This window comes from Rhododendron vialii, chromosome 5a (genome assembly GCF_030253575.1).
Source record: "Rhododendron vialii isolate Sample 1 chromosome 5a, ASM3025357v1".
Taxonomy (NCBI): Eukaryota; Viridiplantae; Streptophyta; class Magnoliopsida; order Ericales; family Ericaceae; genus Rhododendron; species Rhododendron vialii.
This window is the reverse complement of record NC_080561.1, coordinates 22,365,853-22,437,941: the sequence shown is the minus strand read 5'-3', so window position 1 is coordinate 22,437,941 and position 72,089 is coordinate 22,365,853.

The window sequence follows — 72,089 nt, the reverse complement described above, 5'->3', positions numbered from 1 at the left end:
AATACCGTACGAGTACATCCATACGGTACCAAACCACACCAAAACGGTGCAATACCGTACGAGTACTTCGTTACGGTACTAAACCACACCAAAACGGTCCAATACCGTACGAGTACTTCGTTACGGTACCAAACCACACCAAAACGGTGCAATACCGTACGAGGACTTCGTTACGGTACCAAACCACACCAAAACGGTACAATACCGTACTGGTAAATCCATACGGTACCAAACCACACCAAAACGGTGCAATACCGTACGAGTACATCCTTACGGTACCAAACCACACCAAAACGGTGCAATACCGTACGAGTACTTCGTTACGGTACCAAACCACACCAAAACGGTGCAATACCGTACGAGTACATCCTTACGGTACCAAACCACACCAAAACGGTGCAATACCGTACGAGTACTTCGTTACGGTACCAAACCACACCAAAACGGTACAATACCGTACGAGTACTTCGTTACGGTACCAAACCACACCAAAAGGGTGCAATACCGTACGAGTACATCCATACGGTACCAAACCACACCAAAACGGTGCAATACCGTACGAGTACTTCGTTACGGTACTAAACCACACCAAAACGGTCCAATACCGTACGAGTACTTCGTTACGGTACCAAACCACACCAAAACGGTGCAATACCGTACGAGGACTTCGTTACGGTACCAAACCACACCAAAACGGTACAATACCGTACGGGTAAATCCATACGGTACCAAACCACACCAAAACGGGGCAGTACCGTCCGAGTACATCCATACGGTACCAAACCACACCAAAACGGTGCAATACCGTACGAGTACTTCGTTACGGTACCAAACCACACCAAAACGGTACAATACCGTACGAGTACTTCGTTACGGTACCAAACCACACCAAAACGGTACAATACCGTACGAGTACTTCGTTACGGTACCAAACCACACCAAAAGGGTGCAATACCGTACGAGTACATCCATACGGTACCAAACCACACCAAAACGGTGCAATACCGTACGAGTACTTCGTTACGGTACTAAACCACACGAAAACGGTCCAATACCGTACGAGTACTTCGTTACGGTACCAAACCACACCAAAACGGTGCACTACCGCACGAGAACATCCATACGGTACCAACCCACACCAAAACGGTGCAATACCGTGCGAGTACTTCGTTACGGTACCAAACCACACCAAAACGGGGCAGTACCGTCCGAGTACATCCATACGGTACCAAACCACACCAAAACGGTGCAATACCGTACGAGTACTTCGTTACGGTACCAAACCACACCAAAACGGTACAATACCGTACGAGTACTTCGTTACGGTACCAAACCACACCGAAACGGTGCAATACCGCACGAGAACATCCATACGGTACCAACCAACACCAAAACGGTGCAATACCGTGCGAGTACATCCATACGGTACCAAACCACACCAAAACGGTGCAATACCGTACGAGTACTTCGTTATGGTACCAAACCACACTAAAACGGTACAATACCGTACTAGTATATCCATACGGTACCAAACAACACCAAAACGGTGCAATACCATACGAGTACATCCATACGGTACCAAACCACACCAAAACGGTGCAATACCGTACGAGTACTTCGTTACGGTACCAAACCACACCAAAACGGTGCAATACCGTACAAGTACTTCGTGACGGTACCAAACCACACCAAAACGGTACAATACCGTACGAGTACATCCATACGGTACCAAATCACACCAAAACGGCGCAATACCGTATGAGTACTTCATTAGGGTACCAAACCACACCAAAACAGTACAAAACCCTACGAGTACATCCATACGGTACCAAACAACACCAAAACGGTGCAATACCGTACGAGTACTTCGTTACGGTACCAAACCACACCAAAACGGTGCAATACCGTATGAGTACCAAACAACACCAAAACGGTGCAATACCGTACGAGTACATCCATACGGTACCAAACCACACCAAAACGGTGCAATACCGTACGAGCACATCCATACGGCACCAAACCACACCAAAACGGTGCAATACCGTACGAGTACTTCGTTACGGTACAAAGCCACACCAAAACGGTACAATACCGTACGAGTACATCCATACGGTACCAAACCACCACAAAACGGTGCAATACCGTACGAGTACTTCGTTACGGTACCAAACCACACCAAAACGGTACAATACCGTACCAAAACGGTACAATACCGTACGAGTACATCCATACGGTACCACACCACACCAAAACGGTGCAATACCGTACGAATACTTCGTTACGGTACCAAACCACACCAAAACGGGGCAGTACCGTCCGAATACATCCATACGGTACCAAACCACACCAAAACTGTGCAATACTGTACGAGTACTTCGTTACGGTACCAAACCACACCAAAACGGTACAATACCGTACGAGTACTTCGTTACGGTACCAAACCACACCGAAACGATGCAATACCGTACGAGAACATCCATACGGTACCAACCCACACCAAAACGGGGCAATACCGTGCGAGTACTTCCATACGGTACCAAACCACACCAAAACGGTGCAATACCGTACGAGTACTTCGTTACGGTACAAAGCCACACCAAAACGGTACAATACCGTACGAGTACATCCATACGGTACCAAACCACCACAAAACGGTGCAATACCGTACGAGTACTTCGTTACGGTACCAAACCACACCAAAACGGTACAATACCGTACGAGTACATCCATACGGTACCAAACCACACAAAACGGTGCAATACCGTACGAGTACTTCGTTACGGTACCAAACCACACCAAAACGGTGCAATACCGTACGAGTACTTCGTTACGGTACCAAACCACACCAAAACGGTACAATACCGTACGAGTACATCCATACGGTACCAAACCACACCAAAACGGTGCAATACCGTACGAGTACTTCGTTACGGTACCAAACCACACCAAAACGGTACAATACCGTACGAGTACATCCATACGGTACCACACCACACCAAAACGGTGCAATACCGTACGAGTACTTCGTTACGGTACCAAACCACACCAAAACGGGGCAGTACCGTCCGAGTACATCCATACGGTACCAAACCACACAAAAACGGTGCACTACCGTACGAGTACTTCGTTACGGTACCAAACCACACCAAAACGGTACAATACCGTACGAGTACTTCGTTACGGTACCAAACCACACCGAAACGGTGCAATACCGTACGAGAACATCCATACGGTACCAACCCACACCAAAATGGTGCAATACCGTGCGAGTACATCCATACGGTACCAAACCACACCAAAACGGTGCAATACCGTACGAGTACTTCGTTATGGTACCAAACCACACTAAAACGGTACAATACCGTACGAGTAAATCCATACGGTACCAAACCACACCAAAACGGTGCAATACCGTACGAGTACTCCATTACGGTACCAAACCACACCAAAACGGTGTAATACCGTACGACTACATCCATACGGTACCAAACCACACCAAAACGGTGCAATACCGTACGAGTACTTCGTTACTGTACCAAACCACACCAAAATGGTACAATACCGTACGAGTACTTCGTTACGGTACCAAACCACACCAAAATGGTGCAATACCGTACGAGTACATCCATACGGTACCAAACCACACCAAAACGGTGCAATACCGTACGAGTACTTCGTTACGGTACTAAACCACACCAAAACGGTCCAATACCGTACGAGTACTTCGTTACGGTACCAAACCACACCAAAACGGTGCAATACCGTACGAGTACTTCGTTACGGTACCAAACCACACAAAAACGGTAAAATACCGTACGAGTAAATCCATACGGTACCAAACCACACCAAAACGGTGCAATACCGTACGAGTACTTCGTTACGGTACCAAACCACACCAAAACGATGCAATACCGTACGAGTACATCCATACGGTACCAAACCACACCAAAACGGTGCAATACCGTACGAGTACTTCGTTACGGTACCAAACCACACCAAAACGGTACAATACCGTACGAGTAAATCCATACGGTACCAAACCACACCAAAACGGTGCAATACCGTACGAGTACTTCGTTACGGTACCAAACCACACCAAAACGGTACAATACCGTACGAGTACATCCATACGGTACCAACCCACACCAAAACGGTGCAATACCGTGCGAGTACTTCCATACGGTACCAAACCACACCAAAACGGTGCAATACCGTACGAGTACTTCGTTACGGTACAAAGCCACACCAAAACGGTACAATACCGTACGAGTACATCCATACGGTACCAAACCACCACAAAACGGTGCAATACCGTACGAGTACTTCGTTACGGTACCAAACCACACCAAAACGGTACAATACCGTACGAGTACATCCATACGGTACCAAACCACACAAAACGGTGCAATACCGTACGAGTACTTCGTTACGGTACCAAACCACACCAAAACGGTGCAATACCGTACGAGTACTTCGTTACGGTACCAAACCACACCAAAACGGTGCAATACCGTACGAGTACTTCGTTACGGTACTAAACCACACCAAAACGGTCCAATACCGTACGAGTACTTCGTTACGGTACCAAACCACACCAAAACGGTGCAATACCGTACGAGTACTTCGTTACGGTACCAAACCACACAAAAACGGTAAAATACCGTACGAGTAAATCCATACGGTACCAAACAACACCAAAACGGTGCAATACCGTACGAGTACTTCGTTACGGTACCAAACCACACCAAAACGATGCAATACCGTACGAGTACATCCATACGGTACCAAACCACACCAAAACGGTGCAATACCGTACGAGTACTTCGTTACGGTACCAAACCACACCGAAACGGTGCAATACCGTACGAGAACATCCATACGGTACCAACCCACACCAAAATGGTGCAATACCGTGCGAGTACATCCATACGGTACCAAACCACACCAAAACGGTGCAATACCGTACGAGTACTTCGTTACTGTACCAAACCACACCAAAATGGTACAATACCGTACGAGTACTTCGTTACGGTACCAAACCACACCAAAATGGTGCAATACCGTACGAGTACATCCATACGGTACCAAACCACACCAAAACGGTGCAATACCGTACGAGTACTTCGTTACGGTACTAAACCACACCAAAACGGTCCAATACCGTACGAGTACTTCGTTACGGTACCAAACCACACCAAAACGGTGCAATACCGTACGAGTACTTCGTTACGGTACCAAACCACACAAAAACGGTAAAATACCGTACGAGTAAATCCATACGGTACCAAACCACACCAAAACGGTGCAATACCGTACGAGTACTTCGTTACGGTACCAAACCACACCAAAACGATGCAATACCGTACGAGTACATCCATACGGTACCAAACCACACCAAAACGGTGCAATACCGTACGAGTACTTCGTTACGGTACCAAACCACACCGAAACGGTGCAATACCGTACGAGAACATCCATACGGTACCAACCCACACCAAAATGGTGCAATACCGTCCGAGTACATCCATACGGTACCAAACCACACAAAAACGGTGCAATACCGTACGAGTACTTCGTTACGGTACCAAACCACACCAAAACGGTACAATACCGTACGAGTACTTCGTTACGGTACCAAACCACACCGAAACGGTGCAATACCGTACGAGAACATCCATACGGTACCAACCCACACCAAAATGGTGCAATACCGTGCGAGTACATCCATACGGTACCAAACCACACCAAAACGGTGCAATACCGTACGAGTACTTCGTTATGGTACCAAACCACACTAAAACGGTACAATACCGTACGAGTAAATCCATACGGTACCAAACCACACCAAAACGGTGCAATACCGTACGAGTACTCCATTACGGTACCAAACCACACCAAAACGGTGTAATACCGTACGACTACATCCATACGGTACCAAACCACACCAAAACGGTGCAATACCGTACGAGTACTTCGTTACTGTACCAAACCACACCAAAATGGTACAATACCGTACGAGTACTTCGTTACGGTACCAAACCACACCAAAATGGTGCAATACCGTACGAGTACATCCATACGGTACCAAACCACACCAAAACGGTGCAATACCGTACGAGTACTTCGTTACGGTACTAAACCACACCAAAACGGTCCAATACCGTACGAGTACTTCGTTACGGTACCAAACCACACCAAAACGGTGCAATACCGTACGAGTACTTCGTTACGGTACCAAACCACACAAAAACGGTAAAATACCGTACGAGTAAATCCATACGGTACCAAACCACACCAAAACGGTGCAATACCGTACGAGTACTTCGTTACGGTACCAAACCACACCAAAACGATGCAATACCGTACGAGTACATCCATACGGTACCAAACCACACCAAAACGGTGCAATACCGTACGAGTACTTCGTTACGGTACCAAACCACACCAAAACGGTACAATACCGTACGAGTAAATCCATACGGTACCAAACCACACCAAAACGGTGCAATACCGTACGAGTACTTCGTTACGGTACCAAACCACACCAAAACGGTACAATACCGTACGAGTACATCCATACGGTACCAACCCACACCAAAACGGTGCAATACCGTGCGAGTACTTCCATACGGTACCAAACCACACCAAAACGGTGCAATACCGTACGAGTACTTCGTTACGGTACAAAGCCACACCAAAACGGTACAATACCGTACGAGTACATCCATACGGTACCAAACCACCACAAAACGGTGCAATACCGTACGAGTACTTCGTTACGGTACCAAACCACACCAAAACGGTACAATACCGTACGAGTACATCCATACGGTACCAAACCACACAAAACGGTGCAATACCGTACGAGTACTTCGTTACGGTACCAAACCACACCAAAACGGTGCAATACCGTACGAGTACTTCGTTGCGGTACCAAACCACACCAAAACGGTACAATACCGTACGAGTACATCCATACGGTACCAAACCACACCAAAACGGTGCAATACCGTACGAGTACTTCGTTACGGTACCAAACCACACCAAAACGGTACAATACCGTACGAGTACATCCATACGGTACCACACCACACCAAAACGGTGCAATACCGTACGAGTACTTCGTTACGGTACCAAACCACACCAAAACGGGGCAGTACCGTCCGAGTACATCCATACGGTACCAAACCACACAAAAACGGTGCAATACCGTACGAGTACTTCGTTACGGTACCAAACCACACCAAAACGGTACAATACCGTACGAGTACTTCGTTACGGTACCAAACCACACCGAAACGGTGCAATACCGTACGAGAACATCCATACGGTACCAACCCACACCAAAATGGTGCAATACCGTGCGAGTACATCCATACGGTACCAAACCACACCAAAACGGTGCAATACCGTACGAGTACTTCGTTATGGTACCAAACCACACTAAAACGGTACAATACCGTACGAGTAAATCCATACGGTACCAAACCACACCAAAACGGTGCAATACCGTACGAGTACTCCATTACGGTACCAAACCACACCAAAACGGTGTAATACCGTACGACTACATCCATACGGTACCAAACCACACCAAAACGGTGCAATACCGTACGAGTACTTCGTTACTGTACCAAACCACACCAAAATGGTACAATACCGTACGAGTACTTCGTTACGGTACCAAACCACACCAAAATGGTGCAATACCGTACGAGTACATCCATACGGTACCAAACCACACCAAAACGGTGCAATACCGTACGAGTACTTCGTTACGGTACTAAACCACACCAAAACGGTCCAATACCGTACGAGTACTTCGTTACGGTACCAAACCACACCAAAACGGTGCAATACCGTACGAGTACTTCGTTACGGTACCAAACCACACAAAAACGGTAAAATACCGTACGAGTAAATCCATACGGTACCAAACCACACCAAAACGGTGCAATACCGTACGAGTACTTCGTTACGGTACCAAACCACACCAAAACGATGCAATACCGTACGAGTACATCCATACGGTACCAAACCACACCAAAACGGTGCAATACCGTACGAGTACTTCGTTACGGTACCAAACCACACCAAAACGGTACAGTACCGTACGAGTAAATCCATACGGTACCAAACCACACCAAAACGGTGCAATACCGTACGAGTACTTCGTTACGGTACCAAACCACACCAAAACGGTGCAATACCGTACGAGTACATCCATACGGTACCAAACCACACCAAAACGGTGCAATACCGTACGAGTACTTCGTTACGGTACCAAACCACACCAAAACGGTGCAATACCGTACGAGTACTTCGTTACGGTACCAAACAACCCCAAAACGGTACAATACCGTACGAGTACATCCATACGGTACCAAACCACCCCAAAACGGTGCAATACCGTACGAGTACTTCGTTACGGTACCAAACCACACCAAAACGGTACAATACCGTACGAGTACATCCATACGGTACCAAAACACCCCAAAACGGTGCAATACCGTACGAGTACTTAGTTAAGGTACAAAGCCACACCAAAACGGTACAATACCATACGAGTACATCCATACGGTACCAAACCACCCCAAAACGGTGCAATACCGTACGAGTACTTCGTTACGGTACCAAACCACACCAAAACGGTACAATACCGTACGAGTACATCCATACGGTACAAAACCACACCAAAACTGTGCAATACCGTACGAGTACTTCGTTACGGTACCAAACCACTGCAAAACGGTGCAATAACGTACGAGTACTTCGTTACGGTACCAAACCAAACCAAAACGGTACAATACCGTACGAGTACATCCATACGGTACCAAACCACACCAAAACGGTGCAATACCGTGCGTGTACTTCGTTACGGTACCAAACCACACCAAAACGGTACAATACCGTACGAGAACTTCGTCACGCACCAAACCACACCAAAACGGTGCAATACCGTACGAGTACATCCATATGGTACCAAACCACACCAAAACAGTGCAATACCAAACCACACCAAAACGGTGCAATACCGTACGAGTACATCCATATGGTACCAAACCACACCAAAACAGTGCAATACCGTACGAGTACTTCGTTACGGTACCAAACCACACCAAAACGGTACAATACCGTACGACTACATCCATACGGTACCAAACCACACCAAAACGGTGCAATACCGTACGAGTACTTCGTTACGGTACCAAACCACACCAAAACGGTGCAATACCGTACGAGTACTTCGTTACGGTACCAAACCATACCAAAACGGTGCAATACCGTACGAGTATTTCGTTACGGTACCAAACCACACCAAAACGGTACAATACCGTACGAGTACATCCATACGGTACGAAACCACACCAAAACGGTGCAATACCGTAGGAGTACTTCGTTACGGTACCAAACCACACCAAAACCGTACAATACCGTACGAGTACATCCATACGGTACCGAACCACACAAAAATGGTGCAATACCGTACGAGTACTTCGTTACGGTACCAAACCACACCAAAACGGTGCAATACCGTACGAGTACATCCATATGGTACCAAACCACACCAAAACGGTGCAATACCGTACGAGTACATCCATACGGCACCAAACCACACCAAAACGGTGCAATACCGAACGAGTACGTGAATACGATACCAAACCACACCAAAACGGTGCAATACCGTACGAGGACATCCATACGGTACCAAACCACACGAAAACGGTGCAATACCGTACGAGTACTTCGTTACGGTACAAAGCCACACCAAAACGGTTCAATACCGTACGAGTACATCCATACGGTACCAAACCACACCAAAACGGTGCTATACCGTACGAGTACTTAGTTACGGTACCAAACCACACCAAAACGGTACAATACCGTACGAGAACTTCGTCACGCACCAAACCACACCAAAACGGTGCAATACCGTACGAGTACATCCATATGGTACCAAACCACACCAAAACAGTGCTATACCAAACCACACCAAAACGGTGCAATACCGTACGAGTACATCCATATGGTACCAAACCACACCAAAACAGTGCAATACCGTACGAGTACTTCGTTACGGTATCAAACCACACCAAAACGGTACAATACCGTACGACTACATCCATACGGTACCAAACCACACCAAAACGGTGCAATACCGTACGAGTACTTCGTTACGGTACCAAACCACACCAAAACGGTGCAATACCGTACGAGTACATCCATACGGTACCAAACCACACAAAAACGGTGCAATACCGTACGAGTACATCCATACGGCACCAAACCACACCAAAACGGTGCAATACCGAACGAGTACGTGAATACGATACCAAACCACACCAAAACGGTGCAATACCGTACGAGGACATCCATACGGTACCAAACCACACCAAAACGGTGCAATACCGTACGAGTACTTCGTTACGGTACAAAGCCACACCAAAACGGTTCAATACCGTACGAGTACATCCATACGGTACCAAACCACCCCAAAATGGTGCAATACCGTACGAGTACTTCGTTACGGTACCAAACAACACCAAAACGGTGCAATACCGTACGAGTACTTCGGTACGGTACCAAACCATACAAAAACGGTACAATACCGTACGAGTAAATCCATACGGTACCAAACCACACCAAAACGGTGCAATATCGTACGAGTACATCCATACGGCACCAAACCACACCAAAACGGTGCAATACCGAACGAGTACGTGAATACGATACCAAACCACACCAAAACGGTGCAATACCGTACGAGGAAATCCATACGGTACCAAACCACACCAAAACGGTGCAATACCGTACGAGTACTTCGTTACGGTACAAAGCCACACCAAAACGGTTCAATACCGTACGAGTACATCCATACGGTACCAAACCACCCCAAAATTGTGCAATACCGTACGAGTACTTCGTTACGGTACCAAACCACACCAAAACGGTACAATACCGTACGAGTACATCCATACGGTACCAAACCACACCAAAACGGTGCAATACCGTACGAGTACTTCGTTACGGTACCAAACCACACCAAAACTGTGCAATACCGTACGAGTACTTCGTTACGGTACCAAACCACACCAAAACGGTACAATACCGTACGAGTACATCCATACGGTACCAAACCACACCAAAACGGTGCAATACCGTACGAGTACTTCGTTACGGTACCAAACCACACCAAAACAGTACAATACCGTACGAGTACATCCATACGGTACCACACCACACCAAAACGGTGCAATACCGTACGAGTACTTCGTTACGGTACCAAACCACACCAAAACGGGGCAATACCGTCCGAGTACATCCATACGGTACCAAACCACACCAAAACGGTGCAATACCGTACGAGTACTTCGTTACGGTACCAAACCACACCAAAACGGTACAATACCGTACGAGTACTTCGTTACAGTACCAAACCACACCAAAACGGTGCAATACCGTACGAGTACATCCATACGGTACCAAACCACACCAAAACGGTGCAATACCGTACGAGTACTTCGTTACGGTACCAAACCATACCAAAACGGTACAATACCGAACGAGTACATCCATACGGTACCAAACCACACCAAAACGGTGCAATACCGTACGAGTACATCCATACGGTACCAAACCACACCAAAACGGTGCAATACCGTACGAGTACTTCGTTACGGTACCAAACCACACCAAAACGGTGCAATACCGTACGAGTACTTCGTTACGGTACCAAACCACACAAAAACGGTACAATACCGTACGAGTAAATCCATACGGTACCAAACCACACCAAAACGGTGCAATACCGTACGAGTACTTCGTTACGGTACCAAACCACACCAAAACAGTGCAATACCGTACGAGTACATCCATACGGTACCAAACCACACCAAAACGGTGCAATACCGTACGAGTACTTCATTACGGTACCAAACCACACCAAAACGGTACAATACCGTACGAGAACTTCGTCACGGCACCAAACCACACTAAAACGGTGCAATACCGTACGAGTACATCCATATGGTACCAAACCACACCAAAACGGTGCAATACCGAACGAGTACGTGAATACGATACCAAACCACACCAAAACGGTGCAATACCGTACGAGGACATCCATACGGTACCAAACCACACGAAAACGGTGCAATACCGTACGAGTACTTCGTTACGGTACAAAGCCACACCAAAACGGTTCAATACCGTACGAGTACATCCATACGGTACCAAACCACACCAAAACGGTGCTATACCGTACGAGTACTTCGTTACGGTACCAAACCACACCAAAACGGTACAATACCGTACGAGAACTTCGTCACGCACCAAACCACACCAAAACGGTGCAATACCGTACGAGTACATCCATATGGTACCAAACCACACCAAAACAGTGCTATACCAAACCACACCAAAACGGTGCAATACCGTACGAGTACATCCATATGGTACCAAACCACACCAAAACAGTGCAATACCGTACGAGTACTTCGTTACGGTACCAAACCACACCAAAACGGTACAATACCGTACGACTACATCAATACGGTACCAAACCACACCAAAACGGTGCAATACCGTACGAGTACTTCGTTACGGTACCAAACCACACCAAAACGGTGCAATACCGTACGAGTACATCCATACGGTACCAAACCACACCAAAACGGTGCAATACCGTACGAGTACATCCATACGGCACCAAACCACACCAAAACGGTGCAATACCGAACGAGTACGTGAATACGATACCAAACCACACCAAAACGGTGCAATACCGTACGAGGACATCCATACGGTACCAAACCACACCAAACGGTGCAATACCGTACGAGTACTTCGTTACGGTACAAAGCCACACCAAAACGGTTCAATACCGTACGAGTACATCCATACGGTACCAAACCACCCAAAAATGGTGCAATACCGTACGAGTACTTCGTTACGGTACCAAACCACACCAAAACGGTGCAATACCGTACGAGTACTTCGGTACGGTACCAAACCATACAAAAACGGTACAATACCGTACGAGTAAATCCATACGGTACCAAACCACACCAAAACGGTGCAATATCGTACGAGTACATCCATACGGCACCAAACCACACCAAAACGGTGCAATACCGAACGAGTACGTGAATACGATACCAAACCACACCAAAACGGTGCAATACCGTACGAGGACATCCATACGGTACCAAACCACACCAAAACGGTGCAATACCGTACGAGTACTTCGTTACGGTACAAAGCCACACCAAAACGGTTCAATACCGTACGAGTGCATCCATACGGTACCAAACCACCCCAAAATCGTGCAATACCGTACGAGTACTTCGTAACGGTACCAAACCACACCAAAACGGTACAATACCGTACGAGTACATCCATACGGTACCAAACCACACCAAAACGGTGCAATACCGTACGAGTACTTCGTTACGGTACCAAACCACACCAAAACTGTGCAATACCGTACGAGTACTTCGTTACGGTACCAAACCACACCAAAACGGTACAATACCGTACGAGTACATCCATACGGTACCAAACCACACCAAAACGGTGCAATACCGTACGAGTACTTCGTTACGGTACCAAACCACACCAAAACAGTACAATACCGTACGAGTACATCCATACGGTACCACACCACACCAAAACGGTGCAATACCGTACGAGTACTTCGTTACGGTACCAAACCACACCAAAACGGGGCAATACCGTCCGAGTACATCCATACGGTACCAAACCACACCAAAACGGTGCAATACCGTACGAGTACTTCGTTACGGTACCAAACCACACCAAAACGGTACAATACCGTACGAGTACTTCGTTACAGTACCAAACCACACCAAAACGGTGCAATACCGTACGAGTACATCCATACGGTACCAAACCACACCAAAACAGTGCAATACCGTACGAGTACATCCATACGGTACCAAACCACACCAAAACGGTGCAATACCGTTCGAGTACTTCGTTACGGTACCAAACCATACCAAAACGGTACAATACCGTACGAGTACATCCATACGGTACCAAACCACACCAAAACGGTGCAATACCGTACGAGTACTTCGTTACGGTACCAAACCACACCAAAACAGTGCAATACCGTACGAGTACATCCATACGGTACCAAACCACACCAAAACGGTGCAATACCGTACGAGTACTTCATTACGGTACCAAACCACACCAAAACGGTACAATACCGTACGACTACATCCATACGGTACCAAACCCCCCCAAAACGGTGCAATACCGTACGAGTACTTCGTTACGGTACCAAACCACACCAAAACTGTGCAATACCGTACGAGTACTTCGTTACGATACCAAACCACACCAAAACGGTACAATACCGTACGAGTACATCCATACGGTACCAAACAACACCAAAACGGTGCAATACCGTACGAGTACTTCGTTACGGTACCAAACCACACCAAAACAGTACAATACCGTACGAGTACATCCATACGGTACCACACCACACCAAAACGGTGCAATACCGTACGAGTACTTCGTTACGGTACCAAACCACACAAAAACGGTACAATACCGTACGAGTAAATCCATACGGTACCAAACCACACCAAAACGGTGCAATACCGTACGAGTACTTCGTTACGGTACCAAACCACACCAAAACGGGGCAATACCGTCCGAGTACATCCATACGGTACCAAACCACACCAAAACGGTGCAATACCGTACGAGTACTTCGTTACGGTACCAAACCATACCAAAACGGTACAATACCGTACGAGTACATCCATACGGTACAAAACCACACCAAAACGGTGCAATACCGTACGAGTACATCCATACGGTACTAAACCACACCAAAACGGTGCAATACCGTACGAGTACATCCATACGGTACCAAACCACACCAAAACGGTGCAATACCGTACGAGTACTTCGTTACGGTACCAAACCACACCAAAACGGTGCAATACCGTACGAGTACTTCGTTACGGTACCAAACCACACAAAAACGGTACAATACCGTACGAGTAAATCCATACGGTACCAAACCACACCAAAACGGTGCAATACCGTACGAGTACTTCGTTACGGTACCAAACCACACCAAAACAGTGCAATACCGTACGAGTACATCCATACGGTACCAAACCACACCAAAACGGTGCAATACCGTACGAGTACTTCATTACGGTACCAAACCACACCAAAACGGTACAATACCGTACGAGAACTTCGTCACGGCACCAAACCACACTAAAACGGTGCAATACCGTACGAGTACATCCATATGGTACCAAACCACACCAAAACGGTGCAATACCGTACGAGTACTTCGTTACGGTACCAAACCACACCAAAACGGTACAATACCGTACGACTACATCCATACGGTACCAAACCCCCCCAAAACGGTGCAATACCGTACGAGTACTTCGTTACGGTACCAAATCACACCAAAACGGTACAATACCGTACGAGTACATCCATACGGTACCAAACCACACCAAAACGGTGCAATACCGTACGAGTACTTCGTTACGGTACCAAACCACACCAAAACGGGGCAATACCGTCCGAGTACATCCATACGGTACCAAACCACACCAAAACGGTGCAATACCGTACGAGTACTTCGTTACGGTACCAAACCATACCAAAACGGTACAATACCGTACGAGTACATCCATACGGTACAAAACCACACCAAAACGGTGCAATACCGTACGAGTACATCCATACGGTACTAAACCACACCAAAACGGTGCAATACCGTACGAGTACTTCGTTACGGTACCAAACCACACCAAAACGGTGCAATACCGTACGAGTACTTCGTTACGGTACCAAACCACACAAAAACGGTACAATACCGTACGAGTAAATCCATACGGTACCAAACCACACCAAAACGGTGCAATACCGTACGAGTACTTTGTTACGGTACCAAACCACACCAAAACAGTGCAATACCGTACGAGTACATCCATACGGTACCAAACCACACCAAAACGGTGCAATACCGTACGAGTACTTCATTACGGTACCAAACCACACCAAAACGGTACAATACCGTACGAGAACTTCGTCACGGCACCAAACCACACTAAAACGGTGCAATACCGTACGAGTACATCCATATGGTACCAAACCACACCAAAACGGTGCAATACCGTACGAGTACTTCGTTACGGTACCAAACCACACCAAAACGGTACAATACCGTACGACTACATCCATACGGTACAAAACCCCCCCAAAACGGTGCAATACCGTACGAGTACTTCGTTACGGTACCAAACCACACCAAAACGGTACAATACCGTACGAGTACATCCATACGGTACCAAACCACACCAAAACGGTGCAATACCGTACGAGTACTTCGTTACGGTACCAAACCACACCAAAACGGTACAATACCGTACGAGTACATCCATACGGTACCACACCACACCAAAACGGTGCAATACCGTACGAGTACATCGTTACGGTACCAAACCACACCAAAACGGGGCAATACCGTCCGAGTACATCCATACGGTACCAAACCACACCAAAACAGTGCAATACTGTATGAGTACTTCGTTACGGTACCAAACCACACCAAAACGGTACAATACCGTACGAGTACTTCGCTACGGTACCAAACCACACCAAAACCGTGCAATACCGTACGAGTACATCCATACGGTACCAAACCACATCAAAATGGTTCAATACGGTACGAGTACATTCATATGGTACCAAACCAAACCAAAACGGTGCAATACCGTGCGAGTACATCCATACGGTACCAAACCACACCAAAACGATGCAATACCGTACGAGTACTTCGTTACGGTACAAAACCACACCAAAACGGTGCAATACCGTACGAGTACATCCATACGGTACCAAACCACACCAAAACGGTTCAACACCGTACGAGTACATCCATATGGCACCAAACCACACCAAAACGGAGCAATACCAGACGAGTACTTCGTTACGGTACCAAACCACACCAAAACGGTGCAATACCGTACGAGTACATCCATACGGTACCAAACCACACCAAAACGGTGCAATACCGTACGAGTACTTCGTTACGGTACCAAACCACACCAAAACGGTACAATACCGTACGACTACATCCATACGGTACCAAACCCCCCCAAAACGGTGCAATACCGTACGAGTACTTCGTTACGGTACCAAACCACACCAAAACGGTACAATACCGTACGAGTACATCCATACGGTACCAAACCACACCAAAACGGTGCAATACCGTACGAGTACTTCGTTACGGTACCAAACCACACCAAAACAGTACAATACCGTACGAGTACATCCATACGGTACCACACCACACCAAAACGGTGCAATACCGTACGAGTACTTCGTTACGGTACCAAACCACACAAAAACGGTACAATACCGTACGAGTAAATCCATACGGTACCAAACCACACCAAAACGGTGCAATACCGTACGAGTACTTCGTTACGGTACCAAACCACACCAAAACGGGGCAATACCGTCCGAGTACATCCATACGGTACCAAACCACACCAAAACGGTGCAATACCGTACGAGTACTTCGTTACGGTACCAAACCATACCAAAACGGTACAATACCGTACGAGTACATCCATACGGTACAAAACCACACCAAAACGGTGCAATACCGTACGAGTACATCCATACGGTACTAAACCACACCAAAACGGTGCAATACCGTACGAGTACATCCATACGGTACCAAACCACACCAAAACGGTGCAATACCGTACGAGTACTTCGTTACGGTACCAAACCACACCAAAACGGTGCAATACCGTACGAGTACTTCGTTACGGTACCAAACCACACAAAAACGGTACAATACCGTACGAGTAAATCCATACGGTACCAAACCACACCAAAACGGTGCAATACCGTACGAGTACTTCGTTACGGTACCAAACCACACCAAAACAGTGCAATACCGTACGAGTACATCCATACGGTACCAAACCACACCAAAACGGTGCAATACCGTACGAGTACTTCATTACGGTACCAAACCACACCAAAACGGTACAATACCGTACGAGAACTTCGTCACGGCACCAAACCACACTAAAACGGTGCAATACCGTACGAGTACATCCATATGGTACCAAACCACACCAAAACGGTGCAATACCGTACGAGTACTTCGTTACGGTACCAAACCACACCAAAACGGTACAATACCGTACGACTACATCCATACGGTACCAAACCCCCCCAAAACGGTGCAATACCGTACGAGTACTTCGTTACGGTACCAAATCACACCAAAACGGTACAATACCGTACGAGTACATCCATACGGTACCAAACCACACCAAAACGGTGCAATACCGTACGAGTACTTCGTTACGGTACCAAACCACACCAAAACGGGGCAATACCGTCCGAGTACATCCATACGGTACCAAACCACACCAAAACGGTGCAATACCGTACGAGTACTTCGTTACGGTACCAAACCATACCAAAACGGTACAATACCGTACGAGTACATCCATACGGTACAAAACCACACCAAAACGGTGCAATACCGTACGAGTACATCCATACGGTACTAAACCACACCAAAACGGTGCAATACCGTACGAGTACTTCGTTACGGTACCAAACCACACCAAAACGGTGCAATACCGTACGAGTACTTCGTTACGGTACCAAACCACACAAAAACGGTACAATACCGTACGAGTAAATCCATACGGTACCAAACCACACCAAAACGGTGCAATACCGTACGAGTACTTTGTTACGGTACCAAACCACACCAAAACAGTGCAATACCGTACGAGTACATCCATACGGTACCAAACCACACCAAAACGGTGCAATACCGTACGAGTACTTCATTACGGTACCAAACCACACCAAAACGGTACAATACCGTACGAGAACTTCGTCACGGCACCAAACCACACTAAAACGGTGCAATACCGTACGAGTACATCCATATGGTACCAAACCACACCAAAACGGTGCAATACCGTACGAGTACTTCGTTACGGTACCAAACCACACCAAAACGGTACAATACCGTACGACTACATCCATACGGTACAAAACCCCCCCAAAACGGTGCAATACCGTACGAGTACTTCGTTACGGTACCAAACCACACCAAAACGGTACAATACCGTACGAGTACATCCATACGGTACCAAACCACACCAAAACGGTGCAATACCGTACGAGTACTTCGTTACGGTACCAAACCACACCAAAACGGTACAATACCGTACGAGTACATCCATACGGTACCACACCACACCAAAACGGTGCAATACCGTACGAGTACATCGTTACGGTACCAAACCACACCAAAACGGGGCAATACCGTCCGAGTACATCCATACGGTACCAAACCACACCAAAACAGTGCAATACTGTATGAGTACTTCGTTACGGTACCAAACCACACCAAAACGGTACAATACCGTACGAGTACTTCGCTACGGTACCAAACCACACCAAAACCGTGCAATACCGTACGAGTACATCCATACGGTACCAAACCACATCAAAATGGTTCAATACGGTACGAGTACATTCATATGGTACCAAACCAAACCAAAACGGTGCAATACCGTGCGAGTACATCCATACGGTACCAAACCACACCAAAACGATGCAATACCGTACGAGTACTTCGTTACGGTACAAAACCACACCAAAACGGTGCAATACCGTACGAGTACATCCATACGGTACCAAACCACACCAAAACGGTTCAACACCGTACGAGTACATCCATATGGCACCAAACCACACCAAAACGGAGCAATACCAGACGAGTACTTCGTTACGGTACCAAACCACACCAAAACGGTGCAATACCGTACGAGTACATCCATACGGTACCAAACCACACCAAAACGGTGCAATACCGTACGAGTACTTCGTTACGGTACCAAACCACACCAAAACGGTACAATACCGTACGACTACATCCATACGGTACCAAACCCCCCCAAAACGGTGCAATACCGTACGAGTACTTCGTTACGGTACCAAACCACACCAAAACGGTACAATACCGTACGAGTACATCCATACGGTACCAAACCACACCAAAACGGTGCAATACCGTACGAGTACTTCGTTACGGTACCAAACCACACCAAAACAGTACAATACCGTACGAGTACATCCATACGGTACCACACCACACCAAAACGGTGCAATACCGTACGAGTACTTCGTTACGGTACCAAACCACACCAAAACGGGGCAATACCGTCCGAGTACATCCATACGGTACCAAACCACACCAAAACGGTGCAATACCGTACGAGTACTTCGTTACGGTACCAAACCATACCAAAACGGTACAATACCGTACGAGTACATCCATACGGTACAAAACCACACCAAAACGGTGCAATACCGTACGAGTACATCCATACGGTACTAAACCACACCAAAACGGTGCAATACCGTACGAGTACTTCGTTACGGTACCAAACCACACCAAAACGGTGCAATACCGTACGAGTACTTCGTTACGGTACCAAACCACACAAAAACGGTACAATACCGTACGAGTAAATCCATACGGTACCAAACCACACCAAAACGGTGCAATACCGTACGAGTACTTCGTTACGGTACCAAACCACACCAAAACAGTGCAATACCGTACGAGTACATCCATACGGTACCAAACCACACCAAAACGGTGCAATACCGTACGAGTACTTCATTACGGTACCAAACCACACCAAACCGGTACAATACCGTACGAGAACTTCGTCACGGCACCAAACCACACTAAAACGGTGCAATACCGTACGAGTACATCCATATGGTACCAAACCACACCAAAACGGTGCAATACCGTACGAGTACTTCGTTACGGTACCAAACCACACCAAAACGGTACAATACCGTACGACTACATCCATACGGTACAAAACCCCCCCAAAACGGTGCAATACCGTACGAGTACTTCGTTACGGTACCAAACCACACCAAAACGGTACAATACCGTACGAGTACATCCATACGGTACCAAACCACACCAAAACGGTGCAATACCGTACGAGTACTTCGTTACGGTACCAAACCACACCAAAACGGTACAATACCGTACGAGTACATCCATACGGTACCACACCACACCAAAACGGTGCAATACCGTACGAGTACATCGTTACGGTACCAAACCACACCAAAACGGGGCAATACCGTCCGAGTACATCCATACGGTACCAAACCACACCAAAACAGTGCAATACTGTATGAGTACTTCGTTACGGTACCAAACCACACCAAAACGGTACAATACCGTACGAGTACTTCGCTACGGTACCAAACCACACCAAAACCGTGCAATACCGTACGAGTACATCCATACGGTACCAAACCACATCAAAATGGTTCAATACGGTACGAGTACATTCATATGGTACCAAACCAAACCAAAATGGTGCAATACCGTGCGAGTACATCCATACGGTACCAAACCACACCAAAACGATGCAATACCGTACGAGTACTTCGTTACGGTACAAAACCACACCAAAACGGTGCAATACCGTACGAGTACATCCATACGGTCCCAAACCACACCAAAACGGTTCAACACCGTACGAGTACATCCATATGGCACCAAACCACACCAAAACGGAGCAATACCAGACGAGTACTTCGTTACGGTACCAAACCACACCAAAACGGTGCAATACCGTACGAGTACATCCATACGGTACCAAACCACACCAAAACGGTGCAATACCGTACGAGTACTTCGTTACGGTACCAAACCACACCAAAACGGTACAATACCGTACGAGAACTTCGTCACGGCACCAAACCACACTAAAACGGTGCAATACCGTACGAGTACATACATACGGTACCAAACCACCCCAAAACGGTGCAATACCTTACGAGTACTTCGTTACGGTACCAAACCACACCAAAACGGTACAATACCGTACGAGTACATCCATACGGTACCAAACCACCCCAAAACGGTGCAATACCGTACGAGTACTTCGTTATGGTACAAAGCCACACCAAAACGGTACAATACCGTACGAGTACATCCATACGGTACCAAACCACCCCAAAACGGTGCAATACCGTACGAGTACTTCGTTACGGTACCAAACCACACCAAAACGGTACAATTCCGTACGAGTACATCCATACGGTACCAAACCACACCAAAACGGTGCAATACCGTACGAGTACATCGTTACGGTACCAAACCACACCAAAACGGTCCAATACCGTACGAGTACTTCGTTACGGTACCAAACCACACCAAAACGGTGCAATACCGTATGAGTACTTCGTTACGGTACCAAACCACACTAAAACGGTACAATACCGTACGAGTACTTCGTTACGGTACCAAACCACACCAAAATGGTGCAATACCGTACGAGTACATCCATACGGTACCAAACCACATCAAAACGGTTCAATACGGTAAGAGTACATTCATACGGTACCAAACCAAACCAAAACGGTGCATTACCGTGCGAGTACATCCATACGGTACCAAACCACACCAAAACGATGCAATACCGTACGAGTACTTCGTTACGGTACAAAACCACACCAAAACGGTGCAATACCGTACGAGTACATCCATACGGTACCAAACCACACCAAAACGGTTCAATACCGTACGAGTACATCCATACGGCACCAAACCACACCAAAATGGAGCAATACCAGACGAGTACATCCATACAGTACCAAACCACACCAAAACGGTGCAATACCGTACGAGTACTTCGTTACGGTACCAAACCACACCAAAACGGTACAATACCGTACGAGAACTTCGTCACGGCACCAAACCACACTAAAACGGTGCAATACCGTACGAGTGCATCCATACGGTACCAAACCACCCCAAAACGGTGCAATACCTTACGAGTACTTCGTTACGGTACCAAACCACACCAAAACGGTACAATACCGTACGAGTACATCCATACGGTACCAAACCACCCCAAAACGGTGCAATACCGTACGAGTACATCCATACGGTACCAAACCACCCCAAAACGGTGCAATACCGTACGAGTACTTCGTTACGGTACCAAACCACACCAAAACGGTACAATTCCGTACGAGTACATCCATACGGTACCAAACCACCCCAAAACGGTGCAATACCGTACGAGTACTTCGTTACGGTACCAAACCACACCAAAACGGTACAATTCCGTACGAGTACATCCATACGGTACCAAACCACACCAAAACGGTGCAATACCGTACGAGTACATCGTTACGGTACCAAACCACACCAAAACGGTACAATACCGTACGAGTACTTCGTTACGGTACCAAACCACACCAAAACGGTGCAATACCGTACGAGTACATCCATACGGTACCAAACCACACCAAAACGGTGCAATAACGTACGAGTACTTCGTTACGGTACCAAACCACACCAAAACGGTACAATACCGTCCGAAAACTTCGTCACGGCACCAAACCAAACTAAAACGGTGCAATACCGTACGAGTACATCCATACGGTACCAAACCACACCAAAACGGTGCAATACCGTACGAGTACTTCGTTACGGTACCAAACCACACCAAAACGGTACAATACCGTACGACTACATCCATACCGTACCAAACCACCCCAAAGCAGTGCAATACCGTACGAGTACTTCGTTACGGTACCAAATCACACCAAAACGGTACAATACCGTACGAGTACATCCATACGGTACCAAACCACACCAAAACGGCGCAATACCGTACGAGTACATCCATACGGTACCAAACCACACCAAAACGGTGCAATACCGTACGAGTACTTCGTTACGGTACCAAACCACACCAAAATGGTGCAATACCGTACGAGTACTTCGTTACGGTACCAAACAACCCCAAAACGGTAAAATACCGTACGAGTACATCCATATGGTACCAAACCACCCCAAAACGGTGCAATACCGTACGAGTACTTCGTTACGGTACAAAACCACACCAAAACGGTACAATACCGTACGAGTACATCCATACGGTACCAAACCACCCCAAAACGGTGCAATACCGAACGAGTACTTCGTTACGGTACCAAACCACACCAAAACGGTACAATACCGTACGACTACATCCATACGGTACCAAACCACCCCAAAACGGTGCAATACCGTACGAGTACTTCGTTACGGTACCAAACCACACCAAAACGGTACAATACCGTACGAGTACATCCATACGGTACCAAACCACACCAAAACGGTGCAATACCGTACGAGTACTTCGTTACGGTACCAAACCACACCAAAACGGTGCAATACCGTACGAGTACTTCGTTACGGTACCAAACCACACCAAAACGGTACAACACCGTCCGAGTACATCCATACGGTACCAAACCACACCCAAACGGTGCAATACCGAACGAGTACTTCGTTACGGTACCAAACCACACCAAAACGGTACAATACCGTACGACTACATCCATACGGTACCAAACCACCCCAAAACGGTGCAATACCCTACGAGTACTTCGTTACGGTACCAAACCACACCAAAACGGTACAATACCGTACGAGTACATCCATACGGTACCAAACCACACCAAAACTGTGCAATACCGTACGAGTACTTCGTTACGGTACCAAACCACACCAAAACGGTGCAATACCGTACGAGTACTTCGTTACGGTACCAAACCACACCAAAACGGTGCAATACCGTACGAGTACTTCGTTACGGTACCAAACCACAACAAAACGGTACAACACCGTCCGAGTACATCCATACGGTACCAAACCACACCAAAACGGTGCAATACCGTAGGAGTAGTTCGTTACGGTACCAAACCACACCAAAACAGTACAATACCGTACGAGTACATCCATACGGTACCAAACCACACCAAAACGGTGCAAAACCGTACGAGTACATCCATACGGCACCAAACCACACCAAAACGGTGCAATACCGAACGAGTACGTGCATACGATACCAAACCACACCAAAACGGTGCAATACCGTACGAGGACATCCATACGGTACCAAACCACACCAAAACGGTGCAATACCGTACGAGTACTTCGTTACGGTACAAAGCCACACCAAAACGGTACAATACCGTACGAGTACATCCATACTGTACCAAACCCCCCCAAAACGGTGCAATACCGTACGAGTACTTCGTTACGGTACCAAACCACACCCACACCAAAACGGTGCAATACCGTACGAGTACTTCGTTACGGTACCAAACGACACCAAAACGGTACAATACCGTACGAGTACATCCATACGGTACCAAACCACACCAAAACTGTGCAATACCGTACGAGTACTTCGTTACGGTACCAAACCACACCAAAATGGTGCAATACCGTACGAGTACTTCGTTACGGTACCAAACAACCCCAAAACGGTAAAATACCGTACGAGTACATCCATACGGTACCAAACCACACCAAAACGGTACAATACCGTACGAGTACATCCATACGGTACCAAACCACCCCAAAACGGTGCAATACCCTACGAGTACTTCGTTACGGTACCAAACCACACCAAAACGGTACAATACCGTACGAGTACATCCATACGGTACCAAACCACACCAAAACTGTGCAATACCGTACGAGTACTTCGTTACGGTACCAAACCACACCAAAACGGTGCAATAACGTACGAGTACTTCGTTACGGTACCAAACCACACCAAAACGGTACAATACCGTACGAGAACTTCGTCACGGCACCAAACAACACTAAAACGGTGCAATACCGTACGAGTACATCCATACGGTACCAAACCACACCAAAACGGTGCAATACCGTACGAGTACTTCGTTACGGTACCAAACCACACCAAAACGGTACAATACCGTACGACTACATCCATACGGTACCAAACCACCCCAAAACGGTGCAATACCGTACGAGTACTTCGTTACGGTACCAAACCACACAAAAACGGTACAATACCGTACGAGTACATCCATACGGTACCAAACCACACCAAAACGGTGCAATACCGTACGAGTACTTCGTTACGGTACCAAACCACACCAAAACGGTGCAATACCGTACGAGTACTTCGTTACGGTACCAAACCACACCAAAACGGTACAACACCGTCCGAGTACATCCATACGGTACCAAACCACACCAAAACGGTGAAATACCGTAGGAGTAGTTCGTTACGGTACCAAACCACACCAAAACAGTACAATACCGTACGAGTACATCCATACGGTACCAAACCACACCAAAACGGTGCAATACCGTACGAGTACATCCATACGGCACCAAACCACACCAAAACGGTGCAATACCGAACGAGTACGTGCATACGATACCAAACCACACCAAAACGGTGCAATACCGTACGAGGACATCCATACGGTACCAAACCACACCAAAACGGTGCAATACCGTACGAGTACTTCGTTACGGTACAAAGCCACACCAAAACGGTACAATACCGTACGAGTACATCCATACTGTACCAAACCACCACAAAACGGTAAAATACCGTACGAGTACATCCATACGGTACCAAACCAACCCAAAATGGTGCAATACCGTACGAGTACTTCGTTACGGTACCAAACCACACCAAAACGGTACAATACCGTACGAGTACATCCATACGGTACCAAACCACCTCAAAACGGTGCAATACCGTACGAGTACTTCGTTACGGTACCAAACCACACCAAAACGGTACAACACCGTCCGAGTACATCCATACGGTACCAAACAACACCAAAACGGTGCAATACCGTAGGAGTAGTTCGTTACGGTACCAAACCACACCAAAACAGTACAATACCGTACGAGTACATCCATACGGTACCAAACCACACCAAAACGGTGCAATACCGTACGAGTACATCCATACGGCACCAAACCACACCAAAACGGTGCAATACCGAACGAGTACGTGCATACGATACCAAACCACACCAAAACGGTGCAATACCGTACGAGGACATCCATACGGTACCAAACCACACCAAAACGGTGCAATACCGTACGAGTACTTCGTTACGGTACAAAGCCACACCAAAACGGTACAATACCGTACGAGTACATCCATACTGTACCAAACCACCCCAAAACGGTGCAATACCGTACGAGTACTTCGTTACGGTACCAAACCACACCAAAACGGTGCAATACCGTACGAGTACTTCATTACGGTACCAAACCACACCAAAACGGTGCAATACCGTACGAGTACTTCGTTACGGTACCAAACCACACCAAAACGGTGCAATACCGTACGAGTACATCCATACGGTACCAAACCACACCAAAACGGTGCAATACCGTACGAGTACTTCGTTACGGTACCAAACCACACCAAAACGGTGCAATAACGTACGAGTACTTCGTTACGGTACCAAACCACACCAAAACGGTACAATACCGTACGAAAACTTCGTCACGGCACCAAACCACACTAAAACGGTGCAATACCGTACGAGTACATCCATACGGTACCAAACTACACCAAAACGGTTCAATACCGTACGAGTACATCCATACGGCACCAAACCACACCAAAACGGTGCAATACCGTACGAGTACTTCGTTACGGTACCAAACCACACCAAAACGGTGCAATACCGTACGAGTACATCCATACGGTACCAAACCACACCAAAACGGTGCAATAACGTACGAGTACTTCGTTACGGTACCAAACCACACCAAAACGGTACAATACCGTACTAAAACTTCGTCACGGCACCAAACCACACTAAAACGGTGCAATACCGTACGAGTACATCCATACGGTACCAATCCACACCAAAACGGTGCAATACCGTACGAGTACTTCGTTACGGTACCAAACCACACCAAAACGGTACAATACCGTACGACTACATCCATACCGTACCAAACCACCCCAAAACGGTGCAATACCGTACGAGTACTTCGTTACGGTACCAAATCACACCAAAACGGTACAATACCGTACGAGTACATCCATACGGTACCAAACCACACCAAAACGGTGCAATACCGTACGAGTACATCCATACGGTACCAAACCACACCAAAACGGTGCAATACCGTACGAGTACTTCGTTACGGTACCAAACCACACCAAAATGGTGCAATACCGTACGAGTACTTCGTTACGGTACCAAACAACCCCAAAACGGTAAAATACCGTACGAGTACATCCATACGGTACCAAACCACCCCAAAACGGTGCAATACCGTACGAGTACTTTGTTACGGTACCAAACCACACCAAAACGGTACAATACCGTACGAGTACATCCATACAGTACCAAACCACCCCAAAACGGTGCAATACCGTACGAAAACTTCGATACGGAACCAAACCACACCAAAACGGTACAATACCGTACGAGTACATCCATACGGTACCAAACCACCCCAAAACGGTGCAATACCCTACGAGTACTTCGTTACGGTACCAAACAACACCAAAACGGTACAATACCGTACGAGTACATCCATACGGTACCAAACCACACCAAAACTGTGCAATACCGTACGAGTACTTCGTTACGGTACCAAACCACACCAAAACGGTGCAATAACGTACGAGTACTTCGTTACGGTACCAAACCACACCAAAACAGTACAATACCGTACGAGAACTTCGTCACGGCACCAAACCACACTAAAACGGTGCAATACCGTACGAGTACATCAATACGGTACCAAACCACTCCCAAACGGTGCAATACCGAACGAGTACTTCGTTACGGTACCAAACCACACCAAAACGGTACAATACCGTACGACTACATCCATACGGTACCAAACCACCCCAAAACGGTGCAATACCGTACGAGTACTTCGTTACGGTACCAAACCACACCAAAACGGTACAATACCGTACGAGTACATCCATACGGTACCAAACCACACCAAAACGGTGCAATACTGTACGAGTACTTCGTTACGGTACCAAACCACACCAAAACGGTGCAATACCGTACGAGTACTTCGCTACGGTACCAAACCACACCAAAACGGTACAACACCGTCCGAGTACATCCATACGGTACCAAACCACACCAAAACGGTGCAATACCGTAGGAGTAGTTCGTTACGGTACCAAACCACACCAAAACAGTACAATACCGTACGAGTACATCCATACGGTACCAAACCACACCAAAACTGTGCAATACCGTACGAGTACATCCATACGGCACCAAACCACACCAAAACGGTGCAATACCGAACGAGTACGTGCATACGATACCAAACCACACCAAAACGGTGCAATACCGTACGAGGACATCCATACGGTACCAAACCACACCAAAACGGTGCAATACCGTACGAGTACTTCGTTACGGTACAAAGCCACACCAAAACGGTACAATACCGTACGAGTACATACATACTGTACCAAACCACCCCAAAACGGTGCAATACCGTACGAGTACTTCGTTACGGTACCAAACCACACCCACACCAAAACGGTGCAATACCGTACGAGTACTTCGTTACGGTACCAAACGACACCAAAACGGTACAATACCGTACGAGTACATCCATACGGTACCAAACCACACCAAAACTGTGCAATACCGTACGAGTACTTCGTTACGGTACCAAACCACACCAAAATGGTGCAATACCGTACGAGTACTTCGTTACGGTACCAAACAACCCCAAAACGGTAAAATACCGTACGAGTACATCTATACGGTACCAAACCACACCAAAACGGTACAATACCGTACGAGTACATCCATACGGTACCAAACCACCCCAAAATGGTGCAATACCGTACGAGTACTTCGATACGGAACCAAACCACACCAAAACGGTACAATACCGTACGAGTACATCCATACGGTACCAAACCACCCCAAAACGGTGCAATACCCTACGAGTACTTCGTTACGGTACCAAACCACACCAAAACGGTACAATACCGTACGAGTACATCCATACGGTACCAAACCACCTCAAAACGGTGCAATACCGTACGAGTACTTCGTTACGGTACCAAACCACACCAAAACGGTACAACACCGTCCGAGTACATCCATACGGTACCAAACAACACCAAAACGGTGCAATACCGTAGGAGTAGTTCGTTACGGTACCAAACCACACCAAAACAGTACAATACCGTACGAGTACATCCATACGGTACCAAACCACACCAAAACGGTGCAATACCGTACGAGTACATCCATACGGCACCAAACCACACCAAAACGGTGCAATACCGAACGAGTACGTGCATACGATACCAAACCACACCAAAACGGTGCAATACCGTACGAGGACATCCATACGGTACCAAACCACACCAAAACGGTGCAATACCGTACGAGTACTTCGTTACGGTACAAAGCCACACCAAAACGGTACAATACCGTACGAGTACATCCATACTGTACCAAACCACCCCAAAACGGTGCAATACCGTACGAGTACTTCGTTACGGTACCAAACCACACCAAAACGGTGCAATACCGTACGAGTACTTCATTACGGTACCAAACCACACCAAAACGGTGCAATACCGTACGAGTACTTCGTTACGGTACCAAACCACACCAAAACGGTGCAATACCGTACGAGTACATCCATACGGTACCAAACCACACCAAAACGGTGCAATACCGTACGAGTACTTCGTTACGGTACCAAACCACACCAAAACGGTGCAATAACGTACGAGTACTTCGTTACGGTACCAAACCACACCAAAACGGTACAATACCGTACGAAAACTTCGTCACGGCACCAAACCACACTAAAACGGTGCAATACCGTACGAGTACATCCATACGGTACCAAACTACACCAAAACGGTTCAATACCGTACGAGTACATCCATACGGCACCAAACCACACCAAAACGGTGCAATACCGTACGAGTACTTCGTTACGGTACCAAACCACACCAAAACGGTGCAATACCGTACGAGTACATCCATACGGTACCAAACCACACCAAAACGGTGCAATAACGTACGAGTACTTCGTTACGGTACCAAACCACACCAAAACGGTACAATACCGTACTAAAACTTCGTCACGGCACCAAACCACACTAAAACGGTGCAATACCGTACGAGTACATCCATACGGTACCAATCCACACCAAAACGGTGCAATACCGTACGAGTACTTCGTTACGGTACCAAACCACACCAAAACGGTACAATACCGTACGACTACATCCATACCGTACCAAACCACCCCAAAACGGTGCAATACCGTACGAGTACTTCGTTACGGTACCAAATCACACCAAAACGGTACAATACCGTACGAGTACATCCATACGGTACCAAACCACACCAAAACGGTGCAATACCGTACGAGTACATCCATACGGTACCAAACCACACCAAAACGGTGCAATACCGTACGAGTACTTCGTTACGGTACCAAACCACACCAAAATGGTGCAATACCGTACGAGTACTTCGTTACGGTACCAAACAACCCCAAAACGGTAAAATACCGTACGAGTACATCCATACGGTACCAAACCACCCCAAAACGGTGCAATACCGTACGAGTACTTTGTTACGGTACCAAACCACACCAAAACGGTACAATACCGTACGAGTACATCCATACAGTACCAAACCACCCCAAAACGGTGCAATACCGTACGAGTACTTCGATACGGAACCAAACCACACCAAAACGGTACAATACCGTACGAGTACATCCATACGGTACCAAACCACCCCAAAACGGTGCAATACCCTACGAGTACTTCGTTACGGTACCAAACCACACCAAAACGGTACAATACCGTACGAGTACATCCATACGGTACCAAACCACACCAAAACTGTGCAATACCGTACGAGTACTTCGTTACGGTACCAAACCACACCAAAACGGTGCAATAACGTACGAGTACTTCGTTACGGTACCAAACCACACCAAAACAGTACAATACCGTACGAGAACTTCGTCACGGCACCAAACCACACTAAAACGGTGCAATACCGTACGAGTACATCAATACGGTACCACACCACTCCCAAACGGTGCAATACCGAACGAGTACTTCGTTACGGTACCAAACCACACCAAAACGGTACAATACCGTACGACTACATCCATACGGTACCAAACCACCCCAAAACGGTGCAATACCGTACGAGTACTTCGTTACGGTACCAAACCACACCAAAACGGTACAATACCGTACGAGTACATCCATACGGTACCAAACCACACCAAAACGGTGCAATACTGTACGAGTACTTCGTTACGGTACCAAACCACACCAAAACGGTGCAATACCGTACGAGTACTTCGCTACGGTACCAAACCACACCAAAACGGTACAACACCGTCCGAGTACATCCATACGGTACCAAACCACACCAAAACGGTGCAATACCGTAGGAGTAGTTCGTTACGGTACCAAACCACACCAAAACAGTACAATACCGTACGAGTACATCCATACGGTACCAAACCACACCAAAACTGTGCAATACCGTACGAGTACATCCATACGGCACCAAACCACACCAAAACGGTGCAATACCGAACGAGTACGTGCATACGATACCAAACCACACCAAAACGGTGCAATACCGTACGAGGACATCCATACGGTACCAAACCACACCAAAACGGTGCAATACCGTACGAGTACTTCGTTACGGTACAAAGCCACACCAAAACGGTACAATACCGTACGAGTACATACATACTGTACCAAACCACCCCAAAACGGTGCAATACCGTACGAGTACTTCGTTACGGTACCAAACCACACCCACACCAAAACGGTGCAATACCGTACGAGTACTTCGTTACGGTACCAAACGACACCAAAACGGTACAATACCGTACGAGTACATCCATACGGTACCAAACCACACCAAAACTGTGCAATACCGTACGAGTACTTCGTTACGGTACCAAACCACACCAAAATGGTGCAATACCGTACGAGTACTTCGTTACGGTACCAAACAACCCCAAAACGGTAAAATACCGTACGAGTACATCCATACGGTACCAAACCACACCAAAACGGTACAATACCGTACGAGTACATCCATACGGTACCAAACCACCCCAAAATGGTGCAATACCGTACGAGTACTTCGATACGGAACCAAACCACACCAAAACGGTACAATACCGTACGAGTACATCCATACGGTACCAAACCACCCCAAAACGGTGCAATACCCTACGAGTACTTCGTTACGGTACCAAACCACACCAAAACGGTACAATACCGTACGAGTACATCCATACGGTACCAAACCACCTCAAAACGGTGCAATACCGTACGAGTACTTCGTTACGGTACCAAACCACACCAAAACGGTACAACACCGTCCGAGTACATCCATACGGTACCAAACAACACCAAAACGGTGCAATACCGTAGGAGTAGTTCGTTACGGTACCAAACCACACCAAAACAGTACAATACCGTACGAGTACATCCATACGGTACCAAACCACACCAAAACGGTGCAATACCGTACGAGTACATCCATACGGCACCAAACCACACCAAAACGGTGCAATACCGAACGAGTACGTGCATACGATACCAAACCACACCAAAACGGTGCAATACCGTACGAGGACATCCATACGGTACCAAACCACACCAAAACGGTGCAATACCGTACGAGTACTTCGTTACGGTACAAAGCCACACCAAAACGGTACAATACCGTACGAGTACATCCATACTGTACCAAACCACCCCAAAACGGTGCAATACCGTACGAGTACTTCGTTACGGTACCAAACCACACCAAAACGGTGCAATACCGTACGAGTACTTCATTACGGTACCAAACCACACCAAAACGGTGCAATACCGTACGAGTACTTCGTTACGGTACCAAACCACACCAAAACGGTGCAATACCGTACGAGTACATCCATACGGTACCAAACCACACCAAAACGGTGCAATACCGTACGAGTACTTCGTTACGGTACCAAACCACACCAAAACGGTGCAATAACGTACGAGTACTTCGTTACGGTACCAAACCACACCAAAACGGTACAATACCGTACGAAAACTTCGTCACGGCACCAAACCACACTAAAACGGTGCAATACCGTACGAGTACATCCATACGGTACCAAACTACACCAAAACGGTTCAATACCGTACGAGTACATCCATACGGCACCAAACCACACCAAAACGGTGTTATACCGTACGAGTACTTCGTTACGGTACCAAACCACACCAAAACGGTGCAATACCGTACGAGTACATCCATACGGTACCAAACCACACCAAAACGGTGCAATAACGTACGAGTACTTCGTTACGGTACCAAACCACACCAAAACGGTACAATACCGTACTAAAACTTCGTCACGGCACCAAACCACACTAAAACGGTGCAATACCGTACGAGTACATCCATACGGTACCAATCCACACCAAAACGGTGCAATACCGTACGAGTACTTCGTTACGGTACCAAACCACACCAAAACGGTACAATACCGTACGACTACATCCATACCGTACCAAACCACCCCAAAACGGTGCAATACCGTACGAGTACTTCGTTACGGTACCAAATCACACCAAAACGGTACAATACCGTACGAGTACATCCATACGGTACCAAACAACACCAAAACGGTGCAATACCGTACGAGTACATCCATACGGTACCAAACCACACCAAAACGGTGCAATACCGTACGAGTACTTCGTTACGGTACCAAACCACACCAAAATGGTGCAATACCGTACGAGTACTTCGTTACGGTACCAAACAACCCCAAAACGGTAAAATACCGTACGAGTACATCCATACGGTACCAAACCACCCCAAAACGGTGCAATACCGTACGAGTACTTTGTTACGGTACCAAACCACACCAAAACGGTACAATACCGTACGAGTACATCCATACAGTACCAAACCACCCCAAAACGGTGCAATACCGTACGAGTACTTCGATACGGAACCAAACCACACCAAAACGGTACAATACCGTACGAGTACATCCATACGGTACCAAACCACCCCAAAACGGTGCAATACCCTACGAGTACTTCGTTACGGTACCAAACCACACCAAAACGGTACAATACCGTACGAGTACATCCATACGGTACCAAACCACACCAAAACTGTGCAATACCGTACGAGTACTTCGTTACGGTACCAAACCACACCAAAACGGTGCAATAACGTACGAGTACTTCGTTACGGTACCAAACCACACCAAAACAGTACAATACCGTACGAGAACTTCGTCACGGCACCAAACCACACTAAAACGGTGCAATACCGTACGAGTACATCAATACGGTACCAAACCACTCCCAAACGGTGCAATACCGAACGAGTACTTCGTTACGGTACCAAACCACACCAAAACGGTACAATACCGTACGACTACATCCATACGGTACCAAACCACCCCAAAACGGTGCAATACCGTACGAGTACTTCGTTACGGTACCAAACCACACCAAAACGGTACAATACCGTACGAGTACATCCATACGGTACCAAACCACACCAAAACGGTGCAATACTGTACGAGTACTTCGTTACGGTACCAAACCACACCAAAACGGTGCAATACCGTACGAGTACTTCGCTACGGTACCAAACCACACCAAAACGGTACAACACCGTCCGAGTACATCCATACGGTACCAAACCACACCAAAACGGTGCAATACCGTAGGAGTAGTTCGTTACGGTACCAAACCACACCAAAACAGTACAATACCGTACGAGTACATCCATACGGTACCAAACCACACCAAAACTGTGCAATACCGTACGAGTACATCCATACGGCACCAAACCACACCAAAACGGTGCAATACCGAACGAGTACGTGCATACGATACCAAACCACACCAAAACGGTGCAATACCGTACGAGGACATCCATACGGTACCAAACCACACCAAAACGGTGCAATACCGTACGAGTACTTCGTTACGGTACAAAGCCACACCAAAACGGTACAATACCGTACGAGTACATACATACTGTACCAAACCACCCCAAAACGGTGCAATACCGTACGAGTACTTCGTTACGGTACCAAACCACACCCACACCAAAACGGTGCAATACCGTACGAGTACTTCGTTACGGTACCAAACGACACCAAAACGGTACAATACCGTACGAGTACATCCATACGGTACCAAACCACACCAAAACTGTGCAATACCGTACGAGTACTTCGTTACGGTACCAAACCACACCAAAATGGTGCAATACCGTACGAGTACTTCGTTACGGTACCAAACAACCCCAAAACGGTAAAATACCGTACGAGTACATCCATACGGTACCAAACCACACCAAAACGGTACAATACCGTACGAGTACATCCATACGGTACCAAACCACCCCAAAATGGTGCAATACCGTACGAGTACTTCGATACGGAACCAAACCACACCAAAACGGTACAATACCGTACGAGTACATCCATACGGTACCAAACCACCCCAAAACGGTGCAATACCCTACGAGTACTTCGTTACGGTACCAAACCAAACCAAAACGGTACAATACCGTACGAGTACATCCATACGGTACCAAACCACACCAAAACTGTGCAATACCGTACGAGTACTTCGTTACGGTACCAAACCACACCAAAACGGTGCAATAACGTACGAGTACTTCGTTACGGTACCAAACCACACCAAAACGGTACAATACCGTACGAGAACTTCGTCACGGCACCAAACCACACTAAAACGGTGCAATACCGTACGAGTACATCCATACGGTACCAAACCACACCAAAACGGTGCAATACCGTACGAGTACTTCGTTACGGTACCAAACCACACCAAAACGGTACAATACCGTACGACTACATCCATACGGTTCCAAACCACCCCAAAACGGTGCAATACCGTACGAGTACTTCGTTACGGTACCAAACCACACCAAAACGGTACAATACCGTATGAGTACATCCATACGGTACCAAACCACACCAAAACGGTGCAATACCGTACGAGTACTTCGTTACGGTACCAAACCACACCAAAACGGTGCAATACCATACGAGTACTTCGTTACGGTACCAAACCACACCAAAACGGTACAACACCGTCCGAGTACATCCATACGGTACCAAACCACACAGAAACGGTGCAATACCGTAGGAGTAGTTCGTTACGGTACCAAACCACACCAAAACAGTACAATACCGTACGAGTACATCCATAAGGTACCAAACCACACCAAAACGGTGCAATACCGTACGAGTACATCCATACGGCACCAAACCACACCAAAACGGTGCAATACCGAACGAGTACGTGCATACGATACCAAACCACACCAAAACGGTGCAATACCGTACGAGGACGTCCATACGGTACCAAACCACACCAAAACGGTGCAATACCGTACGAGTACTTCGTTACGGTACAAAGCCACACCAAAACGGTACAATACCGTACGAGTACATCCATACTGTACCAAACCACCCCAAAACGGTGCAATACCGTACGAGTACTTCGTTACGGTACCAAACCACACCAAAACGGTGCAATACCGTACGAGTACTTCGTTACGGTACCAAACCACACCAAAACGGTACAATACCGTACGAGTACATCCATACGGTACCAAACCACACCAAAACTGTGCAATACCGTACGAGTACTTCGTTACGGTACCAAACCACACCAAAACGGTGCAATAACGTACGAGTACTTCGTTACGGTACCAAACCACACCAAAACGGTACAATACCGTACGAAAACTTCGTCACGGCACCAAACCACACTAAAACGGTGCAATACCGTACGAGTACATCCATACGGTACCAAACCACACCAAAACGGTGCAATACCGTACGAGTACTTCGTTACGGTACCAAACCACACCAAAACGGTACAATACCGTACGACTACATCCATACCGTACCAAACCACCCCAAAACGGTGCAATACCGTACGAGTACTTCGTTATGGTACCAAATCACACCAAAACGGTACAATACCGTACGAGTACATCCATACGGTACCAAACCACACCAAAACGGTGCAATACCGTACGAGTACTTCGTTACGGTACCAAACCACACCAAAACGGTGCAATACCGTACGAGTACTTCGTTACGGTACCAAACCACACCAAAACGGTACAATACCGTCCGAGTACATCCATACGGTGCCAAACCACACCAAAACGGTGCAATACCGTACGAGGACATCCATACGGTACCAAACCACACCAAAACGGTGCAATACCGTACGAGTACTTCATTACGGTACAAAGCCACACCAAAACGGTACAATACCGTACGAGTACATCCATACGGTACCAAACCACACCAAAACGGTGCAATACCGTACGAGTACTTCGATACGGTACCAAACCACACCAAAACGGTACAATACCGTACGAGGACATCCATACGGTACCAAACCACACCAAAACGGTGCAATACCGTACGAGTACTTCATTACGGTACCAAACCACACCAAAACGGTACAATACCGTACGAGTACATCCATACGGTACCAAACCACACCAAAACTGTGCAATACCGTACAAGTACTTCGTTACGGTACCAAACAACACCAAAACGGTGCAATAACGTACGAGTACTTCGTTACGGTACCAAACCACACCAAAACGGTACAATACCGTACGAGAACTTCGTCACGGCACCAAACCACACTAAAACGGTGCAATACCGTACGAGTACATCCATACGGTACCAAACCACACCAAAACGGTGCAATACCGTACGAGTACTTCGTTACGGTACCAAACCACACCAAAACGGTACAATACCGTACGACTAAATCCATAATGTACCAAACCCCCCCAAAACGGTGCAATACCGTACGAGTACTTCGTTACGGTACCAAACCACACCAAAACGGTACAATACCGTACGAGTACATCCATACGGTACCAAACCACACCAAAACGGTGCAATACCGTACGAGTACTTCGTTACGGTACCAAACCACACCAAAACGGTGCAATACCGTACGAGTACTTCGTTACGGTACCAAACCACACCAAAACGGTACAATACTGTCCGAGTACATCAATACGGTACCAAACCACACCAAAACGGTGCAATACCGTAGGAGTACTTCGTTACGGTACCAAACCACAGCAAAACAGTACAATACCGTACGAGTACATCCATACGGTACCAAACCACACCAAAACGGTGCAATACCGTACGAGTACTTCGTTACGGCACCAAACCACACCAAAACGGTGCAATACCGTACGAGTACATCCATACGGTACCAAACCACACCAAAACGGTGCAGTACCGTACGAGTACATCCATACGGCACCAAACCACACCAAAACGGTGCAATACCGAACGAGTACGTGCATACGATACCAAACCACACCAAAACGGTGCAATACCGTACGAGGACATCCATACGGTACCAAACCACCCCAAAACGGTGCAATACCGTACGAGTACTTCGTTACGGTACAAAGGCTCACCAAAACGGTACAATACCGTACGAGTACATCCATACGGTACCAAACCACACCAAAACGGTGCAATACCGTACGAGTACTTCGTTACGGTACCAAACCACACCAAAACGGTCCAATACCGTACGAGTACTTCGTTACGGTACCAAACAACCCCAAAACGGTAAAATACCGTACGAGTACATCCATACGGTACCAAACCACCCCAAAACGGTGCAATACCGTACGGGTACTTCGTTACGGTACCAAACCACACAAAAACGGTACAATACCGTACGAGTACATCCATACGGTACCAAACCACCCCAAAACGGTGCAATACCGTACGAGTACTTCGTTACGGTACAAAGCCTCACCAATACGGTACAATACCGTACGAGTACATCCATACGGTACCAAACCACCCCAAAACGGTGCAATACCGTACGAGTACTTCGTTACGGTACCAAACCACACCAAAATGGTACAATACCGTACGAGTACATCCATACGGTACCAAACCACACCAAAACTGTGCAATACCGTACGAGTACTTCGTTACGGTACCAAACCACACCAAAACGGTGCAATAACGTACGAGTACTTCGTTACGGTACCAAACCACACCAAAACGGTACAATACCGTACGAAAACTTCGTCACGGCACCAAACCACACTAAAACGGTGCAATACCGTACGAGTACATCCATACGGTACCAAACCATACCAAAACGGTGCAATACCGTACGAGTACTTCGTTACGGTACCAAACCACACCAAAACGGTACAATACCGTACGACTACATCCATACGGTACCAAACCACCCCAAAACGGTGCAATACCGTACGAGTACTTCGTTACGGTACCAAACCACACCAAAACGGTACAATACCGTACGAGTACATCCATACGGTACCAAACCACACCAAAACGGTGCAATACCGTACGAGTACTTCGTTACGGTACCAAACCACACCAAAACGGTGCAATACCGTATGAGTACTTCGTTACGGTACCAAACCACACCGAAACGGTACAATACCGTCCGAGTATATCCATACGGTACCAAACCACCCCAAAACGGTGCAATACCTTACGAGGACATCCATACAGTACCAAACCACACCAAAACGGTGCAATACCGTACGAGTACTTCATTACGGTACAAAGCCACACCAAAACGGTACAATACCGTACGAGTATATCCATACGGTACCAAACCACCCCAAAACGGTGCAATACCGTACGAGTACTTCGATACGGTACCAAACCACACCAAAACGGTACAATACCGTACGAGGACATCCATACGGTACCAAACCACACCAAAACGGTGCAATACCGTACGAGTACTTCGTTACGGTACCAAACCACACCAAAACGGTACAATACCGTACGAGTACATCCATACGGTACCAAACCACACCAAAACGGTGCAATACCGTACGAGTACTTCGTTACGGTACCAAACCACACCAAAACGGTGCAATACCGTACGAGTACTTCGTTACGGTACCAAACCACACCAAAACGGTGCAATACCGTACGAGTACTTCGTTACGGTACCAAACCACACCAAAACGGTACAATACTGTCCGAGTACATCCATACGGTACCAAACCACACCAAAACGGTGCAATACCGTAGGAGTACTTCGTTACGGTACCAAACCACAGCAAAACAGTACAATACCGTACGAGTACATCCATACGGTACCAAACCACACCAAAACGGTGCAATACCGTACGAGTACTTCGTTACGGCACCAAACCACACCAAAACGGTGCAATACCGTACGAGTACATCCATACGGTACCAAACACCACCAAAACGGTGCAGTACCGTACGAGTACATCCATACGGCACCAAACCACACCAAAACGGTGCAATACCGAACGAGTACGTGCATACGATACCAAACCACACCAAAACGGTGCAATACCGTACGAGGACATCCATACGGTACCAAACCACCCCAAAACGGTGCAATACCGTACGAGTACTTCGTTACGGTACAAAGGCTCACCAAAACGGTACAATACCGTACGAGTACATCCATACGGTACCAAACCACACCAAAACGGTGCAATACCGTACGAGTACTTCGTTACGGTACCAAACCACACCAAAACGGTGCAATACCGTACGAGTACATCCATACGGTACCAAACCACACCAAAACGGTGCAATACCGTACGAGTACTTCGTTACGGCACCAAACCACACCAAAACGGTGCAATACCGTACGAGTACATCCATACGGTACCAAACACCACCAAAACGGTGCAGTACCGTACGAGTACATCCATACGGCACCAAACCACACCAAAACGGTGCAATACCGAACGAGTACGTGCATACGATACCAAACCACACCAAAACGGTGCAATACCGTACGAGGACATCCATACGGTACCAAACCACCCCAAAACGGTGCAATACCGTACGAGTACTTCGTTACGGTACAAAGGCTCACCAAAACGGTACAATACCGTACGAGTACATCCATACGGTACCAAACCACACCAAAACGGTGCAATACCGTACGAGTACTTCGTTACGGTACCAAACCACACCAAAACGGTGCAATACCGTACGAGTACTTCGTTACGGTACCAAACAACCCCAAAACGGTAAAATACCGTACGAGTACATCCATACGGTACCAAACCACCCCAAAACGGTGCAATACCGTACGGGTACTTCGTTACGGTACCAAACCACACAAAAACGGTACAATACCGTACGAGCACATCCATACGGTACCAAACCACCCCAAAACGGTGCAATACCGTACGAGTACTTCGTTACGGTACAAAGCCTCACCAAAACGGTACAATACCGTACGAGTACATCCATACGGTACCAAACCACCCCAAAACGGTGCAATACCGTACGAGTACTTCGTTACGGTACCAAACCACACCAAAATGGTACAATACCGTACGAGTACATCCATACCGTACCAAACCACACCAAAACTGTGCAATACCGTACGAGTACTTCGTTACGGTACCAAACCACACCAAAACGGTGCAATAACGTACGAGTACTTCGTTACGGTACCAAACCACACCAAAACGGTAAAATACCGTACGAGTACATCCATACGGTACCAAACCACCCCAAAACGGTGCAATACCGTACGGGTACTTCGTTACGGTACCAAACCACACAAAAACGGTACAATACCGTACGAGCACATCCATACGGTACCAAACCACCCCAAAACGGTGCAATACCGTACGAGTACTTCGTTACGGTACAAAGCCTCACCAAAACGGTACAATACCGTACGAGTACATCCATACGGTACCAAACCACCCAAAAACGGTGCAATACCGTACGAGTACTTCGTTACGGTACCAAACCACACCAAAATGGTACAATACCGTACGAGTACATCCATACCGTACCAAACCACACCAAAACTGTGCAATACCGTACGAGTACTTCGTTACGGTACCAAACCACACCAAAACGGTGCAATAACGTACGAGTACTTCGTTACGGTACCAAACCACACCAAAACGGTACAATACCGTACGAGTACATCCATACGGTACCAAACCACACCAAAACTGTGCAATACCGTACAAGTACTTCGTTACGGTACCAAACCACACCAAAACGGTGCAATAACGTACGAGTACTTCGTTACGGTACCAAACCACACCAAAACGGTACAATACCGTACGAGAACTTCGTCACGGCACCAAACCACACTAAAACGGTGCAATACCGTACGAGTACATCCATACGGTACCAAACCACACCAAAATGGTGCAATACCGTACGAGTACTTCGTTACGGTACCAAACCACACCAAAACGGTACAATACCGTACGACTACATCCATACGGTACCAAACCACCCCAAAACGGTGCAATACCGTACGAGTACTTCGTTACGGTACCAAACCACACCAAAACGGTACAATACCGTACGAGTACATCCATACGGTACCAAACCACACCAAAACGGTGCAATACCGTACGAGTACTTCGTTACGGTACCAAACCACACCAAAACGGTGCAATACCGTATGAGTACTTCGTTACGGTACCAAACCACACCGAAACGGTACAATACCGTCCGAGTATATCCATACGGTACCAAACCACCCCAAAACGGTGCAATACCGTACGAGTACGTGCATACGATACCAAACCACACCAAAACGGTGCAATACCGTACGAGGACATCCATACGGTACCAAACCACCCCAAAACGGTGCAATACCGTACGAGTACTTCGTTACGGTACAAAGGCTCACCAAAACGGTACAATACCGTACGAGTACATCCATACGGTACCAAACCACACCAAAACGGTGCAATACCGTACGAGTACTTCGTTACGGTACCAAACCACACCAAAACGGTGCAATACCGTACGAGTACATCCATACGGTACCAAACCACCCCAAAACGGTGCAATACCGTACGGGTACTTCGTTACGGTACCAAACCACACAAAAACGGTACAATACCGTACGAGCACATCCATACGGTACCAAACCACCCCAAAACGGTGCAATACCGTACGAGTACTTCGTTACGGTACAAAGCCTCACCAAAACGGTACAATACCGTACGAGTACATCCATACGGTACCAAACCACCCGAAAACGGTGCAATACCGTACGAGTACTTCGTTACGGTACAAAGCCTCCCCAAAACGGTACAATACCGTACGAGTACATCCATACGGTACCAAACCACACCAAAACGGTGCAATACCGTACGAGTACTTCGTTACGATACCAAACCACACCAAAACGGTGCAATACCGTACGAGTACTTCGTTACGGTACCAAACAACCCCAAAACGGTAAAATACCGTACGAGTACATCCATACGGTACCAAACCACCCCAAAACGGTGCAATACCGTACGGGTACTTCGTTACGGTACCAAACCACACCAAAACGGTACAATACCGTACGAGTACATCCATACGGTACCAAACCACCCCAAAACGGTGCAATACCGTACGAGTACTTCGTTACGGTTCAAAGCCTCACCAAAACGGTACAATACCGTACGAGTATATCCATACGGTACCAAACCACCCCAAAACGGTGCAATACCGTACGAGTACTTCGTTACGGTACCAAACCACACCAAAATGGTACAATACCGTACGAGTACATCCATACGGTACCAAACCACACCAAAACTGTGCAATACCGTACGAGTACTTCGTTACGGTACCAAACCACACCAAAACGGTGCAATAACGTACGAGTACTTCGTTACGGTACCAAACCACACCAAAACGGTACAATACCGTACGAAAACTTCGTCACGGCACCAAACCACACTAAAACGGTGCAATACCGTACGAGTACATCCATACGGTACCAAACCACACCAAAACGGTGCAATACCGTACGAGTACTTCGTTACGGTACCAAACCACACCAAAACGGTACAATACCGTACGACTACATCCATACGGTACCAAACCACCCCAAAACGGTGCAATACCGTACGAGTACTTCGTTACGGTACCAAACCACACCAAAACGGTACAATACCGTACGAGTACATCCATACGGTACCAAACCACACCAAAACGGTGCAATACCGTACGAGTACTTCGTTACGGTACCAAACCACACCAAAACGGTGAAATACCGTATGAGTACTTCGTTACGGTACCAAACCACACCTAAACGGTACAATACCGTCCGAGTATATCCATACGGTACCAAACCACCCCAAAACGGTGCAATACCGTACGAGGACATCCATACAGTACCAAACCACACCAAAACGGTGCAATACCGTACGAGTACTTCATTACGGTACAAAGCCACACCAAAACGGTACAATACCGTACGAGTACATCCATACGGTACCAAACCACCCCAAAACGGTGCAATACCGTACGAGTACTTCGTTACGGTACCAAACCACACCAAAACGGTACAATACCGTACGAGTACATCCATACGGTACCAAACCACACCAAAACGGTGCAATACCGTACGAGTACTTCGTTACGGTACCAAACCACACCAAAACGGTGCAATACCGTACGAGTACTTCGTTACGGTACCAACCACACCAAAACGGTACAATACCGTACGAGTACATCCATACGGTGCCAAACCACCCCAAAACGGTGCAATACCGTACGAGTACTTCGTTACGGTACAAAGCCTCACCAAAACGGTACAATACCGTACGAGTACATCCATACGGTACCAAACCACACCAAAACGGTGCAATACCGTACGAGTACTTCGTTACGGTACCAAACCACACCAAAACGGTGCAATACCGTACGAGTACTTCGTTACGGTACCAAACAACCCCAAAACGGTAAAATACCGTACGAGTACATCCATACGGTACCAAACCACCCCAAAACGATGCAATACCGTACGGGTACTTCGTTACGGTACCAAACCACACAAAAACGGTACAATACCGTACGAGCACATCCATACGGTACCAAACCACCCCAAAACGGTGCAATACCGTACGAGTACTTCGTTACGGTACAAAGCCTCACCAAAACGGTACAATACCGTACGAGTACATCCATACGGTACCAAACCACCCCAAAACGGTGCAATACCGTACGAGTCCTTCGTTACGGTACCAAACCACACCAAAATGGTACAATACCGTACGAGTACATCCATACCGTACCAAACCACACCAAAACTGTGCAATACCGTACGAGTACTTCGTTACGGTACCAAACCACACCAAAACGGTGCAATAACGTACGAGTACTTCGTTACGGTACCAAACCACACCAAAACGGTACAATACCGTACGAAAACTTCGTCACGGCACCAAACCACACTAAAACGGTGCAATACCGTACGAGTACATCCATACGGTACCAAACCACACCAAAATGGTGCAATACCGTACGAGTACTTCGTTACGGTACCAAACCACACCAAAACGGTACAATACCGTACGACTACATCCATACGGTACCAAACCACCCCAAAACGGTGCAATACCGTACGAGTACTTCGTTACGGTACCAAACCACACCAAAACGGTACAATACCGTACGAGTACATCCATACGGTACCAAACCACACCAAAACGGTGCAATACCGTACGAGTACTTCGTTACGGTACCAAACCACACCAAAACGGTGCAATACCGTATGAGTACTTCGTTACGGTACCAAACCACACCGAAACGGTACAATACCGTCCGAGTATATCCATACGGTACCAAACCACCCCAAAACGGTGCAATACCGTACGAGTACGTGCATACGATACCAAACCACACCAAAACGGTGCAATACCGTACGAGGACATCCATACGGTACCAAACCACCCCAAAACGGTGCAATACCGTACGAGTACTTCGTTACGGTACAAAGGCTCACCAAAACGGTACAATACCGTACGAGTACATCCATACGGTACCAAACCACACCAAAACGGTGCAATACCGTACGAGTACTTCGTTACGGTACCAAACCACACCAAAACGGTGCAATACCGTACGAGTACTTCGTTACGGTACCAAACAACCCCAAAACGGTAAAATACCGTACGAGTACATCCATACGGTACCAAACCACCCCAAAACGGTGCAATACCGTACGGGTACTTCGTTACGGTACCAAACCACACAAAAACGGTACAATACCGTACGAGCACATCCATACGGTACCAAACCACCCCAAAACGGTGCAATACCGTACGAGTACTTCGTTACGGTACAAAGCCTCACCAAAACGGTACAATACCGTACGAGTACATCCATACGGTACCAAACCACCCGAAAACGGTGCAATACCGTACGAGTACTTCGTTACGGTACAAAGCCTCACCAAAACGGTACAATACCGTACGAGTACATCCATACGGTACCAAACCACACCAAAACGGTGCAATACCGTACGAGTACTTCGTTACGATACCAAACCACACCAAAACGGTGCAATACCGTACGAGTACTTCGTTACGGTACCAAACAACCCCAAAACGGTAAAATACCGTACGAGTACATCCATACGGTACCAAACCACCCCAAAACGGTGCAATACCGTACGGGTACTTCGTTACGGTACCAAACCACACCAAAACGGTACAATACCGTACGAGTACATCCATACGGTACCAAACCACCCCAAAACGGTGCAATACCGTACAAGTACTTCGTTACGGTTCAAAGCCTCACCAAAACGGTACAATACCGTACGAGTATATCCATACGGTACCAAACCACCCCAAAACGGTGCAATACCGTACGAGTACTTCGTTACGGTACCAAACCACACCAAAATGGTACAATACCGTACGAGTACATCCATACGGTACCAAACCACACCAAAACTGTGCAATACCGTACGAGTACTTCGTTACGGTACCAAACCACACCAAAACGGTGCAATAACGTACGAGTACTTCGTTACGGTACCAAACCACACCAAAACGGTACAATACCGTACGAAAACTTCGTCACGGCACCAAACCACACTAAAACGGTGCAATACCGTACGAGTACATCCATACGGTACCAAACCACACCAAAACGGTGCAATACCGTACGAGTACTTCGTTACGGTACCAAACCACACCAAAACGGTACAATACCGTACGACTACATCCATACGGTACCAAACCACCCCAAAACGGTGCAATACCGTACGAGTACTTCGTTACGGTACCAAACCACACCAAAACGGTACAATACCGTACGAGTACATCCATACGGTACCAAACCACACCAAAACGGTGCAATACCGTACGAGTACTTCGTTACGGTACCAAACCACACCAAAACGGTGAAATACCGTATGAGTACTTCGTTACGGTACCAAACCACACCTAAACGGTACAATACCGTCCGAGTATATCCATACGGTACCAAACCACCCCAAAACGGTGCAATACCGTACGAGGACATCCATACAGTACCAAACCACACCAAAACGGTGCAATACCGTACGAGTACTTCATTACGGTACAAAGCCACACCAAAACGGTACAATACCGTACGAGTACATCCATACGGTACCAAACCACCCCAAAACGGTGCAATACCGTACGAGTACTTCGTTACGGTACCAAACCACACCAAAACGGTACAATACCGTACGAGTACATCCATACGGTACCAAACCACACCAAAACGGTGCAATACCGTACGAGTACTTCGTTACGGTACCAAACCACACCAAAACGGTGCAATACCGTACGAGTACTTCGTTACGGTACCAACAAAACCAAAACGGTACAATACCGTACGAGTATATCCATACGGTGCCAAACCACCCCAAAACGGTGCAATACCGTACGAGTACTTCGTTACGGTACAAAGCCTCACCAAAACGGTACAATACCGTACGAGTACATCCATACGGTACCAAACCACACCAAAACGGTGCAATACCGTACGAGTACTTCGTTACGGTACCAAACCACACCAAAACGGTGCAATACCGTACGAGTACTTCGTTACGGTACCAAACAACCCCAAAACGGTAAAATACCGTACGAGTACATCCATACGGTACCAAACCACCCCAAAACGGTGCAATACCGTACGGGTACTTCGTTACGGTACCAAACCACACCAAAACGGTACAATACCGTACGAGTACATCCATACGGTACCAAACCACCCCAAAACGGTGCAATACCGTACGAGTACTTCGTTACGGTACAAAGCCTCACCAAAACGGTACAATACCGTACGAGTATATCCATACGGTACCAAACCACCCAAAAACGGTGCAATACCGTACGAGTACTTCGTTACGGTACCAAACCACACCAAAATGGTACAATACCGTACGAGTACATCCATACGGTACCAAACCACACCAAAACTGTGCAATACCGTACGAGTACTTCGTTACGGTACCAAACCACTCCAAAACGGTGCAATAACGTACGAGTACTTCGTTACGGTACCAAACCACACCAAAACGGTACAATACCGTACGAAAACTTCGTCACGGCACCAAACCACACTAAAACGGTGCAATACCGTACGAGTACATCCATACGGTACCAAACCACACCAAAACGGTGCAATACCGTACGAGTACTTCGTTACGGTACCAAACCACACCAAAACGGTACAATACCGTACGACTACATCCATACGGTACCAAACCACCCCAAAACGGTGCAATACCGTAGGAGTACTTCGTTACGGTACCAAACCACACCAAAACGGTACAATACCGTACGAGTACATCCATACGGTACCAAACCACACCAAAACGGTGCAATACCGTACGAGTACTTCGTTACGGTACCAAACCACACCAAAACGGTGCAATACCGTATGATTACTTCGTTACGGTACCAAACCACACCAAAACGGTACAATACCGTACGACTACATCCATACGGTACCAAACCACCCCAAAACGGTGCAATACCGTACGAGTACTTCGTCACGGTACCAAACCACACCAAAACGGTACAATACCGTACGAGTACATCCATACGGTACCAAACCACACCAAAACGGTGCAATACCGTACGAGTACTTCGTTACGGTACCAAACCACACCAAAACGGTGCAATACCGTATGAGTACTTCGTTACGGTACCAAACCACACCAAAACGGTACAATACCGTCCGAGTATATCCATACGGTACCAAACCACCCCAAAACGGTGCAATACCGTACGAGGACATCCATACAGTACCAAACCACACCAAAACGGTGCAATACCGTACGAGTACTTCATTACGGTACAAAGCCACACCAAAACGGTACAATACCGTACGAGTACATCCATAAGGTACCAAACCACCCCAAAACGGTGCAATACCGTACGAGTACTTCGTTACGGTACCAAACCACACCAAAACGGTACAATACCGTACGAGTACATCCATACGGTACCAAACCACACCAAAACGGTGCAATACCGTACGAGTACATCCATACGGCACCAAACCACACCAAAACGGTGCAATACCGAACGAGTACGTACATACGATACCAAACCACACCAAAACGGTGCAATACCGTACGAGGACATCCATACGGTACCAAACCACACCAAAACGGTTCAATACCGTACGAGTACATCCATACGGCACCAAACCACACCAAAACGGTGCAATACCGTACGAGTACTTCGTTACGGTACCAAACCACACCAAAACGGTGCAATACCGTACGAGTACATCCATACGGTACCAAACCACACCAAAACGGTGCAATAACGTACGAGTACTTCGTTACGGTACCAAACCACACCAAAACGGTACAATACCGTACGAAAACTTCGTCACGGCACCAAACCACACTAAAACGGTGCAATACCGTACGAGTACATCCATACGGTACCAAACCACACCAAAACGGTGCAATACCGTACGAGTACTTCGTTACGGTACCAAACCACACCAAAACGGTACAATACCGTACGACTACATCCATACCGTACCAAACCACCCCAAAACGGTGCAATACCGTACGAGTACTTCGTTACGGTACCAAATCACACCAAAACGGTACAATACCGTACGAGTACATCCATACGGTACCAAACCACACCAAAACGGTGCAATACCGTACGAGTACATCCATACGGTACCAAACCACACCAAAACGGTGCAATACCGTACGAGTACTTCGTTACGGTACCAAACCACACCAAAATGGTGCAATACCGTACGAGTACTTCGTTACGGTACCAAACAACCCCAAAACGGTAATATACCGTACGAGTACATACATACGGTACCAAACCACCCCAAAACGGTGCAATACCGTACGAGTACTTCGTTACGGTACCAAACCACACCAAAACGGTACAATACCGTACGAGTACATCCATACGGTACAAAACCACCTCAAAACGGTGCAATACCGTACGAGTACTTCGATACGGAACCAAACCACACCAAAACGGTACAATACCGTACGAGTACATCCATACGGTACCAAACCACCCCAAAACGGTGCAATACCCTACGAGTACTTCGTTACGGTACCAAACCACACCAAAACGGTACAATACCGTACGAGTACATCCATACGGTACCAAACCACACCAAAACTGTTCAATACCGTACGAGTACTTCGTTACGGTACCAAACCACACCAAAACGGTGCAATAACGTACGAGTACTTCGTTACGGTACCAAACCACACCAAAACGGTACAATACCGTACGAGAACTTCGTCACGGCACCAAACCACACTAAAACGGTGCAATACCGTACGAGTACATCCATACGGTACCAAACCACACCAAAACGGTGCAATACCGAACGAGTACTTCGTTACGGTAACAAACCACACCAAAACGGTACAATACCGTACGACTACATCCATACGGTACCAAACCACACCAAAACGGTGCAATACCGTACGAGTATTTCGTTACGGTACCAAACCACACCAAAACGGTACAATACCGTCCGAGTACATCCATACGGTACCAAACCACACCAAAACGGTGCAATACCGTAGGAGTACTTCGTTACGGTACCAAACCACAGCAAAACAGTACAATACCGTACGAGTACATCCATACGGTACCAAACCACACCAAAACGGTGCAATACCGTACGAGTACTTCGTTACGGCACCAAACCACACCAAAACGGTGCAATACCGTACGAGTACATCCATACGGTACCAAACCACACCAAAACGGTGCAGTACCGTACGAGTACATCCATACGGCACCAAACCACACCAAAACGGTGCAATACCGAACGAGTACGTGCATACGATACCAAACCACACCAAAACGGTGCAATACCGTACGAGTACTTCGTTACGGTACCAAACCACACCAAACCGGTACAATACCGTACGAGTACATCCGTACGGTACCAAACCACACCAAAACGGTTCAATTCCGTACGAGTACATCCATACGGCACCAAACCACACCAAAACGGTGCAATACCGTACGAGTACTTCGTTACGGTACCAAACCACACCAAAACGGTGCAATACCGTACGAGTACATCCATACGGTACCAAACCACACCAAAACGGTGCAATACCGTACGAGTACTTCGTTACGGTACCAAACCACAACAAAACGGTACAATACCGTACGAGAACTTCGTCACGGCACCAAACCACACTAAAACGGTGCAATACCGTACGAGTACATCCATACGGTACCAAATCACCCAAAACGGTGCAATACCGTACGAGTACTTCGTTACGGTACCAAACCACACCAAAAGGGTACAATACCGTACGAGTACAACCATACGGTACCAAACCACCCCAAAACGGTGCAATACCGTACGAGTACTTCGTTACGGTACAAAGCCACACCAAAACGGTACAATACCGTACGAGTATATCCGTACGGTACCAATCCACCCCAAAACGGTGCAATACCGTACGAGTACTTCATTATGGTACCAAACCACACCAAAACGGTACAATACCGTACAAGTACATCCATACGGTACCAAACCACACCAAAACTGTGCAATACCTTACGAGTACTTCGTTACGGTACCAAACCACACCAAAACGGTGCAATAACGTACGAGTACTTCGTTACGGTACAAAGCCACACCGAAACGGTACAATACCGTACGAGTATATCCATACGGTACCAAACCACCCCAAAACGGTGCAATACCGTACGAGTACTTCGTTACGGTACGAAACCACACCAAAACGGGGCAATACCGTCCGAGTACATCCATACGCTACCAAACCACACCAAAACGGTGCAATACCGTACGAGTACTTCGTTACGGTACCAAACCACACCAAAATGGTACAATACCGTACGAGTACTTCGTTACGGTACCAAACCACACCAAAACGGTGCAATACCGTACGAGTACATCCATACGGTACCAAACCACGACAAAACGGTTCAATACGGTACGAGTACATTCATACGGTACCAAACCAAACAAAAACGGTGCAATACCGTGCGAGTACATCCATACGGTGCCAAACCACACCAAAACGGTGCAATACCGTACGAGTACTTCGTTACGGTACAAAACCACACCAAAACGGTGCAATACCGTACGAGTACATCCATACGGTACCAAACCACACCAAAACAGTTCAATACCGTACGGGTACATCCATACGGCTCCAAACCACACCAAAACGGTGCAATACCGTACGAGTACTTCGTTACGGTACCAAACCACACCAAAACGGTACAATACCGTACGAGTACAACCATACGGTACCAAACCACGCCAAAACGGTGCAATACCGTACGAGTACTTCGTTACGGTACCAAACCACACCAAAACGGTACAATACCGTACGAGTACATCCATACGGTACCAAACCACCCCAAAACGGTGCAATACCGTACGAGTACTTCGTTACGGTACCAAACCGCACCAAAACGGTACAATACCGTACGAGTACATCCATACGGTACCACACCACCCCAAAACGGTGCAATACCGTACGAGTACTTCGTTACGGTACGAAACCACACCAAAACGGGGCAATACCGTCCGAGTACATCCATACGCTACCAAACCACACCAAAACGGTGCAATACCGTACGAGTACTTCGTTACGGTACCAAACCACACCAAAATGGTACAATACCGTACGAGTACTTCGTTACGGTACCAAACCACACCAAAACGGTGCAATACCGTACGAGTACATCCATACGGTACCAAACCACAACAAAACGGTTCAATACGGTACGAGTACATTCATACGGTACCAAACCTAACCAAAACGGTGCAATACCGTGCGAGTACATCCATACGGTGCCAAACCACACCAAAACGGTGCAATACCGTACGAGTACTTCGTTACGGTACAAAACCACACCAAAACGGTGCAATACCGTACGAGTACATCCATACGGTACCAAACCACACCAAAACGGTTCAATACCGTACGGGTACATCCATACGGCACCAAACCACACCAAAACGGTGCAATACCGTACGAGTACTTCGTTACGGTACCAAACCACACCAAAACGGTACAATACCGTACGAAAACTTCGTCACGGCACCAAACCACACTAAAACGGTGCAATACCGTACGAGTACATCCATACGGTACCAAACCACACCAAAACGGTGCAATACCGTACGAGTACTTCGTTACGGTACCAAACCACTCCAAAACGGTACAATACCGTACGACTACATCCATACCGTACCAAACCACCCCAAAACGGTGCAATACCGTACGAGTACTTCGTTACGGTACCAAACCGCACCAAAACGGTACAATACCGTACGAGTACATCCATACGGTACCACACCACCCCAAAACGGTGCAATACCGTAATAGTACTTCGTTACGGTACCAAACCACACCAAAACGGGGCAATACCGTCCGAGTACATCCATACGGTACCAAACCACACCAAAACGGTGCAATACCGTACGAGTACTTCGTTACGGTACCAAACCACACCAAAACGGTACAATACCGTACGGGTACATCCATACGGTACCACACCACCCCAAAACGGTGCAATACCGTACGAGTACTTCGTTACGGTTCCAAACCACACCAAAATGGTGCAATACCGTACGAGTACATCCATACGGTACCAAACCACACCAAAACGGTGCAATACCGTACGAGTACTTCGTTACGGTACCAAACCACACCAAAACGGTACAATACCGTACGAGTACATCCATACGGTACCAAACCACACCAAAACGGTGCAATACCGTACGAGTACTTCGTTACGGTATCAAACCACACCAAAACGGTACAATACCGTACGAGTACATCCATACGGTACCACACCACACCAAAACGGTGCAATACCGTACGAGTACTTCGTGACGGTACCAAACCACACCAAAACGGTGCAATACCGTACGAGTATATCCATACGGTACCAAACCACACCAAAACGGTGCAATACCGTACGAGTACTTCGTTACGGTACCAAACCACACCAAAACGGTGCAATACCGTACGAGTACTTTCGTTACGGTACCAAACAACACCAAAACGGTACAATACCGTACGAGTACATCCATACGGTACAAAACCACACCAAAACGGTGCAATACCGTACGAGTACTTCGTTACGGTACCAAACCACACCAAAACGGTACAATACCGTACGAGTACATCCATACGGTACCACACCCCACCAAAACGGTGCAATACCGTACGAGTACTTCGTTACGGTACCAAACCACACTAAAACGGGGCAATACCGTCCGAGTACATCCATACGGTACCAACCCACACCAAAACGGTGCAATACCGTACGAGTACTTCGTTACGGTACCAAACCACACCAAAACGGTGCAATACCGTACGAGTACTTCGTGACGGTACCAAACCACACCAAAACGGTGCAATACCGTACGAGTATATCCATACGGTACCAAACCACACCAAAACGGTGCAATACCGTACGAGTACTTCGTTACGGTACCAAACCACACCAAAACGGTGCAATACCGTACGAGTACTTTCGTTACGGTACCAAACAACACCAAAACGGTACAATACCGTACGAGTACATCCATACGGTACCAAACCACACCAAAACGGTGCAATACCGTACGAGTACTTCGTTACGGTATCAAACCACACCAAAACGGTACAATACCGTACGAGTACATCCATACGGTACCACACCACACCAAAACGGTGCAATACCGTACGAGTACTTCGTTACGGTACCAAACCACACCAAAACGGGGCAATACCGTCCGAGTACGTCCATACGGTACCAACCCACACCAAAACGGTGCAATACCGTACGAGTACTTCGTTACGGTACCAAACCACACCAAAACGGTACAATACCGTACGAGTACATCCATACGGTACCAAACCACACCAAAACTGTGCAATACCGTACGAGTACTTCGTTACGGTACCAAACCACACCAAAACGGTGCAATAACGTACGAGTACTTCGTTACGGTACCAAACCACACCAAAACGGTACAATACCGTACGAAAACTTCGTCACGGCACCAAACCACACTAAAACGGTGCAATACCGTACGAGTACATCCATACGGTACCAAACCACACCAAAACGGTGCAATACCGTACGAGTACTTCGTTACGGTACCAAACCACACCAAAACGGTACAATACCGTACGACTACATCCATACCGTACCAAACCACCCCAAAACGGTGCAATACCGTACGAGTACTTCGTTATGGTACCAAATCACACCAAAACGGTACAATACCGTACGAGTACATCCATACGGTACCAAACCACACCAAAACGGTGCAATACCGTACGAGTACTTCGTTACGGTACCAAACCACACCAAAACGGTGCAATACCGTACGAGTACTTCGTTACGGTACCAAACCACACCAAAACGGTACAATACCGTCCGAGTACATCCATACGGTGCCAAACCACACCAAAACGGTGCAATACCGTACGAGGACATCCATACGGTACCAAACCACACCAAAACGGTGCAATACCGTACGAGTACTTCATTACGGTACAAAGCCACACCAAAACGGTACAATACCGTACGGGTACATCCATACGGTACCAAACCACACCAAAACGGTGCAATACCGTACGAGTACTTCGATACGGTACCAAACCACACGAAAACGGTACAATACCGTACGAGGACATCCATACGGTACCAAACCACACCAAAACGGTGCAATACCGTACGAGTATTTCGTTACGGTACCAAACCACACCAAAACGGTACAATACCGTACGAGTACATCCATACGGTACCAAACCACACCAAAACTGTGAAAAACCGTACAAGTACTTCGTTACGGTACCAAACCACACCAAAACGGTGCAATAACGTACGAGTACTTCGTTACGGTACCAAACCACACCAAAACGGTACAATACCGTACGAGAACTTCGTCACGGCACCAAACCACACTAAAACGGTGCAATACCGTACGAGTACATCCATACGGTACCAAACCACACCAAAACGGTGCAATACCGTACGAGTACTTCGTTACGGTACCAAACCACACCAAAACGGTACAATACCGTACGACTAAATCCATAATGTACCAAACCCCCCCAAAACGGTGCAATACCGTACGAGTACTTCGTTACGGTACCAAACCACACCAAAACGGTACAATACCGTACGAGTACATCCATACGGTACCAAACCACACCAAAACGGTGCAATACCGTACGAGTACTTCGTTACGGTACCAAACCACACCAAAACGGTGCCATACCGTACGAGTACTTCGTTACGGTACCAAACCACACCAAAACGGTACAATACTGTCCGATTACATCCATACGGTACCAAACCACACCAAAACGGTGCAATACCGTAGGAGTACTTCGTTACGGTACCAAACCACAGCAAAACAGTACAATACCGTACGAGTACATCCATACGGTACAAAACCACACCAAAACGGTGCAATACCGTACGAGTACTTCGTTACGGCACCAAACCACACCAAAACGGTGCAATACCGTACGAGTACATCCATACGGTACCAAACCACACCAAAACGGTGCAGTACCGTACGAGTACATCCATACGGCACCAAACCACACCAAAACGGTGCAATACCGAACGAGTACGTGCATACGATACCAAACCACACCAAAACGGTGCAATACCGTACGAGGACATCCATACGGTACCAAACCACCCCAAAACGGTGCAATACCGTACGAGTACTTCGTTACGGTACAAAGGCTCACCAAAACGGTACAATACCGTACGAATACATCCATACGGTACCAAACCACACCAAAACGGTGCAATACAGTACGAGTACTTCGTTACGGTACCAAACCACACCAAAACGGTGCAATACCGTACGAGTACTTCGTTACGGTACCAAACAACCCCAAAACGGTAAAATACCGTACGAGTACATCCATACGGTACCAAACCACCCCAAAACGGTGCAATACCGTACGGGTACTTCGTTACGGTACCAAACCACACCAAAACGGTACAATACCGTACGAGTACATCCATACGGTACCAAACCACCCCAAAACGGTGCAATACCGTACGAGTACTTCGTTACGGTACAAAGCCCCACCAAAACGGTACAATACCGTACGAGTACATCTATACGGTACCAAACCACCCCAAAACGGTGCAATACCGTACGAGTACTTCGTTACGGTACCAAACCACACCAAAATGGTACAATACCGTACGAGTACATCCATACGGTACCAAACCACACCAAAACTGTGCAATACCGTACGAGTACTTCGTTACGGTACCAAACCACACCAAAACGGTGCAATAACGTACGAGTACTTCGTTACGGTACCAAACCACACCAAAACGGTACAATACCGTACGAAAACTTCGTCACGGCACCAAACCACACTAAAACGGTGCAATACCGTACGAGTACATCCATACGGTACCAAACCACACCAAAACGGTGCAATACCGTACGAGTACTTCGTTACGGTACCAAACCACACCAAAACGGTACAATACCGTACGACTACATCCATACGGTACCAAACCACCCCAGAACGGTGCAATACCGTACGAGTACTTCGTTACGGTACCAAACCACACCAAAACGGTACAATACCGTACGAGTACATCCATACGGTACCAAACCACACCAAAACGGTGCAATACCGTACGAGTACTTCGTTACGGTACCAAACCACACCAAAACGGTGCAATACCGTATGAGTACTTCGTTACGGTACCAAACCACACCAAAACGGTACAATACCGTCCGAGTATATCCATACGGTACCAAACCACCCCAAAACGGTGCAATACCGTACGAGGACATCCATACAGTACCAAACCACACCAAAACGGTGCAATACCGTACGAGTACTTCATTACGGTACAAAGCCACACCAAAACGGTACAATACCGTACGAGTACATCCATACGGTACCAAACCACCCCAAAACGGTGCAATACCGTACGAGTACTTCGTTACGGTACCAAACCACACCAAAACGGTACAATACCGTACGAGTACATCCATACGGTACCAAACCACACCAAAACGGTGCAATACCGTACGAGTACTTCGTTACGGTACCAAACCACACCAAAACGGTGCAATACCGTACGAGTACTTCGTTACGGTACCAACCACACCAAAACGGTACAATACCGTACGAGTACATCCATACGGTACCAAACCACCCCAAAACGGTGCAATACCGTACGAGTACTTCGTTACGGTACAAAGCCTCACCAAAACGGTACAATACCGTACGAGTACATCCATACGGTACCAAACCACACCAAAACGGTGCAATACCGTACGAGTACTTCGTTACGGTACCAAACCACACCAAAACGGTGCAATACCGTACGAGTACTTCGTTACGGTACCAAACAACCCCAAAACGGTAAAATACCGTACGAGTACATCCATACGGTACCAAACCACCCCAAAACGGTGCAATACCGTACGGGTACTTCGTTACGGTACCAAACCACACCAAAACGGTACAATACCGTACGAGTACATCCATACGGTACCAAACCACCCCAAAACGGTGCAATACCGTACGAGTACTTCGTTACGGTACAAAGCCTCACCAAAACGGTACAATACCGTACGAGTATATCCATACGGTACCAAACCACCCCAAAACGGTGCAATACCGTACGAGTACTTCGTTACGGTACCAAACAACACCAAAATGGTACAATACCGTACGAGTACATCCATACGGTACCAAACCACAACAAAACTGTGCAATACCGTACGAGTACTTCGTTACGGTACCAAACCACTCCAAAACGGTGCAATAACGTACGAGTACTTCGTTACGGTACCAAACCACACCAAAACGGTACAATACCGTACTAAAACTTCGTCACGGCACCAAACCACACTAAAACGGTGCAATACCGTACGAGTACATCCATACGGTACCAAACCACACAAAAACGGTGCAATACCGTACGAGTACTTCGTTACGGTACCAAACCACACCAAAACGGTACAATACCGTACGACTACATCCATACGGTACCAAACCACCCCAAAACGGTGCAATACCGTACGAGTACTTCGTTACGGTACCAAACCACACCAAAACGGTACAATACCGTACGACTACATCCATACGGTACCAAACCACCCCAAAACGGTGCAATACCGTACGAGTACTTCGTTACGGTACCAAACCACACCAAAACGGTACAATACCGTACGAGTACATCCATACGGTACCAAACCACACCAAAACGGTGCAATACCGTACGAGTACTTCGTTACGGTACCAAACCACACCAAAACGGTGCAATACCGTATGAGTACTTCGTTACGGTACCAAACCACACCAAAACGGTACAATACCGTACGACTACATCCATACGGTACCAAACCACCCCAAAACGGTGCAATACCGTACGAGTACTTCGTTACGGTACCAAACCACACCAAAACGGTACAATACCGTACGAGTACATCCATACAGTACCAAACCACACCAAAACGGTGCAATACCGTACGAGTACTTCGTTACGGTACCAAACCACACCAAAACGGTGCAATACCGTATGAGTACTTCGTTACGGTACCAAACCACACCAAAACGGTACAATACCGTCCGAGTATATCCATACGGTACCAAACCACCCCAAAACGGTGCAATACCGTACGAGGACATCCATACAGTACCAAACCACACCAAAACGGTGCAATACCGTACGAGTACTTCATTACGGTACAAAGCCACACCAAAACGGTACAATACCGTACGAGTACATCGATACGGTACCAAACCACCCCAAAACGGTGCAATACCGTACGAGTACTTCGTTACGGTACCAAACCACACCAAAACGGTACAATACCGTACGAGTACATCCATACGGTACCAAACCACACCAAAACGGTGCAATACCGTACGAGTACTTCGTTACGGTACCAAACCACACCAAAACGGTGCAATACCGTACGAGTACTTCGTTACGGTACCAACCACACCAAAACGGTACAATACCGTACGAGTACATCCATACGGTACCAAACCACCCCAAAACGGTGCAATACCGTACGAGTACTTCGTTACGGTACAAAGCCTCACCAAAACGGTACAATACCGTACGAGTACATCCATACGGTACCAAACCACACCAAAACGGTGCAATACCGTACGAGTACTTCGTTACGGTACCAAACCACACCAAAACGGTGCAATACCGTACGAGTACTTCGTTACGGTACAAAGGCTCACCAAAACGGTACAATACCGTACGAATACATCCATACGGTACCAAACCACACCAAAACGGTGCAATACCGTACGAGTACTTCGTTACGGTACCAAACCACACCAAAACGGTGCAATACCGTACGAGTACTTCGTTACGGTACCAAACAACCCCAAAACGGTAAAATACCGTACGAGTACATCCATACGGTACCAAACCACCCCAAAACGGTGCAATACCGTACGAGTACATCCATACGGTACCAAACCACACCAAAACGGTGCAGTACCGTACGAGTACATCCATACGGTACCAAACCACACCAAAACTGTGCAATACCGTACGAGTACTTCGTTACGGTACCAAACCACACCAAAACGGTGCAATAACGTACGAGTACTTCGTTACGGTACCAAACCACACCAAAACGGTACAATACCGTACGAAAACTTCGTCACGGCACCAAACCACACTAAAACGGTGCAATACCGTACGAGTACATCCATACGGTACCAAACCACACCAAAACGGTGCAATACCGTACGAGTACTTCGTTACGGTACCAAACCACACCAAAACGGTACAATACCGTACGACTACATCCATACGGTACCAAACCACCCCAGAACGGTGCAATACCGTACGAGTACTTCGTTACGGTACCAAACCACACCAAAACGGTACAATACCGTACGAGTACATCCATACGGTACCAAACCACACCAAAACGGTGCAATACCGTACGAGTACTTCGTTACGGTACCAAACCACACCAAAACGGTGCAATACCGTATGAGTACTTCGTTACGGTACCAAACCACACCAAAACGGTACAATACCGTCCGAGTATATCCATACGGTACCAAACCACCCCAAAACGGTGCAATACCGTACGAGGACATCCATACAGTACCAAACCACACCAAAACGGTGCAATACCGTACGAGTACTTCATTACGGTACAAAGCCACACCAAAACGGTACAATACCGTACGAGTACATCCATACGGTACCAAACCACCCCAAAACGGTGCAATACCGTACGAGTACTTCGTTACGGTACCAAACCACACCAAAACGGTACAATACCGTACGAGTACATCCATACAATACCAAACCACACCAAAACGGTGCAATACCGTACGAGTACTTCGTTACGGTACCAAACCACACCAAAACGGTGCAATACCGTACGAGTACTTCGTTACGGTACCAACCACACCAAAACGGTACAATACCGTACGAGTACATCCATACGGTACCAAACCACCCCAAAACGGTGCAATACCGTACGAGTACTTCGTTACGGTACAAAGCCTCACCAAAACGGTACAATACCGTACGAGTACATCCATACGGTACCAAACCACACCAAAACGGTGCAATACCGTACGAGTACTTCGTTACGGTACCAAACCACACCAAAACGGTGCAATACCGTACGAGTACTTCGTTACGGTACCAAACAACCCCAAAACGGTAAAATACCGTACGAGTACATCCATACGGTACCAAACCACCCCAAAACGGTGCAATACCGTACGGGTACTTCGTTACGGTACCAAACCACACCAAAACGGTACAATACCGTACGAGTACATCCATACGGTACCAAACCACCCCAAAACGGTGCAATACCGTACGAGTACTTCGTTACGGTACAAAGCCTCACCAAAACGGTACAATACCGTACGAGTATATCCATACGGTACCAAACCACCCCAAAACGGTGCAATACCGTACGAGTACTTCGTTACGGTACCAAACAACACCAAAATGGTACAATACCGTACGAGTACATCCATACGGTACCAAACCACAACAAAACTGTGCAATACCGTACGAGTACTTCGTTACGGTACCAAACCACTCCAAAACGGTGCAATAACGTACGAGTACTTCGTTACGGTACCAAACCACACCAAAACGGTACAATACCGTACGAAAACTTCGTCACGGCACCAAACCACACTAAAACGGTGCAATACCGTACGAGTACATCCATACGGTACCAAACCACACAAAAACGGTGCAATACCGTACGAGTACTTCGTTACGGTACCAAACCACACCAAAACGGTACAATACCGTACGACTACATCCATACGGTACCAAACCACCCCAAAACGGTGCAATACCGTACGAGTACTTCGTTACGGTACCAAACCACACCAAAACGGTACAATACCGTACGAGTACATCCATACGGTACCAAACCACACCAAAACGGTGCAATACCGTACGAGTACTTCGTTACGGTACCAAACCACACCAAAACGGTGCAATACCGTATGAGTACTTCGTTACGGTACCAAACCACACCAAAACGGTACAATACCGTACGACTACATCCATACGGTACCAAACCACCCCAAAACGGTGCAATACCGTACGAGTACTTCGTTACGGTACCAAACCACACCAAAACGGTACAATACCGTACGAGTACATCCATACGGTACCAAACCACACCAAAACGGTGCAATACCGTACGAGTACTTCGTTACGGTACCAAACCACACCAAAACGGTGCAATACCGTATGAGTACTTCGTTACGGTACCAAACCACACCAAAACGGTACAATACCGTCCGAGTATATCCATACGGTACCAAACCACCCCAAAACGGTGCAATACCGTACGAGGACATCCATACAGTACCAAACCACACCAAAACGGTGCAATACCGTACGAGTACTTCATTACGGTACAAAGCCACACCAAAACGGTACAATACCGTACGAGTACATCCATACGGTACCAAACCACCCCAAAACGGTGCAATACCGTACGAGTACTTCGTTACGGTACCAAACCACACCAAAACGGTACAATACCGTACGAGTACATCCATACGGTACCAAACCACACCAAAACGGTGCAATACCGTACGAGTACTTCGTTACGGTACCAAACCACACCAAAACGGTGCAATACCGTACGAGTACTTCGTTACGGTACCAACCACACCAAAACGGTACAATACCGTACGAGTACATCCATACGGTACCAAACCACCCCAAAACGGTGCAATACCGTACGAGTACTTCGTTACGGTACAAAGCCTCACCAAAACGGTACAATACCGTACGAGTACATCCATACGGTACCAAACCACACCAAAACGGTGCAATACCGTACGAGTACTTCGTTACGGTACCAAACCACACCAAAACGGTGCAATACCGTACGAGTACTTCGTTACGGTACCAAACAACCCCAAAACGGTAAAATACCGTACGAGTACATCCATACGGTACCAAACCACCCCAAAACGGTGCAATACCGTACGGGTACTTCGTTACGGTACCAAACCACACCAAAACGGTACAATACCGTACGAGTACATCCATACGGTACCAAACCACCCCAAAACGGTGCAATACCGTACGAGTACTTCGTTACGGTACAAAGCCTCACCAAAACGGTACAATACCGTACGAGTATATCCATACGGTACCAAACCACCCCAAAACGGTGCAATACCGTACGAGTACTTCGTTACGGTACCAAACCACACCAAAATGGTACAATACCGTACGAGTACATCCATACGGTACCAAACCACACCAAAACTGTGCAATACCGTACGAGTACTTCGTTACGGTACCAAACCACTCCAAAACGGTGCAATAACGTACGAGTACTTCGTTACGGTACCAAACCACACCAAAACGGTACAATACCGTACGAGTACATCCATACGGTACCAAACCACACCAAAACGGTGCAATACCGTACGAGTACTTCGTTACGGTACCAAAGCACACCAAAACGGTGCCATACCGTACGAGTACTTCGTTACGGTACCAAACCACACCAAAACGGTACAATACTGTCCGAGTACATCCATACGGTACCAAACCACACCAAAACGGTGCAATACCGTAGGAGTACTTCGTTACGGTACCAAACCACAGCAAAACAGTACAATACCGTACGAGTACATCCATACGGTACAAAACCACACCAAAACAGTGCAATACCGTACGAGTACTTCGTTACGGCACCAAACCACACCAAAACGGTGCAATACCGTACGAGTACATCCATACGGTACCAAACCACACCAAAACGGTGCAGTACCGTACGAGTACATCCATACGGCACCAAACCACACCAAAACGGTGCAATACCGAACGAGTACGTGCATACGATACCAAACCACACCAAAACGGTGCAATACCGTACGAGGACATCCATACGGTACCAAACCACCCCAAAACGGTGCAATACCGTACGAGTACTTCGTTACGGTACAAAGGCTCACCAAAACGGTACAATACCGTACGAATACATCCATACGGTACCAAACCACACCAAAACGGTGCAATACCGTACGAGTACTTCGTTACGGTACCAAACCACACCAAAACGGTGCAATACCGTACGAGTACTTCGTTACGGTACCAAACAACCCCAAAACGGTAAAATACCGTACCAGTACATCCATACGGTACCAAACCACCCCAAAACGGTGCAATACCGTACGGGTACTTCGTTACGGTACCAAACCACACCAAAACGGTACAATACCGTACGAGTACATCCATACGGTACCAAACCACCCCAAAACGGTGCAATACCGTACGAGTACTTCGTTACGGTACAAAGCCCCACCAAAACGGTACAATACCGTACGAGTACATCTATACGGTACCAAACCACCCCAAAACGGTGCAATACCGTACGAGTACTTCGTTACGGTACCAAACCACACCAAAATGGTACAATACCGTACGAGTACATCCATACGGTACCAAACCACACCAAAACTGTGCAATACCGTACGAGTACTTCGTTACGGTACCAAACCACACCAAAACGGTGCAATAACGTACGAGTACTTCGTTACGGTACCAAACCACACCAAAACGGTACAATACCGTACGAAAACTTCGTCACGGCACCAAACCACACTAAAACGGTGCAATACCGTACGAGTACATCCATACGGTACCAAACCACACCAAAACGGTGCAATACCGTACGAGTACTTCGTTACGGTACCAAACCACACCAAAACGGTACAATACCGTACGACTACATCCATACGGTACCAAACCACCCCAGAACGGTGCAATACCGTACGAGTACTTCGTTACGGTGCCAAACCACACCAAAACGGTACAATACCGTACGAGTACATCCATACGGTACCAAACCACACCAAAACGGTGCAATACCGTACGAGTACTTCGTTACGGTACCAAACCACACCAAAACGGTGCAATACCGTATGAGTACTTCATTACGGTACCAAACCACACCAAAACGGTACAATACCGTCCGAGTATATCCATACGGTACCAAACCACCCCAAAACGGTGCAATACCGTACGAGGACATCCATACAGTACCAAACCACACCAAAACGGTGCAATACCGTACGAGTACTTCATTACGGTACAAAGCCACACCAAAACGGTACAATACCGTACGAGTACATCCATACGGTACCAAACCACCCCAAAACGGTGCAATACCGTACGAGTACTTCGTTACGGTACCAAACCACACCAAAACGGTACAATACCGTACGAGTACATCCATACGGTACCAAACCACACCAAAACGGTGCAATACCGTACGAGTACTTCGTTACGGTACCAAACCACACCAAAACGGTGCAATACCGTACGAGTACTTCGTTACGGTACCAACCACACCAAAACGGTACAATACCGTACGAGTACATCCATACGGTACCAAACCACCCCAAAACGGTGCAATACCGTACGAGTACTTCGTTACGGTACAAAGCCTCACCAAAACGGTACAATACCGTACGAGTACATCCATACGGTACCAAACCACACCAAAACGGTGCAATACCGTACGAGTACTTCGTTACGGTACCAAACCACACCAAAACGGTGCAATACCGTACGAGTACTTCGTTACGGTACCAAACAACCCCAAAACGGTAAAATACCGTACGAGTACATCCATACGGTACCAAACCACCCCAAAACGGTGCAATACCGTACGGGTACTTCGTTACGGTACCAAACCACACCAAAACGGTACAATACCGTACGAGTACATCCATACGGTACCAAACCACCCCAAAACGGTGCAATACCGTACGAGTACTTCGTTACGGTACAAAGCCTCACCAAAACGGTACAATACCGTACGAGTATATCCATACGGTACCAAACCACCCCAAAACGGTGCAATACCGTACGAGTACTTCGTTACGGTACCAAACCACACCAAAATGGTACAATACCGTACGAGTACATCCATACGGTACCAAACCACAACAAAACTGTGCAATACCGTACGAGTACTTCGTTACGGTACCAAACCACTCCAAAACGGTGCAATAACGTACGAGTACTTCGTTACGGTACCAAACCACACCAAAACGGTACAATACCGTACGAAAACTTCGTCACGGCACCAAACCACACTAAAACGGTGCAATACCGCACGAGTACATCCATACGGTACCAAACCACACAAAAACGGTGCAATACCGTACGAGTACTTCGTTACGGTACCAAACCACACCAAAACGGTACAATACCGTACGACTACATCCATACGGTACCAAACCACCCCAAAACGGTGCAATACCGTACGAGTACTTCGTTACGGTACCAAACCACACCAAAACGGTACAATACCGTACGAGTACATCCATACGGTACCAAACCACACCAAAACGGTGCAATACCGTACGAGTACTTCGTTACGGTACCAAACCACACCAAAACGGTGCAATACCGTATGAGTACTTCGTTACGGTACCAAACCACACCAAAACGGTACAATACCGTACGACTACATCCATACGGTACCAAACCACCCCAAAACGGTGCAATACCGTACGAGTACTTCGTTACGGTACCAAACCACACCAAAACGGTACAATACCGTACGAGTACATCCATACGGTACCAAACCACACCAAAACGGTGCAATACCGTACGAGTACTTTGTTACGGTACCAAACCACACCAAAACGGTGCAATACCGTATGAGTACTTCGTTACGGTACCAAACCACACCAAAACGGTACAATACCGTCCGAGTATATCCATACGGTACCAAACCACCCCAAAACGGTGCAATACCGTACGAGGACATCCATACAGTACCAAACCACACCAAAACGGTGCAATACCGTACGAGTACTTCATTACGGTACAAAGCCACACCAAAACGGTACAATACCGTACGAGTACATCCATACGGTACCAAACCACCCCAAAACGGTGCAATACCGTACGAGTACTTCGTTACGGTACCAAACCACACCAAAACGGTACAATACCGTACGAGTACATCCATACGGTACCAAACCACACCAAAACGGTGCAATACCGTACGAGTACTTCGTTACGGTACCAAACCACACCAAAACGGTGCAATACCGTACGAGTACTTCGTTACGGTACCAACCACACCAAAACGGTACAATACCGTACGAGTACATCCATACGGTACCAAACCACCCCAAAACGGTGCAATACCGTACGAGTACTTCGTTACGGTACAAAGCCTCACCAAAACGGTACAATACCGTACGAGTACATCCATACGGTACCAAACCACACCAAAATGGTGCAATACCGTACGAGTACTTCGTTACGGTACCAAACCACACCAAAACGGTGCAATACCGTACGAGTACTTCGTTACGGTACCAAACAACCCCAAAACGGTAAAATACCGTACGAGTACATCCATACGGTACCAAACCACCCCAAAACGGTGCAATACCGTACGGGTACTTCGTTACGGTACCAAACCACACCAAAACGGTACAATACCGTACGAGTACATCCATACGGTACCAAACCACCCCAAAACGGTGCAATACCGTACGAGTACTTCGTTACGGTACAAAACCTCACCAAAACGGTACAATACCGTACGAGTATATCCATACGGTACCAAACCACCCCAAAACGGTGCAATACCGTACGAGTACTTCGTTACGGTACCAAACCACACCAAAATGGTACAATACCGTACGAGTACATCCATACGGTACCAAACCACACCAAAACTGTGCAATACCGTACGAGTACTTCGTTACGGTACCAAACCACTCCAAAACGGTGCAATAACGTACGAGTACTTCGTTACGGTACCAAACCACACCAAAACGGTACAATACCGTACGAAAACTTCGTCACGGCACCAAACCACACTAAAACGGTGCAATACCGTACGAGTACATCCATACGGTACCAAACCACACAAAAACGGTGCAATACCGTACGAGTACTTCGTTACGGTACAAAACCACACCAAAACGGTACAATACCGTACGACTACATCCATACGGTACCAAACCACCCCAAAACGGTGCAATACCGTACGAGTACTTCGTTACGGTACCAAACCACACCAAAACGGTACAATACCGTACGAGTACATCCATACGGTACCAAACCACACCAAAACGGTGCAATACCGTACGAGTACTTCGTTACGGTACCAAACCACACCAAAACGGTGCAATACCGTATGAGTACTTCGTTACGGTACCAAACCACACCAAAACGGTACAATACCGTACGACTACATCCATACGGTACCAAACCACCCCAAAACGGTGCAATACCGTACGAGTACTTCGTTACGGTACCAAACCACACCAAAACGGTACAATACCGTACGAGTACATCCATACGGTACCAAACCACACCAAAACGGTGCAATACCGTACGAGTACTTCGTTACGGTACCAAACCACACCAAAACGGTGCAATACCGTATGAGTACTTCGTTACGGTACCAAACCACACCAAAACGGTACAATACCGTCCGAGTATATCCATACGGTACCAAACCACCCCAAAACGGTGCAATACCGTACGAGGACATCCATACAGTACCAAACCACACAAAAACGGTGCAATACCGTACGAGTACTTCATTACGGTACAAAGCCACACCAAAACGGTACAATACCGTACGAGTACATCCATAAGGTACCAAACCACCCCAAAACGGTGCAATACCGTACTAGTACTTCGTTACGGTACCAAACCACACCAAAACGGTACAATACCGTACGAGTACATCCATACGGTACCAAACCACACCAAAACGGTGCAATACCGTACGAGTACATCCATACGGCACCACACCACACCAAAACGGTGCAATACCGAACGAGTACGTACATACGATACCAAACCACACCAAAACGGTGCAATACCGTACGAGGACATCCATACGGTACCAAACCACACCAAAACAGTGCAATACCGTACGAGTACTTCGTTACGGTACAAAGCCACACCAAAACGGTACAATACCGTACAAGTACATCCATACTGTACCAAACCACCCCAAAACGGTGCAATACCGTACGAGTACTTCGTTACGGTACCAAACCACACCAAAACGGTGCAATACCGTACGAGTACTTCATTACGGTACCAAACCACACCAAAACGGTGCAATACCGTACGAGTACTTCGTTACGGTACCAAACCACACCAAAACGGTGCAATACCGTACGAGTACATCCATACGGTACCAAACCACACCAAAACGGCGCAATACCGTGCGAGTACTTCGTTACGGTACCAAACCACACGAAAACGGTGCAATAACGTACGAGTACTTCGTTACGGTACCAAACCACACCAAAACGGTACAATACCGTACGAAAACTTCGTCATGGCACCAAACCACACTAAAACGGTGCAATACCGTACGAGTACATCCATACGGTACCAAACCACACCAAAACGGTTCAATACCGTACGAGTACATCCATACGGCACCAAACCACACCAAAACGGTGCAATACCGTACGAGTACTTCGTTACGGTACCAAACCACACCAAAACGGTGCAATACCGTACGAGTACATCCATACGGTACCAAACCACACCAAAACGGTGCAATAACGTACGAGTACTTCGTTACGGTACCAAACCACACCAAAACGGTACAATACCGTACGAAAACTTCGTCACGGCACCAAACAACACTAAAACGGTGCAATACCGTACGAGTACATCCATACGGTACCAAACCAAACCAAAACGGTGCAATACCGTACGAGTACTTCGTTACGGTACCAAACCACACCAAAACGGTACAATACCGTACGACTACATCCATACCGTACCAAACCACCCCAAAACGGTGCAATACCGTACGAGTACTTCGTTACGGTACCAAATCACACCAAAACGGTACAATACCGTACGAGTACATCCATACGGTACCAAACCACACCAAAACGGTGCAATACCGTACGAGTACATCCATACGGTACCAAACCACACCAAAACGGTGCAATACCGTACGAGTACTTCGTTACGGTACCAAACCACACCAAAATGGTGCAATACCGTACGAGTACTTCGTTACGGTACCAAACAACCCCAAAACGGTAATATACCGTACGAGTACATACATACGGTACCAAACCACCCCAAAACGGTGCAATACCGTACGAGTACTTCGTTACGGTACCAAACCACACCAAAACGGTACAATACCGTACGAGTACATCCATACGGTACCAAACCACCTCAAA